Source organism: Coenobita brevimanus, chromosome 15 (assembly GCF_032717465.1).
Source record: "Coenobita brevimanus isolate Jiangsu-jjx chromosome 15, ASM3271746v2, whole genome shotgun sequence".
Lineage (NCBI taxonomy): Eukaryota > Metazoa > Arthropoda > Malacostraca > Decapoda > Coenobitidae > Coenobita > Coenobita brevimanus.
Window position 1 is genome coordinate 34,021,506 of NC_136968.1, and position 72,089 is coordinate 34,093,594.

Here is a 72,089-nt window from a genome sequence, read left to right on the forward strand (position 1 = left end):
TGTACCGTCGGAAGTTCCTGGACGAGGTGATGGTGGTTCTCGAGGACGAGGACGAGCGCAGGGAAGGACGTGACACTCGAGGCAAGCGGACTTTGGAAAACCTTTTCGCCGCTACAACATCAAGTCTGCGCTGTACAACTGGGCTAGTGCATGGAAGGAAGTCCCTGTGAAAACTCTTGAAAATGGTTGGTCTCGTCTGCTTCTCGGAACAGATGTGGAGTACGATTTCCTAGGGTTTGACGTGGATGACTTCCATGCACGGCCTACGTATGCGCACGGCGACGATGTTGATGTGGACGATGTTCGTGAGTGGTTGGACGACGACGAGGGCGATCCTGGGTATCAGACGTTGTCTGATATCGAGATCGCGTCTTCGGTTGCTGGTGTCAGTCCCGAACTTGAAGATTCCGACGACGAAGGCGATGATGATGCAGACTCCGCCCAGCAGGACACTACTCCAGCCATCCCCAAGCTGAGCGCACTCCGGGAACATCTAGAGTTCGTCCTAGACTACCTGGAACACCCGGACTGCGACAGGGAGATGGGGCCCTTGGGACTCGTGGAGGAAGTGCGTGCTTTCCGGCAGCGCATCATCAATCGCCAGAATCGTCGTCGGTCCTTGCGTCAGTCAACGATTGACAGTTTTTCAGGCCCGTGACCCCCGCTGTGCCAAGCCCTGGTTCCACTCCGTTGCCTCCCCAAGACAGGCCCTCATGCTCGAGCCACAGCCCAGCACATCAGCTACAGTGGAGTCACCGCTCGACGTGAGTTTGCGGCTGTCTTCAGAGTCTTCTGTAGTCGGTACGCCATCACCACTACCCACCGATGCACCCCTTGGACGCCTGCCAGTGATACTCTCGGCTCTGACAGTGAATAAACAGCAAGAACTTCTCCACTAGACCACACGGGAATTTTGAGTGTTGTGCAGTGAAAAAAACGGTGTGTTGTGTTAAGGTTTTCAAGTTGGGAGAAAAGACTAAGTAGAAAAGAAATTTAACGTAACTAACCTTCTTTGTTTTGGCTTTGGAAACTTAAAAAAACTTGGGAAAAGTTAATGTGCAACACTTAAATTTAATGGAACATTATTTGGACTAAAGTGAACACTGTGAAAAGAACGGACTTCTGTGTGTTAGTGACTAAGTTCAGTGCAAGACTTCAGGAAGAGTGTAGTGCAAGTGCTTCAGGAAATCGTTCTTACTGTCAGAGTCCGAGAGGAGGCGGTTATTCATCGAGGTGGCCAGGGACTTGCTGTAAGTAGCCAAAATGTTTCATGTTGTACTATTTTCCATACTATATTTACCAGAATGTTTCATATTGTATTTTTTCCCATACTATACTTACCAGAAAGTGTCATACTGTACTTCTTTCCATACTAAACTTACCTCATGCATGTGCAGTAGGAATGGGTTTTTCAGAGTTCGGTTAGGTTCGGTTAGGTTAGGTTCGGTTAGAGTCCATAAGTACCAGAATGTTTATTAATGTATGAACATACTTCTAAACCCACATTTTATGTGTCTATTGCATTTATTTCAGTCATTTATGTGCCTTATTGGTGTGATTTGGGTGTTAAATAGGTGCTATGCATGTCCGGAGGGAGTTGTATAGGTGTTTCTCTGTGTTAGGGTCCGTAAGTACAAGTCCATAAGCTGGGGCCCAATATCCGGACAAAACCAATATCCGAACCTACCGATGGCTCTATTGATCCGGATATTGGAGTGATTACTGTATTTTTACCCCAGTCAGAGATACGAGCCAAGTCAGACATTAGGTGTGCCATAGCCTCATCCCTTGTTTGTTGAAGTAACTGTTGAGATGGACGTTGCGGGAACCGAATGGAAAGGTGAAGGGTGGAGTCATCAGCGTATGAGTGGATAGGGTTAGATGTACAGCTTAGAAGATCATTGATGAATAAAAGGAAGAGAGTTGGTGATAGGACAGAGCCCTGAGGAACACCACTGTTGATAGATCTAGGAGAAGAACGATGGCCGTCTACAACAGCGGCTATAGAACGACCAGAAAGGAAGCTAGCGATGAAGGCACAGATAGAAGGATAGAAACCGTAGGAGGGCAGTTTGGAAATTAAAGATTTATGCCAGACTCGATCGAAAGCCTTTGAGATGTCAAGTGCAATGGCAAAGCTTTCGTCAAAGTCCCGAAAGGAGGATGACCAGGAGTCTGAAAGGTAGGTGAGAAGATCGCCAGTGGAGCGTCCCTGATGGAACCCATACTGACGATCGGAAAGAAGGTTGTGATAGGAAAGATGCCTTAAAATTTTTCTATTAAGAATTGACTCGAAAACTTTTGAAATACAGGACGTTAAAGCAATTGGACGATAGTTGGAGGGTTGGGAGTGGTCACCCTTCTTTGGGACTGGCTGAATGAGAGCAAACTTCCAGCAAGAAGGAAAGGTACAAGTTGACAGACAAAGACGAAAGAGTTTGCCTAGGCAGGGTGTAAGCACAGAAGCACAGTTCTTGAGAACAACAGGAGGGACCCCATCAGGCCCATATGCCTTGTTAGTACTGAGGCCAGTGATGGCAGAAAATATATCAACTGAAGAAATTTTAATGTCAGCCATGAGGAAGTCAGAGGGGGGAAGTGATGGAGGAACAGCACCGGAATCGTCTAAGGTAGAGTTGGAGGAGAAAGTCTGTGCGAAGAGATCTGCTTTATCAGTAGAAGAAATAGCTACAGAACCATCAGAGTAGAAAAGAGGAGGGAAGGATGATGAGGTAAAGTTGTTAGAAAGATTTTTGGCAAGATGCCAGAAGGAGCGGGAAGAATTCGAGTTGGAGAGTTGAGAGCATTTAGTATGGATGAAATTATTTTTAGTAGAGGGAAGAACAGACTTAGCACGATTCCGGGCAGAAACGTAAAGATGATGTGATTCAGGGGTGAGTTGGCTCTGGTACCTTTTGTAGGCCCTCTCCTTGTTGCGGACAGCATTAGAACAAGCGTGATTAAACCAAGGCTTTCTTGCGTTAGTCAAAGGATATGAGAAAGGAATGTATGCTTCCATGCCCGAGAGAATAACCTCTGTAATGCACAAGGCGCACTCAGATGGCTCACGGCCATGGAAGCAAAAATCATTCCAGGGAAAATCAAAGAAGTACTGCCTGAGGGCCTCCCAGTCTGCGGCTCCAAAATGCCACAGACGACGTTTCCCTGGAGGGTCCACAGGCCGTACCGGAGTGATAGGACAGGTTAAGGTAATAAGGTTGTGATCGGAGGAGCCCAACGGAGAGAAAAGATTAACAGAGTAAGCAGAAGGATTAGTTGTGAGGAAGAGGTCAAGTATGTTGGAGCTCTCTCCAAGGCGGTCAGGGATACGGGTAGGGTGCTGTACAAGCTGCTCTAGGTCATTAAGGATAGAAAAGATGTAGGCTTGTTCACCAGGTGGATCCGTGAAAGGAGAGGAGAGCCAAAGGTGGTGGTGAACATTGAAATCTCCAAGAATGGAGATTTCAGAGAAAGGAGAAATGGATAGAATGTGTTCCATCGTAGAAGTAAGATAGTCGAAGAATTTTTGATAGTCAGTAGAATTAGGGGATAAGTAAACAGCACAGATATATTTAGTCAGAGAATGACAGGAAAGCCGAAGCCAGAGTGTGGAGAATTCAGAAGAATCAAGTTCAGGAACACGAGAGCAAGATAAGTCGTTGCGTATATATACACAACAGCCACCTTTGGCTTTGAAATGAGTATAGAGAAAGTAGGAGGATACAGAAAAGGGTTTGCTGTCAGTTGCCTCAGACAGCTGAGTCTCCGTTAGAAAAAGAAGGTGAGGTTTAGAGGAGGAGAGGTGGTGCTCAACAGAGCGAAAGTTAGAGGAAAGGCCGCGAATGTTGCAGAAATGAAGAAGAAGAGAGTCAGACAGTGGTTCCAGGCACCTTGAGTCGTCACCGGGAGAGGGGCAGATGGTGGGGGCATTTATGGTCCCCCCCCTGGGGACTCCGAGGCTTGATAAAACGACGCCATTTTTGGTAAATTTTGAATAGGAAGTGTAGTGTGTACTGTGCATGTAGTTTGGTGAAGATAGTTAGAGAAATTTGTACTGGAGAGCATGCTGGCCTACTCTCTGTGTAACTGAGACACTGAAAAAGTTCAGCAAAGGGGGATGGTCAGGAACTAGTCCTGAGGGCTGATGAAACGGGAGCTCCAGCACTCCCTGTCATCAGCTTTCCATCCACCTCGGGAGTACTGCCCTGCTCGACTGGTGCTACAGTCTACTCCTCAGACGTAGGATAATGGAAATAATATGCTAGGATAAAACCCACACATTTTTAGTGACTTCCTTTAAGCTAAGGATGAGGAGTACCAGATATCAGGGAAACTGTCAGAGGTATGATGAATCCTCACAGATGAAGCCTTTACCCTTAGACCAGTGGTGTCAAACTCAGTCCTTCCCAAGGGCCACACTTCAGTTCTGTTGGTCGTCTGAGGGCCAAGTCAACCGAAACCTAAACTGACAACAGTAAATGTTTCCTAATAGTGCTGTAATATTTGTTTGCTTGATCATATGACAAATATTATGGAATTTTCGTTTGTTATTTCTCATTTTTTCTTAAGTCATCATGGGCCACTCTTTTCCTCTTCGAGAGTTACATGTGACCTGTGAGCCATCAGTTTGACACCTGTGCCTTAGACCATAGAATGAGTGTGAAGCATGCATGCCAGTTTTGGAAGGTGGTGAGAAGAGACTAAGTTTACCCCCACCTGCATTTGTAAATCTGTATGATTGCAAAAACCTGAGGTATGGTTTTAGAAATTTTTATAAAAGCACAGAGCCTTGATAAAATGGCTTTACCAAGACTAATATCTCATGCCAGGCACTGATGCAAAGGGAATATTAGAAGATAAACAACCCATTTTAGGATGTTGAAATGACTTGGGGTACACAAATTAATACCCAGGATTTTAAATGTGAAGGGTGTGTTCACCCACAGTTTTCAGGGGAACTTGATGTCAGTCATTTTCATGCTGTACTTGGTTTTTTAAGTAGAACTTGCCCACTTTGACAACAGCCCTTATAGACCAGACTGCTTTTAAAGCAATAATTTTTCAATCGGTGGAAATAAATCGCGTGGTAATTGTAGTCAGCTGATGAAAATTCCTTGCTATAGTCTCTGAGGTTGTCATTATCGTACCCTGGCAACCTACCATTCAAAAGTGCATCCAGTTTCATGTCATACACAAATCATATTATTATGCATGAATACTGTATGTTATACACGAATATTATTATACACGAACATACCATACACGAATCACATGCGTCTCATACATGAAATCAAACACACTTTTGAATGGTAGGTTGCCAGAGCACGATAATAACAACCTCGGAGTTGCGCGCCGTGACTATAGTATAGTTTAACATTAAAATTTTCCTAACTTACCAGCCATACCCTTGGTAAGAGTTGATCGTGAGACTAGAATTGGCATATCAGTATCAACATTATTGTTTTCTGTTAGGACTTCATCCACTGCACACCACCTCGAAATTATTTTTGTGCTAATGTTGCTTCTTAGCACATTTTACTTTTGTAACAATCACTTTGTTTGTTATATATTTTTTCACTCTTAGTTTGCTTCAACAATGTTTAAGTGAAACTGAAGGAAAAGGTGCAAGGGAGGTTATAAACCCAAGGGAATACTAATCTTTTGGACAGTCTTCACTTGCTGAGACTTTCACTATAAAGTTACATAACTACACGGTACCGGTACTTTGGCGTTAAGTAAACCAGGTTTCATGTGCAAGATTTTATTGAATTCAAGCCTCCCAGCATGGCACAGAAACATAAAATTAATAAAATACGACTAAAAATTGGCAGTAAGTATAAAATAACATACAAAAAGGAAAAATCATAAAATTAATAATAATTTGTTGTAGTGGTATAAACCTCCAAAAATGGTGAAAGCGAAGGGCGTTCTTGCAGTTTACTGTCCCAAACTCCTGGTATAACTCCGCGTGATATGGTAGCGCTGGCAACAACTAAGGTGTACTACAACAAGTGCTTCATATGAGTACTGGGAGTTCTTTAACTTCTGGATTTCCTTAGAAATATTGGTTGTGGAACAGATAGTCGTAAACCAGTTTTCTGTGCTGACAAACGGTGGGGGTGGAGACCATAATAACCAGGACACACTTTACACAACACATCCAGAGCAATTCACAGAGAGGATGCTTATTAAGAGAGGACACACACACTACATAATTGCAGCTGACCCATATTTTAAACGTGGAAGAAACTCACTGATGATAGAGATGGCTGCTCTCACATTTTATCCAGCTCTCAGAACACACTTGTCTTTTGAGAAGAAACTGATCGTTAAGCTGGAAGATAGTTGCAGAACAAAACTTCTGCCTGGATCCTGTTCATAATGCATTAAAAAAATTACTCACAAAGTTGAACATGGACACTGACCAGTTTGCCTGTGACATATTCATTAGTTAAATTGTCTAGTGCCAGATGGGAAGCTTACATACCCTTGGAAGAAGTCAGTCATTGTACAGCTTGGTATGTGCTGTGCCATGTGACCTCAAGGTGGTTAACTCTGAAGCCAGTTGTACGTCAAATCTTGTAGCTGTGTAAGATTCTACAGGAATACTTCCTTTGTTTCTTGCCAAAGCAAAAGAACTTCAAGAGGGAGATTGAACCCACTGCAAGGTACAAACAAATTTCAGATACATTAGGATCTCACCAATAATGACTTCAACAGTAACGTTTTTGGCAATAATAGTAACTTAGAATAGATACCCAGTTTCAATAATAATGTTTGGATTCACTCGAATAATGGTTATTTTGTATGAAATGTCCGCCGGGCACATCTTAGATAGCTTTTATTGGCCACCATCTTGACATAGTTGCTCCTTCTCGCTCAGACATTCAAATAGTCACACGTGCCGCAAGTTTACCGCATTCAGTGGACTGCAGCTGTATTGTGTAGTGTGTGTTATTTTTGCCACTACAACCAGTGGGTGCGAGGGTTCGTAGTCGATAATGGTCTCTGCTGTACCTGTGGGAATGATCAGCTGCCAAAATACCTGGGAATTATATTAATCATGACAGTAACTAATCATATTATTTCTGCTAAAAAAGTAGTCACAGGAGGGCTTTAAATGGGAAAAACAGATAAAAGTCCTGGGGTGGCAGCACCAATAAACCCTTTATACATGTATTTTAATGTCACGCAAATAACGTTTTTGTTAATAACGGCGTTTTTTTGGCACCATTTAGACGTTATTGGTGAGATCCTACTGTATACTGAAAGCAGACCTTTCCCCAGCTTACCTTGCATTTGTTGCTTTCGTTGCCTAGGATTTTGAGAGCTTCCTATTGAAATTTCAGAAGAAGGAGCCCATGATCCATTTATTATGATTGCATGGGTCAACTACTGAGTCAGCTGTTGACTAAATTTGTACCAGAGAAGGTCCTCATGCACTCCCCAGGGTCACCTCAACAAAAGCTGAAATCAGTAGCCACTCTGGTTTCCCTAGATTGTACCAAACCTGAAAATCACAAGAGCTTTTAGGCTATAGACATGGTACAGTGTGTTCTGGTGCCTTTCCAAACCTCTCACTCTTATCCCTTCATACCAGCCAACCCCACACAAATTACCCCCTACTTATACCCACCATCAGGTAAAACACTGAGAGAGATTAACTTGTAATTAAGAATATGATTGTCAATTAAGAACATGCATGTAGTTAAAACATCATTACCAAAAACAATAGTTAGGCTGGGTATCCATGTGTTGATGCATAGCTCCATGGCACTCTCCCCCCCACCCCCAATGTTGTTGTTACTGTTGAGATGTTGCCACTTGCATTTGTTGTTGAGATGTTGCCACTCCTGCATTTGTTGTTGTTGTTGAGATGTTGCCACTCCTGCATTTGTTGTTGTTGTTGAGATGTTGCCACTCCTGCATTTGTTGTTGTTGTTGAGATGTTGCCACTCCTGCATTTGTTGTTGTTGTTGAGATGTTGCCACTCCTGCATTTGTTGTTGTTGGTGAGATGTTGCCACTCCTGCATTTGTTGTTGTTGGTGAGATGTTGCCACTCCTGCATTTGTTGTTGTTGGTGAGATGTTGCCACTCCTGCATTTGTTGTTGTTGTTGAGATGTTGCCACTCCTGCATCTGTTACTGTTGTTGAGATGTTGTCGCTCCTGCATCTGTTAATGTTGTTGAGATGTTGCCACTCCTGCATCTGTTACTGTTGTTGAGATGTTGTCACTCCTGCATCTGTTAATGTTGTTGAGATGTTGCCACTCCTGCATCTGTTACTGTTGTTGAGATGTTGTCACTCCTGCATCTGTTAATGTTGTTGAGATGTTGCCACTCCTGCATCTGTTACTGTTGTTGAGATGTTGTCGCTCCTGCACTTGTTGTTGTTGAGATGTTGCCACTCCTGCATTTGTTGTTGGTGAGATGTTGCCACTCCTGCATCTGTTACTGTTGTTGAGATGTTGCCACTCCTGCATCTGTTACTGTTGTTGAGATGTTGCCACTCCTGCATCTGTTACTGTTGTTGAGATGTTGCCACTCCTGCATCTGTTACTGTTGTTGAGATGTTGTCGCTCCTGCACTTGTTGTTGTTGAGATGTTGCCACTCCTGCATTTGTTGTTGTTGAGATGTTGCCACTCCTGCATTTGTTGTTGTTGGTGAGATGTTGCCACTCCTGCATTTGTTGTTGTTGTTGTTGTTATGTTGCCACTTCTGCATTTGTTGTTGTTGGTGAGATGTTGCCATTCGTGCATTTCCTTCGTCAGCATCTAAGTTAAATGCTCATCGTCAGAGTGAGTTATCGGAGATGGAGGTATTTAAGTAACCTCTCCACGGATTTCTTCCCTCCTTTCGTTTGTCATAAATTTTGTGTTACTGTACACTTCCTCGTTTTGCCTCATGTACTTTTTTTTTAATTTATTGAAGTTATGTCCTATTTCTCAGATTGTTTATGGATGGAAGTAAAAGTGCAGTTTTAGACCAAGTTAGATTGAAAGGAGCATATGACATTTTAACCCAGCCATTGAGTTGCGTTTGATCCCAGGAGGAAGCCAGCTCAACTCAATGCCGGTCCCAAGCCCGGATAAATTGGGGAGGGTTGGTGTCAGGATTGGGTATCCGGCCGTAAAAATTTGCCAAACCCTGACACAGTATGGTTCATTACCGTATTGTTTAGCTTACTGAATTTCAGGTGTTTTCACTGGCTAAATTGAGTAAATGTGCCCCCCCTCCCTCCCCCTTATCTCTCTCTCACTGTCTCTCTTCGTGTAAAGTCTGGGTGGCTGGGTACTTAGAATAGTCCACACATACACATCCCCCCGGTTTCTGTCAATTTGATGTCGTCTCGCCATGCGTGTTTGTTGTGTGGGGATGGTCTTCTTACGAGGGGGTCGCTAAGAAGGGGTCTTAAATGTGATGCCCTGGCCCTAGGATGTACTGCGCGAACCCACAACAGGCAGGTAAGGTGAGCGGCGAGATGTCACAAAGGGGGGACGTTCCGGCCTTCACATGCACTCGGCCCTTGCATGTGACAATCACGTGGTTGCTTTTTTACTATTTTTTTCCATTGAATAATGTCTTTTCAATTTTGATTTTAGTAATTTTTATCCAAAATGTTTATTATGTGCCGTGTGGGTGTTGGATGTACCTGAGAGGACGCTTTTGAGGCCATTACCCCTGGGCACAACAAACAATCGGGCTATATGCCATTTTCATCCTGCCTGGCACCATATCTGTGGGGTCATCAACATCTGAGGCACTGATGTCATTCCTGATGGTGTCGGACTTGTTGAATTGAGTATAGTCTGGGCCGATGTGTTGCTCATTAATCAGGGCACCAGCACTTATCTGAATGTCACACGTGGGACGCTGATACATATTTCACATCCTCCCAGTCTTCACACACCATTGCCTAGGTAGGCAAGAACCCCAGCTACCTGTCATGATTTAGATCTGTTTCGGCCATATCTACTTGCAGCACCTGAATATTCTACATTGTAATCCTAGGCTGCCTCCATTTTGTTAGTTTTCTAAATGGGTGAAATTGTTTTATATTATATTTAATATAAAACATCCAAGGTTTCTAAATAGGTGAAATTGTTTTATATTATATTTAATATAAAACATCCAAGGTTTCTAAATGGGTGAAATTGTTTTATATTATATTTAATATAAAACATCAACATCCTACTTATATTATGTCACCAAACGACAAGGTTTCCAAATTGGACGAACTTTTTTATATTAGAAAAGTAAGATGTCACTAAAATGTCACCAAGCTACACTATACAAAAGTATCTGCGCAGAGGCCGTGGTATGGCTAGCTTGATTCGCTCAGTAGAACCTTCGATGTAGATTAGTTGGGTGGAAGGTGGTATGTGTGCGCAACCGGAAATTTGTTAGCGGCTGGCGTTCGATCCTGTTCTCGGTGTGAGCTGACCATTCCGTGCGCACCAGCTCCTGTTCTTGGTGTGTTTTCTTTGTCACACACACCAGTTCCTGTTAGTGTGTTTTCTCCTCACACACACCAGTTCCTGTTGGTGTGTTTTCTCCTCCTCACACACACCAGTTCCTGTTGGTGTGTTTCCTTCTCACACACACCAGTTCCTGTTGGTGTGTTTCCTTCTCACACACACATGCCAGTTCCTGTTGGTGTGTTTCCTTCTCACACACACCAGTTCCTGTTCTTGGTGTGTTCTAAAGAAGATCAAGACCAAGACGAAGATCAAGAAGAAAGTGAAGGACATATTTAATGCCTCCAGTTTGAAACGTTTCTCTAAAATCTAATGTTTACTGTCCTCAGTCAACAAGTTTATTGCCATCTATCAACGTGTAGATAGACTAACATTTAAAACTGCAAGGCCTGTGCAGTGATGATGATGGCATCATGTCCAATGGTAGGGTGGTTGGGACGGGCATGGTGTGGGTCCAAGCAGCTTACCTCCTCGTGGTGGACCTGGGTAGAGTGATCTTCATGTATAGATTGTTGCTGTGGCTCCAGGTTCATTGGAAATATGAACCCTGTTGAGTGCAGCGTGAAATTGCAGCCCACAACCCTTGTTTGAGAGATAAGAAGAGTCAAGGGATATTGAAATCATCCTCCCATAGCCCATAACTTTCATTTGGGAGATAAGAAGAGTCGAGGAATGTTGGAATTGTCCTCCAGCAGCCCATGACCTTTCTTTGGGGGATGAATTGAGGGATGTGTGTGTAGGTGGGCAGTAGAAGCGCCTGGTTATATCAGCGCCACGAAGTCCCTCTCCGTGACCATATATTAGAGCTACTAGAAGCGTATGAATGAAGATCACTCTAGCTGAAAGCTGCAATTTATTGACAAAGTTTTTCTAGTAACACACACTTACTTAACGGCATTAAAATATGGTTGTTGGCATTAAAATATATGCTTGGTGACATTAAACTATATGCTTGGTGACATTACAGTATATGCTTGGTGACATTAACATATATGCATGGTGACAGAGAGGGTCTTAGTGACAAATTAGAGAGGTTGGGTGACAAATGGTTGGTGACATTACTGAGGTTTGGTGACATAATACTTGGTGATGTTACTTAGAGGTTTTGTGATAAGAGGTACTTGGATTACTTTGTGGTTTGGTGACATCTTACAATAATGGTGACATCCTAAAGCGAATAATTTTCATTATTTAAAAAAAAAAATAAATAAAATAAAAAAAAAAATAAACGGCAAAGCAGAGTGTAATAATATTGTATTTTATCTGTATATGTTTGAGATGTACTTTTACAGGTCAGTATGAAGGTACAGTATTTTGTCTCTTTATACCCCATTTTGCATCTTTTTGGTATTATATGGTATTTTTGGTCAGTATTATGCTTGTTATATTTTTCAGATATATTTTGTCTTGTTTTCAGTTATACCACAAGGTCAGTATTATGCCTGTTATATTTTTCAGATATATTTTGTCTTGTTATACTACATACACACTTCTGGTATATTTCCTGTTATACCACAAGTCTGGTATTATGTGCTATATTTTTCTGTTATGTTGCCTTGGTATACTTCATATCAATTGTTGTGGTATATTTCCTGTTATACCACAAGTCCAGTATTATGCTTGTTTTATTTTTCAGATATATTTTGTCTCATACCTCATATCACTTGTTTTGATTTATTTTAGTTATACCACAAGTTTGGTATTATGCATGTTATATTTTTCAGATATGTTTTGTCTCCTGTCTCAAACAGCTTCTGATATATTTCTGTTATACCATGAATATATGCAAGCCTCCCAGCAGGGCATGAAACCTTAAAATTCATGAAATTTGGCTCAAAATTGGCAACAAGCATAAAAAAAAGAAAAGAAAAAATTATTGTAAATGGTGTAAACCCTGCAAAATAGTGAAAGAAAAGGGCAATCTTACAGTTTCGCATCCCAAACTCCAGGTGTCACACCACATGATTTGGTAGCAAAGGAACAAAACATGTTGAGACAGAAAAAACTCATGAGTGGACAGTCAACTCAAACCCTTTTTGTAAAAACTTCTGGGAAAGACATTCAGTTGTCAAAAGATGACGCTGTTCTGGCCAAGGAAGAGCTTGTTCTTAAAGCAGAAACTATTCAAGCTTTGAAGGTTGTCAGCTCCAATTATTCTTTTGTAAGCACATATGATGATGCTGAGCAATTCTCTTCAGTTTTTTCAGATTCAGACACACCAAAGAGTTTCAAACAAGGAGAGACAAAAGGTGAAATACTGTATTCAGTATGGTATTGCGCCATATTTAACCCGAGGCATCCCATCAATGTATGGGTACGTTGCAACATTTTGTCACAGCTAGTCCCGTCGACGTACTGGTACGTTGCACGATTGCAAGGTTCATAATTTGCACAATTTTCGCGCGTGATTTTGGGTACGTATATACGGGACACCTTCCTCTATTCCTCTACAAGATGCCAGGCAGGGACAATGCCTTACACCGCATAACCCCCCCCCACACACACACGCCATTGTCTCGGCAGTTCACCTGTTGTTACCAGTGACCTGGCCAATAAAGACATTCAGGGCCAGAGTGATTCCCCAATCGATGACAATGTGGAGGACAAAGTTTACGTAGCATTAGAGGAAGAAACAGTCAGAAATGATGATCAGGTAATGTCGCCAAAATAGGTCAGATATGTTGATGTGTTTGGTGAGTGAAACAATGCTTATATTGCCTATATTACTGTGTGAAAACCAATATACTCTCGTACTACATATAAATTCGTACCAAGTTAATAAATACCGTTTATGAGTGGTGTGGAATAGTTATCCTCCCACAGAACTCGTTTTCTTTGGAGCCAGCCTGATAGAAAACCCAGTAAGGTAAGGAGGTACTTCTACCTGTATCGAGTATTTTAAACCTCAGGTGAGCAATTTCTCTATGAATTTTCGATGTTTCTCACCAAAAGTGGAGGTTTGAGCCAAAAAAAAAAAAATTCCAAAATAGCTCTGGATTGGGGGGTATCGGAGGTGCAAAATCGGTAGGGACGCGACGGGTTAAAAGAGAAGCTCATAGAGGATTTTTCAGATATCCCATATACCTTCAAGTTTGATGAAACTACTACATCGCAGGTGAAAAGCAGTGTGATGAACATGTGCAATACTCAAGGGGGGGGGGGGAGTAAACCTGTGATGTGCGTGTGACTCTGAGCGAGAAGGAGCAACTACGTCATCAAGATGGCGGCCAACAAACACTATCCAAGATGCCCCCGGGCGGACATTTCATACAAAATAACCATTATTCGAGTGAATCCAAACATTATTATTGAAACTGGGTATCTACTGTATTCTAACTTACTGTTATTGCCAAAAACGTTACTGTTGAAGTCATTATTGGCAAGATCCTAATGTATATGAAATTTGTTTGTACCTTGCAGTGGATTAAATCTCTCTCTTGAAGTTCTTTTGCTTTGGCAAGAAACAAAGGAAGTATTCCTGTAGACTCTTACACTGCTACAAGATTTGATGTACAACTGGCTTCAGAGTTAACCACCTTGAGGTCACATGGCATAGCACATACCAAGCTGTACAATGACTGACTTCTTCCAAGGGTACGTAAGCTTCCCATCTGGCGCTAGACAATTTAACGAATGAATATGTCACAGGCAAACTGGTCAGTGTCCATGTTCAACTTGGTGAGTAATTTTCTGAAAGCATTATGAACATGATGAAGTGAACAGGATCCAAGCTGCAGAAGTTTTGTTCTGCAACTATCTTCCAGATTAACAATCAGTTTCTTCTCAAAAGACAAATTGACTCAGGGTCCATCCATCCCAACACGAAGCAGGTAGCATGTACTCCAGTTCATATTTTGACCAAACTCCACAGAGTGAATGACTAGATATTCTGTTGTACAGTGGCCCACAGAAAGTGATCTGCAGTAGCGATTCCCCCCCCCCCCAGAAAAAAGAATTTCGGAATGCTAAGGCACAAGCTGACATGGGACTGGAGAGAAAACGTTCTCTGGAGAAGGAAATCTCAGCGCTTGAGAAACGAAAATGGACATTGTTAATAAACAGAAGAAACAATGATTATATGTACTTGGGAATCTAATAGTGTTCCAAATGTACTATTGGATGTTCCATTTTTAATGTAGTAGTCACAAAATGTTGTGGTATTAGCTTCACGTAAACCAAGGTGGTTTGCATTGAATGTATGCTTATTGTAAGATTAATTAATGTCCACTCTGAAGGACATCTAAGCTTATTTGAGCTCAGTTGTTGTTTCAGAGCCAGTACAGCAAGAATGCTGATGTTTCAGTTTACACCAAACTAAATCAATGCACTATGTTTTTAGTTATGTTTTATGACTTACCACTTGATGATTCATGGGAAACTCATGAGAAAGCATTAGAAAACTAGTATCAGCTTAACAAAGCATAAATTTTAATGGCCAGTGTCCATCCATCATCCAATCCTACATTACCCTATGAGGAGCGTAGGAGCCCGGGGCTAGGCAGTTGGTCCCGACATTTAAGATGAGAGTGACCAGCCTCACTCATCCTTGAGTGGCAATACATGAGCAATCAACCCCAATCATCCCTTGGATATAAACCTTCACTGGCTCAATCCGATTGGAGCGCAGTAATTACCCACTAAACCACCAGATGCCAAAATTTGGTTATATGGTTACCACCCAGCATAGTAAATGGTTTCCTGGTGCACAGGAAACCATATGACTTGTCACTCAGTGTAGAGTAGTCACCCACAGGCTGAAGGAAGTGGAAAGAATGAAGGAAAGAAAGACAGAAGAGGGAGTGTAAAGTCACCCGTAGGCAGAAGGACAAGGAAAGAATGACAGAAGAGAATGGAAGGAAAGAAGGATAAAATAATAAAATTTGAAAAGAGCATAAAATCATAAAATTTCTAAAAAGTGGCTGGGAGGCATGTGAATTTCATGTTTACTGTAGGTGAAAGGAAAGCATGAGTTTCATCTCTAACCATGGTAGGATTGTTATACTGAAATGGATATTTTGATTGTTTTTGAAGGGTGTTTTTCAAAATCTATTCGTTCCATGCCAGGACAAGGAGAGTCTCCCAGCTTTTGTAATTCACATAGTAGAGAATAATATCAGTAAAGAAATGTTTGAATTTGCTCGGTAGAGAAGAATATTGTCTAAGTAATAATATCGGAGTATCCCTAGAGAAATACTTGATTTTGTTTGGTAGAGAAAAACATCCTGAAAGAAATACTTGAAAATATTATCAAAGAAACACTTGATTTCACTCAGTAGAGAAAACTATCCTTAGAGAAACACTTGAATTCACACAGTAGAGAGAAATATTTGAATTCACACAGAGAGAAATACTTGAATTCACACATTAGAAATTATCCTTAAAGGAATTCCTGACTGAGACACTGCTTATCATGTGAACTTGCTCAAGGGATGTGTGTGAATACAGCCCAGATGCACATTACCTACACCTTTATGCATCTCTCTTGTGTATAAAGTCTTCCATGTACAAGTGTAGCATCGCTCTGTGGTTGTTTTGGTTCTCTCTATTTTGGGTTTGTATATGAGTGTGGAATCTCTCTCTAGTTGTTATGGCTGTCCCCCATTTTAATTTGGTTTTGTGGTGCTTCAGTTGAGGTAAATGTGTTGATATAGTTCATTCACTTGAGTTTCATCCTCATGTAGCCTGTTTCACGAAGCTCAGTCACAGAATAAGGCAATACTGTGTCTCTAAATCCTCTCCATAATTATTATCGTGGACAGTAGCATTTTCTAATCTCATGCTGCAGCCCGGCATTGAAGATGAAGAAATTGGCAATTTTATGCCTAGTAAAAATGAATACAGAATATAGATAGGGAGATCGGTAGAAAGGTTATCAATAGTTTAGTACAAAAATTAGTAGTTTAATAGCAGGGTTAAAAAAAATCCCAATACTTAGAATTTGCCAAGGCGAGCCCTTCCAGTAGTCCGAAAAAACCTATTGTCCGAAAGACCCTAGGTCTCCTGCAATTTGGATTACAGTACTTTACTGTACATAGATTAGGTTTAGGTTGGGTTGGTGAGGTTTGTGTGGTTAAGTAGGTGGGTAATGAGGTGGGCAGCAGATTGGTAAATAGACAGGCTTGTACTGTAGGTAGCAAATAAGCAGGCAAGTAAAGGTATGAAGACAAGACAGTAAACAGGTAGGTAGGTATGTAGGTTAATGGGTAGATAGGTAAAAGTAGGTAGGGTGGCAAAAAAAGGTAAAAATGTGTAGGTAGATAAACAGGTTAATAGGTGAGAAGATAGGTACAGGCATACCCCAAGATACGATACTCCCATATGCGATACCCCGGTGTAGTGATGGGGGTAGAAATACCACCTTACCATGCTGAACAATTGCCAAAACCCGGTATAATGATGGTGATATTTTAGATTTAAGTTTTGTGTTTAGGTTGATTTATAAATTTTTTAGATGTAGATTTGTGTGTTTTAGTCATAGGTGGGGTGAACATTTTCATTTTGGGATACAGTTTACTGTTTCATTTTATTCCAGATTTCTTGATGATTCTGAGATTTTATTTTTTGGTTTAGGTGAGTTATAAACTGCTTTTTGGCTTAGTTTAGCTTGCATTAATGCTATTTGGGGGTTTAAGTTAGCTAGAAACATGTTTTTGGACTAATTTGGGTGGGTTATGGACTTGGTTGGGGGGAAACCCAAGGCTTAAAAACGCATCTCTATACTACATGTTAAATCTACCCTGAGATACAAAACCCTGCCTAGCGATGGGTTTTTACTTAACCAATTGCATCATTAAACTGGGGTATGCCTGTATTTGAATAAGTATGCAGGCAGGTAGAGGTTGTAGTTGCAAATGGGTAGGAAAACTGTTAAGTAAATACTGTAGACAACTAAATCTGTAGATAGCCAGGTAAATGAGGATAAATAGGTTAACTTAGGTAGGCAGGTAATAAAAGAAACAAGTGCATTCAGGGACTTTACCACACACTACACCTCAGTATTTGTAAAATGAGAGGGTACAACCTTTTCCTTGGTGGTAGTGTTGGGAAGGAAGAATGGGATGGGGAGGTTTGGGTGAGGGGCTGTAAGTGCTGGAAGTAGTGAGTTGTCACATACTGTGTATATAATTTAGCCATTTAATGAGTCTGTTCTTTTAAGTATAACATGGGCATCACCTGGATCAAACCCTGTCAGTCCCCATCTGCAACCTTCATACTATCCATCACATCCTTTGCTTCCACAACCACATTACAACAGTGGGAGGTAAGCAGTATAACAGGTTGATGTGTGAAGCTGAGTTTTTAGATCTTGCATTTCACTCTCAACTCATGAAGCACTCGCAGAATGTTTTATTGATGAACACGATATTAAAGGGTGAAAAACCATTTGTAATCAATAGAAAGTGTCATTTGCATAGAAGAGTGTGGTAATTTAAAGGAATTATGTTGGAGAACCATTTTGCATATATAAAGTATTTGTAACAATTAGTTTTCTCAAAGGTATAAACCGTGATTTCATGTAGGTGTAAGCTTCAGCTTCTTGTCTGTATTGTGGTTACATGTAGCCTGTGTTTGATAACAGTGGCCTTTCATGTTTACATACAGGCTGTCCTCATTCTTTTATGATGCACTACCTGATTGTTTATTACAGTCTTGTTAGGTTTTTCCCATAAAAAAATATTTCTGTATGATAGAAATTTGATATGCTTTAGTAATCCATCTCATATGAACATCTCGCCACCAGGAAGTGTACAGTACTGTATTCTACTTCTGCTATTGCTAGATAATTTTGTTTAGGCAAGGTCAAGTCATTGGAGTATTAGAGTGTAAATAATCACACAAAGACAGTTCATATTTTATTCCTAATACTGGCAGGTGACTATTCAGTTAAAAGTGTCTTCTGAGGCAGAGTACTGTATATTGTTGCTAAATATATTGGTGAGCTCCATAAAAGAAAATGATATCTTTGATGTCTTGGACCTGTACTGAGATTATATTGCAAGGTGACTATGATTGCGGTACCACAAAAATATACACAACAGTTGTTAATATGACCAGAGCATTGTAGCTGACCTGGGTGAGGCAATGAGTGGATAAGGTTCAGCACCTGACATGAAACGCGCAGCATGAGCAAAATAATTACGATAACAGGAATAAAACTACAACAGCGAGAATGAAACATCAATGTTTCACTGTTACAGAATGGTTGTTCTGGAAAGTATTGTCATGATACAGAATTAACATATCTTGTTATTGTGAGTTAACATTTCAGGTAAAAGTTGTACCAACTTGTAACAGATCTGTAGATATACCTACAGGTGAACATGGAAATCGATGCATTCATGAATGCTCTAGCATAAAACAAATTATTTAAAACCATAGCTTCTCTCAAGTTATATTGCTAATCACTCACTGTGGTAATGTGGTTGTGAAAGCGAAGGATGTGATGAACAGTACGAAGGTTGCAGATGGGGACTAACAGGGTTAGATCCAGGTAGTGGTCATTTGGTTACCTAATCACGGCTCTCCATGCTGCTCAGTCACTGGCAGCCTCCCTATTCAGTCCCATATCCCTGAAGTCACATTCAGCAACCTTTTCCCGGGTCTTTATCTTGGTTTGCCTCTCACAACCCTACCTGCAATATTCTCACTTCTTGCCATCCACAACAAGTTGTCATCCTTCATCCTCTCACTATGACCAAACCATCTCAATCTCCCCTCATCCCAACACCAGTACATTCCAGTCCCATGCTTTCAGATCTTCAGTTGCAATGCCTAGCCCCCCTCCCCCAGGCCTCGCATTCAAGGATGCCCTACACATCCATTTAATCATTGTCATTATTGTATGTCTGAGCCTATGAGTATCCTCTTCCTTTACTGTCCAGGTCTTGCTACTATGCAGTATTATACTTGTAACACATGCTGGATACAAAGGTCCCTTTGCGTGAAGGGAGAGTTCTCTCAGTGTCAGGAGGGGCAACAGCTCGCTGAACTTCCTCCAATCACTCCTCACTATAGCCACAGATAAAACTCCACCAGATAACAAAGCTCCACACACTCGAGAGATTTCCAACAAGATGTCTCAGTCTTGACTTGCTTTCCATGTAAATTTTACAGAATATACTCATTTTTTTTGCTGTATTAAATACTGTACACAATACACAACAACCCACTATTTCCAGCACCAACACCCCTCTCACCTAGCCCTTGTCACCTCATACTCCTTTTTTGTCACTTGTTGCCAAGAAAAAGATTGTATCCTCTTGTTCCACAAACACCAAGGAAGTCTCCAAGTGTACATATATTAGTACATGGGTAATTTGGTGGGTGGCCTAAAAGGTAGGTAGGTACACAAGTACAGGTAAATAGGTAGGTAGACAATATTTGGGTAGATAAAATGGCAAGAACATAAGTGGGTAGTTATGGAGATAGGGAAGTAGCTTGATAGGTAAATGGGTAAAATGTGGATTAGTATGTAAATTAGAGCTAGTAAGGAGCTGGTCAGTAGGTGAATAATTAGTTAAATAAACACCATGGGCAAATGTAAATATAAAAATAAAAAGGTACCTAGGAATGTAAGTAGAGAGAACAGGTTTTTGTTGAGTAGCCTCAGTCTCTAACCAAGCAAACCCATCAGTCACAGGCAACTGCCCCTGTAGCACCATCCAGTGATGTGAGCTGATATTCACATGTGGTGGACAGTGAGGCATGGTGAAGAATGTGGAGGTTTGGTTCCCAGATGTATGCTACATTTGCATCTCACCACCCAGTTACATCCTGTTTATGCAGCTCTGACTGCTGGAGCCAAGAAACGTTTAGTCTTTGTTGGTTAATGCAGCAGTGAGGAGCATGGTAAATCTACAGCTCTTATTTTAACATATATATTTGTAAATTGCAAACAGTATGAGCAGCCAGTTTAAATGTGGATTATTTTCTGAAGCAAAAGAGGTCAATATTATTTAAAAGTTTTCTGTTATCAAAGCATGTGGGCCTGTATTTATGATGAAACATGGACGTAGGGTGTTACACCGTGGGTGGATAATTTAGCTTAAACTTATCGTTTTATAAAATTATTTAACTTTTTCTTTGATAATGATAAACTAAAGCTGATTTTGACTTCTTTAGCTTCAGAAATTAATCCATATTTAAACTGGCTGCTTATTGCAAGCAATCTACATGTATAAGAGTTCAAATAAGAAGTGCTGTAGATTACCATACTCAGTGTTGCATTAACCAGTGAGCAGCCTTAATTCAAACGTTCCTTCGCTCCCTCTATCACAGCTGAGTGAACAGGGTATAACTGGGACACCATAGTAAGCTCCACAGAACTCCATTATTTGGTTCTATGATTGCCACCCAGTATTATAAATGGTTTCTTGGGTTATGGGAAACCATTAGGTTCATTCTTATCCCCTTAGTGAATACTACCAAAGTTATTGCTTCGTTATTCTTTCCAGGGAGTAAACACTTTCAATATTAGGGAAATAAATATCATGGACTTTATTTCGTTTAATTAGGCTAGGTAATACAGGTAATCCTTAACACAGTTAACCTCTATACTGGACAAGAGAATACCTCAATCTTATTCTTTTAAATGTCTTTTCTGACCAAGTAAACTAAATTAGGTTTAGCTAGTAACTTATTTTCAAAATCTGAAGTCGTTTATGTTATGTAGTGCAGAAATTGTTTGTGGGCAACACGTCTCCATTCGTGCTTGTGGATGGTCCATCTTGAATACCCTACTTTGTTTTCTCGCCTTCTGCCGTCCATGAAGACACTAAAACAGAAAGATACTTATTGAAGTTATTCTTTGGTATTATAACAGAATTTCATTATTTTAATGGTATTTATTTATAGATCATTTTAATGCCATGCTATTCAGCAGTTATTTTCTGGCCATAACAGATTTCAACTCTGCAAATTAATCCTGAATGATAGTTCAGAAGTTTCAAGTAATTCAGACTGATGTTTTCTTACCGTTGTAACCAGTAAACTCTCAGATTTGATATGAACATGTATTATAACCTTTATTGACTTTTCTAATGTAATTTGACTGATTACTTTTTGCTTTATCATATATCGACCGTAGCAACGGAGCACCACCGGGACAGTGACACCCCACCCCCCAGGAGGTGACCATGGAGGGGCTCTGAAGGCACTTGCTAAGTCAAGGCTATACAGACTTATGTCCCCAACTACCTTGCACCCCTGTTCCCAGGAACAGACCCAGCGGGAGTGCTGTAGTCCATGCACACTACCCTCCGACTGGACTAGCCCTCGATATGTTTGGGGTGAGGCTGAAAGCACAGTCCCAAGCAACACCCCTGTGACAGCCTCCACCCATACAAACCAGGAGACGACTTATAGCTGCCCCCATAAGATTGATGGCCTCCAGCTGCACACCAAAATGTGACAGCCTCAGCCACACAACCTTAAAAACTGCCTCCAGCTTCTGCTTGACCCCCCACCCACTCCCTCCTGCAGAAACCAACAACGGCCTCCAGCCACACCCCCTCTCCTTCTGTAGCTGCTCATGGGAGTATGACACAGGTGACAGCCTCCACCTGCACCAGCAGGCAGGTGATGGCTTCCACCCACACCTCAACTGCACGTCACTCCCCCTGCAGGACAGGTGACAGCCTCTGCCTGCACCTTGACTGCACATCACACCCCCTGCGGGACACAGGTGACGGCCTCCAGCCACATCCGTGGACCAGTGACGGCACCCATCCGGCGACAGCCTCCGCCCGCACCTCGCCCATGGTCCTGCTCGAAAGTCAGGCCTCGATGACGGTCTCACCTGCATGAACAAGGGACAGCCTTCAGCCACCCTCCTCGTTACCTACGGGACCTCTGAGAAAACCTACAGCCATGCCAGGAACAGGCATCACCACCAAAACCTCTCACCCTGTGACTTCTCCAGTGAAGGATGGCCCTTGCTCAGCTTGCCCCTCCTGTAGCCGAGAGGGATGTTCCTCTGCCCCTCCCCACCAAGGCAGCCCCCAAGAGGAACCTCCCTGCCTGGAGGAAGTGTGGTGAGGTCCTGTGCTGTCCCCAGGAGTGTGTGCCATCCAACCAGCGCCTGTGGGAGATTACCACCTGCCGGACTCCTACTGGAGGCAATGCCACAGTTCGACCCTGATGGCGGCCCAATGGGAGACTGCAGACGCCCCTACAACCCCAGGGTGTGCCCTCTCCAGCCCCAGGTGACAGCAACCTTCTCCCCAGAGTAGGTGCAGACAAGCGCACCTGCTTGTGCTGTTTAGTCCAAGCTCTAAGGACCAGACTACCCTGACAGGCCCTATGAGTAAAGGGCCTCCCACCATGCCTGACCACAGCTCCCAGCAGACAACGTCACCCTTGAGGGTTGTCCTGTGGCCCTAGAAAGAAGGACACCAGACAGGACCCCTCCAACACCTGGAGATTATCCAACCCATGCAGCCTGGCTGGAGTTCCCCAGCCTGCCCAGTGTAATAGTGACTGCCCCAAACCTATAGTGACTGTAGTGCTCAAGATATCTATATGTACAGTGCCGAACTAGTGCCCCAGTGACTAGGTAGTATGCCTACATGCCTATGTGTGCATACTGTGATGTACTATAGTCACAGCACACGACTCAGAGTTATTATCGTGCCCTGGCAACCTACCATTCAAAAGTGCATCTGATTTTGTGTATAATATGAGACACACGTGTTTCATGTATGATATGATCAAGTATAATGTTATCCGTGTATAGTATATTTGTGCATAATGATATGATTTGTGTCATATGATGTGAAATCAGATGCACTTTTGAATGGTAGGTTGCCAGGGTACAATAATAACCACAGACTCGAGTGTTGCGACTATAGTGCTTTTACCCACTGTGTGATATATGGTGAGACACTTATGTTCAGACTAAAGTCAGAGCCCAAGTAACAAACTGAGAATTAATATCCTTCATCGTGCAGTGTCCTCTGGCTGGTATCCTGCATGATACCCACCAACCAGTCAGGACCCTATGGTATATCCAGCCCTCTCGTTTGTTCTAGCTCAGGTCTCAAAAGAGGACCCCAGCTGAGGACCCCAGCTATATCGCAGGTGTTTCTAGGATGAGGGATCATGCTTAAAACAACTAGAATTATATATATATATATATATATATATATATATATTTATTACACACACACTTGGGTGAAAGCTTTTGCATACTCTGCCGTCACTACTTGGGGCAACTGTAACACCATCTTGGCATCTCTTTAGCATCATACCTTGGAGAAAATGTTTTAGGTCAATAGGATAAACGGATAGGTAGGTGCTTAGGATACAAGTAGCAGCATCAGACACGTAACCCCAGTGGCAGCACCAAAGGATTTGAAACCCCAGTGACAGTGCCAACAGGTATGAAACCCCAGTGGCAGGATCATCAGGCACAAAACCCCAGTGGCAGCCCCAAACCCTGGCCCAGCAGCCCAAGGCCTGGCCCCAGCATCCAGTGGCCCCAGCATCCAGTGGCCCCACCAGGCCCAGCCCCAGCAGCCACTGGCTGCAGGCCCAATCCCAGTGGCCCCAGTCCTCACAGCCAGCAGCCTCAGGCCCAGCCTCAGAAGCCAGTGGCTTGGGGCTGGGCCAGGGCCTGGGGTCACGGAATGGGATGCTGGAGCTTGGCTAGAGGCCACTGGCTGCTGGGGTTGGGCCTGGGGTTACAGAATGGGATGCTGTGGCTTGGCTAGATGCCACTGGGACTGGGCCTCAGGATGATGGATGCTAGGCCTTGGCCTGTCTGGATGCTGGGGCTGGGCCTTGGGTCGCTGGATGCTGGGGCTGGGGCTGGGGCTGAGCCTTGGGTTGCTGGGGCTGGGCCTCGGGTCGCTCAATGCTGGGGCTGGGGCTGGGCCTCGGGTCGCTCAATGCTGGGGCTGGGGCTGGGGCTGGGCCTCGGGTCGCTCAATGCTGGGGCTGGGGCTGGGGCTGGGCCTCGGGTCACTCAATGCTGGGGCTGGGCCTCGGGTCGCTCAATGCTGGGGCTGGGGCTGGGGCTGGGCCTCGGGTCGCTCAACTGGGCCTCTCTCAATGCTGGGGCTGGGGCTGGGGCTGGGCCTCGGGTCGCTGGATGCTGGGGCTGGGGCTGAGCCTTGGGTTGCTGGGGCTGGGCCTCGGGTCGCTCGATGCTGGGGCTGGGCCTCGGGTCGCTCAATGCTGGGGCTGGGGCTGGGCCTCGGGTCGCTCGATGCTGGGGCTGGGGCTGGGCCTCGGGTCACTGGATGCTGGGGCTGGGGCTGGGGCTGGGGCTGGGCCTCGGGTCGCTGGATGCTGGGGCTGGGGCTGGGCCTCGGGTCGCTGGATGCTGGGGCTGGGCCTCGGGTCGCTGGATGCTGGGGCTGAGGCTGGTCCTTGGGTCGCTGGATGCTGGGGCTGAGGCTGGTCCTTGGGTCGCTGGATGCTGGGGCTGAGGCTGGGCCTTGGGTCGCTGGATGCTGGGGCTGAGGCTGGGCCTTGGGTCGCTGGATGCTGGGGCTGGGCCTTGAGTCGCTGGATGCTGGGGCTGGGCCTTGAGTCGCTGGATGCTGGGGCTGGGCCTTGAGTCGCTGGATGCTGGGGCTGGGCCTGGGCCTGGGCCCTGGGCTGCTGGTGCCACTGGCTACTGGGGCTAGGCCTGGGGCCACTAGATGCTGGGGCTGAGCCTGGGGCCGCTAGGGCTGGGCCTGGGGACACTGGCTGCTGGGGTCACAGAATGGGATGCTGTGGCTTGGCTAGAAGCCACTGGCTGCTGAGGCTGGGCCTCAGGATGCTGGATGCTAGGCCTTGGCCTGTCTGGCTGCTGGGCCTGGGGCCCCTGGATGCTGGAGATGGGCCTGCAGGTTGTTAGATGCTGGATGCTAGGCCTTGGCCTGTCTGGCTGCTGGGCCTGGGGCCCCTGAATGCTGGAGATAGGCCTGCAGGTTGTTAGATGCTGGGGCTGGACCTTGGGTCGCTGGCTGCTGGGGCTGGGCCTGGACCTCAGGCCGCTGGCTGCCAGGGCTGGGCCTTGGGTCGCTGGCTGCTGGGGCTGGGCCTGGACCTCAGGCCACTTGCTGCCAGGGCTGGGCCTGGACCGCTGGGTGCGGGAGCTAGGCCTGGGCCTGCTGATGCTGGAGCTGAGCCAGAGGCTGCTGGGGCTAGGCCTGGGCCTACTGATGCTGGAGCTGAGCCAAAGGCTGGGCCTGCTGATGCTGGGACTAGGCCTGGGGCCACTGACTGCTGGGGCTGGGCATGGGCCTGGGTCCAGTGGCTGCTTGGGCTGGGCTGGAGGTTGCTGGATGTTGGGCCTGGAGCTGCTGGCCACTGACTGCTGGGCCTAGAGCAGCGGTTCTCAAACTTATTAGTGGGTGACCTTATTTGGAACATTTCAAGACTTCGTGACCCACAAGGTAAAAAAAATAAGGGAGAGTAACCGGTATATAGCCTATCGTAGTTATTATGAAAATGCTAATAGTATGATTAGGATAATTACAATTTCAGTTAATAAAATACATTGAAAGCATTACGCTTATTGCATGTCCCTGCGACCCATCAAAATTCCTCTCGCGACCCACTTTTGGGTTGCGAACGACCCATAGTTTGAGAATCACTGGCCTAGAGTAACAGGCAGGGATGCTGGGACTGTTCCTGTTGCCACAGGCTGCTGGAGCTGGGCCTGGGGCCATGGGTTGGGATGCTGGGGCTGAGCCTAGGGCCATGGGCTGGGATACTGAAGCTGGACCAGGGGCCACAGGTTGAAATGTTGGGGCTGGGCCTAAGGCCACAGGCTGCTGGGGCTGAACCTAGGTCTGCTGGATGCTTGGACCCAGCCTGGAACCGCTGGGGCTGGGCTTCGGCCTGGGGCTGCAGGCACCTGAGAACCCGTGAGGGCCATCAATGGGGATGTCCACACCCCAAGAAAAATACAGTACACTACACTACAAAGTCTAGTGCGTATCCAGACCTTCAATTACAAACAACAGACTTTTATGGCAAAACAATGACAGATACTTGGCCAACATGTGCTGAATAAATGCCACTCGTCTATGGGACAAAACAATCTACTCATCCACAACCTTCTGGAACCGCAAGAAAAATCCCTGAATCACAGGAATTTTCCACAACCTGTTATTCAGGGCAAGTCCCACGCTGGGAGAGAAGTGTAGGACACAGAATGTCAAGGTACCAGTCATGCCAAATAAACTTTCCAAAGACAGGTGTCACTGTGAGAGCATCCACGATCCATTCATGCATTTTATCTGTGGCGTTAACATTGTAAGAGTGATCCACGTGTAGGGTTATCGGTCATCCGCAGGAGACCAGTCCTCCATCTGAGACTTTCTAAAAGAAGAGGCCTCACACTAGCAAAGACAGACTTCCTGGTGGTAGTTATCTCGCTTACCAGGTATTCCCTCCCGCACTCAAAATCTGTCTGAACACATAAAAGCCATGAACCATAGGCTCAAATAATTACCCTTCCTCCCACACAATGGAGGTAAGATGACAAGCCATATGCATGTGAGCTCCACTCCTTTCAGTCTCTTGAATGGCCCAGACACCCAAGTACACGGCCTTGAATGGCAGGGTGGTTAGGGAGAATATGGCAAGCCAGTGGATGATTATCATGCAGCAACACCTGGGAGTGTGTGGAAGCAATGCTGCCTCCTGTGGCCGGCCAGTTGCCCATATGACTGGCAAAGTGGTAATGAGGACATGGATGAGTGGCCAAGCTGGGGTGAAATCCCCCACAAAGTACCAGGCTGGGGTAGTGTGGATGGAGGTGACATGTAGCCACTGTGTAAGAGGCTGGGTGGTTGAAATGTGGCATCTATCACACATGAATTCTGGCCACCCGATCCTTGTCACCTCAGAGGACTCTTCCAAGGCATAAAAAGGGTAGGGAAAGTCTGCAGTCACTGGAGGGCTGTCAGGGTCACTTGAGCGGCAGCAAGTTGTGGGAGGAGGCATGGGAGGGCAGTCAGGGCATGTCTCTCTCCATAGGATAACTCGTGCCCTCAGACGTTGTCTTTCCACCCAACAGTGGCAACGCTATCACCTCCAATTCCTTCCCAATCACAGTTTCACTCAGCCCCTTCCTTGCATAAGTAGGAGTCTTGGCAGGAGCAGAGGTGGAAGGGGCCTGGTAATGACCATGTGGAGTCAGAATTCATGGATGTTTTCACTTTCGTTTTCTGTGGGTCATGCATTTGTAGCCAAAGAAAATGGTAATAACTACAAAACCATGGCAGGAAAAGTAAAACAGCTATGTGCATCACCCAAGGCGCCCTGAACGCCTGTTTTTGGATAGTCTTTGGCATCATCTCAGATGCAAAGGTTAACAGAACATGAGAACCATGTGTATGGTGATGCATATCATGAATTGGTTCAGAGTATCAGCAATATGTATCATATCCGTTCATTCAAACAATATAAACCCCTTGGTGACACTCCACCAAATGAGAGGGCATGAAATGCCCATGTCACCACTCAACAACAGTATTATGAAACCCTGGAAGGGATCAAAGCCCTAGAAAAAAAGTGAAATTCTACTACCACAGGAAAAAAAAAAAAAAAAAAAAAAAAAAAAAAAAAGGTAAGACCAGAATATGTAGAGAAAGAAGCCCCAACAAAGAAAGAGAAGAAAAGCAACTTGATGCAAGGCAATTTGTGGTTAAAAAGTTTCAGGCAGACGGTGCCACAAGATAAGATGACAACCTAAAACAACAGGGAGAGCCAAAACAATGGCAGACAGATGCTGCACTTCTACAATGATGTCTTTGTAAACAGACAAAGGAGCAGTGTAGAGTACCTGCAATATGTAACTGGGTCCTTGGACTCGCACACTTACATCCCAAGGAGGTTCACGTGACGCGAAATGTTTTGATCAAACACGCCATCTAGGATATCATTCCCTGCTGGGTAAGAGTACTGGGAGCCATTCTAAGCTCGGTAAGGGATATGTAGCTCATCCGAAAGGCCAGTGAACTGTATACTTAATTTTGTTTTTCAGGACCTGTGCTGCAGTGCTTACCTTGGTCTTCCTAGAAATGTTCCCAGAATTGTTGTCCATGAGGATCAACACACTACACAACCATATATCAAAGGTTGTATTCCACCCACAGGACACAGAAAACTCAATTAGCTGGAGCTGAGTGGAGTGAGGAGAGACTTGTCCCTTTAAAACTGGCTGATGTCCTTTACTATTTGAGTTTTACTACTACTCTCATGACATAATTTATATTCAACACAAAAAAAAAAAATAATCAGGTGCATGGATAATGAGAGAGAGAGAGAGAGAGAATATTGTTCAACAATTAAAATAACCAGAAGAATGTACAATGAGAGAGCGAGAGAGAATTGTTCAACACAAAATAACCAGAAGAATGTACAGTACAATGGGAGAGAGAGACAGACAGAGAATTGTTCAAAACAATTAAAATAACCAGAAGAATGTACAATGAGTAAGACAGAGAGAGAGTATTGTTCAACACAATTAAAATAACCAGAAGAATGTACAATGAGTCAGAGAGAGAGAGTATTGTTCAACACAATTAAAATAACCAGAAGAATGTACAATGAGTCAGAGAGAGAGAGAGTATTGTTCAACACAAAATAACCAGAAGAATGTACAATGACAAGGAGAGAGAGAGAGAGAATGACTATGTTCAACAGTAAAATAACCAGATGCAGTGATAATGAGAGGGGGGGGAGGGCTCAGTGGGTTAAATTCTCCTCACTCCCTCTTCCAACTGGCCTTATGTTGAGCATTTTCCACAGTATCAGAAGGCAGAGCTTTCAAGTTAAAAATAATTCTCAACCTATCTACCTATCTGTAACCAGATGCCTTAATCCAGGGTTAAATATCTGATTTACAAAAGACTTGCTAAATTTTAATATTTCATTGTTCCTGTTTAGCTTAGTGTTAAAAGCAACATGAACTGTAATCACTAAAGTCTACTAAATATATAAAATGTCCTGATGGATATACTTGATATTTAGGTTAATAAGGCATCAGAACCTGGGCTGCAGGCCTAAACGCATAGAAATGACAATGATTACAGGGATGTGTAGTGCATAATTAATGTGAGGTCTGGGAGGTTAGGCCTGTGACTGAGATGAAATGAGATGACAGACACAGCTATGTACTGGTGTTGAGATGAGGAGGGGTAGATTGAGATTATCTGGGCACATTGCAAGGAGCGGATGACAATCAGGTGTGGAAGGTGAGAAGCACGAACGCCAGGGGTAGGGTTGCATAAGGCAGACCAAAAAAGACCTGGGACATGGTCATAGCATCAATGGACTGGTTGAAGATTGTGTACGTTACATAAAATAATAAAATGGTCCTACTTCCTTAGCTTTTATCATTCTTTTCTGTGCCTGCCCTCCTCTCTTCCTATTTCTCCTATCTTTCCTGTCACTTCTTATTCCTTTTCTTTCCTTTACAGGTGGCTTTACATTGAGTGACAAGCCAAATGGTTTCCTGTAAGCCAAGAAACCATTTACAATGCTGGGTGGTAACCATATAACCAAACCATACGTGCTCCCTACGTGTCAACAAGTGGGTTAGTGGAGGGTTAGTGCCCCTCCCTGTAAAACAACTAACTCAGTGTCAAATGGCCACCCTTTGCGGGATTGTGGTGTCTGGCAATAGATAGATAGATAGATAGTCACTCGTAATCATCAGAATATCGTTACTTTTTCTCTCCGATTTAAAATTTATGAAAAGAATAAAGTTGGAAATTATTGTACCTAACGTGAAACATGCACCCTCACTGTGACGTCACAAGCCAGGTCCACAGCTGACCACTAACAACAATGGGAATCATACTTCAGTACAGGTTAGATTTATGTGATATTTTGCTGTTATTATCATGCTAGGCATGTAAGACTTAGTGTGATAGCTCTCTTAGAGATGAAGTAAGCTATGTTTGTGCTTTAGTGAAGAGTTTTCTTGGTTTCAGAGAGGCTAGTAGTGATTGTGAACCTTGCAACAACCAGGGGGTAGCTTTATGACAACTTGGTAGCACAAAGAGTAGATCTGATAAAGTCGTAATGACGTGGCTAATGAAATGAATCAGTGTCAGTATTGCTAAGTCCTGACTCCAGAGGCATATGGCCCTAAAACTGGGTAGTAATACATAGGGAAGAGGTCACAAAGACCAAAGTATTTCAACGTTATTTCTTCCTCAATAGGCCTGACCGTGGACAGCTATACCTCTGTGGAGTATCTGGTGATCTGATTTCTTGGTCTTGTTTACTGGTAATGTTTGAACATCCCTTTAGTCTGATCTAGAGAATAGGACTTTCACATCCCTACTAATGACTTACGCCAAAGTTCAGATTGGTTTTGCTTGACAGGTGACTGTTATGCTATTATAATTTTTATCACCATATAGGTTCATACACACCTAATTACCTGAAATCTGGTCAAAAATTTGTTTAATTTGACTTTTTTTTTTTTTTTTTTTTTTTTTTTTTTTTTTTTTTTTTAAGCAATGTTGGGTCTGGTTAGTACTTGGATGGGTGACCACCTGGGAACACCAGATGCTGTTGGCATAACGTTCTCCCTACGTGTCAAGTGGGGTTGGTGGAGGATTAGTGCCCCCTCCCTGTAAAACAATTAACTCTAAGCCCCTGGCCACCCTGTTTGGGATACATGGCGTCTGGTAAAGAATGAATGAATGAATGATAATAAAAAATTCAGGATTCAGAGCAAAAATTTACTAAAGTTAGCAGAAGTGTTTCACCTCTAGCTTGACAACTCATCTTGACAGACCACAGGTTAGTGTAAATGTTGATTTACAATGCAAATACATTTACTTGTGTTTTAATTCAACATTTACGCAAATTGGAAGTCTGTCAAAGCATGTTGATCTGAAGGGCAACTATCTGCTAACTTTAGCACATTTTAGCTCTGAAACCTGATTTTTTATCAATAGTCATATGAACTACAAATTTTTGAACACATTTCTGATAATTAGGTGTGCATGAACCTATATGGGGATAAAAATTATATTTTCCATTATAAAGTGCCAATTCAATATATGACCGACTATTCGGTATTTCCTCGCACCGCTTCACAACAGTCGGAGTTGCCATTTGTGACGGGGTACTCCCGACAAGCTGCTTGCCACCACAGCTTCCTTCATGGTTCATCTCTCTTGAAACAGTGATGAAGCTTTTTTCTGGTATGATTTTATTTGTGTTCTTGCACAGTGGAACAAAGCACCAATGGTGGTTATTTGCTGACTTGGTCATGACAAAGCAAAGCTCAGCTAATCAGCAGAACCACAATCACACAACTTAGCTGGGGATCACAGTCTTGTTTTGTCACAGTCTTGTTTTGTCACAGCCACTCGAGGCTCATGCTGCCATCAACCTCTTTTTGTGCAAAGTTGAAGGCTTATATCTCCAAATTTTTACTTTGGTTTGTCAAATTAATTATATCATGGGATAATTCAGCACATTTATCACCCAAATAAACTGTTTACTTTTTAAAAAATCAATTGTCAACCAGTCCATTCAGGAAGCTGCCAGAGATTGAGCAGTGTGGAGGGCCACCATCTGGAGACTAAGGCATGTATGCATGTTGATGCCTTTATAAACAATACAATGCATATGATATAATTATTGCAAACTCTATTATATGTAGCTTCATCTCCACGTTTGCTTTATTCTAATCAGTATCAGGTTATTTTAATTGTTTCTTGCGTCAGTCCATCCATCCATCCATCATCCAATCCTATGTTGCCCCATGAGGAGCTAGAAGCCCGGGGCTAGGCAGTTGGTCCTGACATTTAAGATGAGAGTGACCAGCCTCACTCATCCCTGAGTGGCATTATGTGAGCAATAAACCCCAACCACTCCTTGGATATAAAACTTCACCGGCTCAATCCGCCTGGAGCACAATAATTACCCACTAAACCACCAGGTGCCAAAATTTGGTTATATGGTTACCACCCAGCATAGTAAATAGTTTCCTGGTGTGCAGGAAACCATTTGGCTAGTCACTCAGTGTAGAGTCACCCATAGGCAGAAGAAAGAGGAAAGAATGAAGGAATGAAAGACAGAAGAGGGAGTGTAAAGTCACCCGTAGGCAGAAGGACGAGGAAAGAATGAAGGAAAGATAGATGAAGATGGAAGGAAACAAGGATGAAGGAGAGGACAGGGCAGACACCTGAGAGCAGCACTACATTGAGTGAGTGGATGGTGAGCACCTCCACCTACCACATCCCAATTATTAATTTTCATTTTATTACTGCTATATCCCGATGCTTTTATTTACCTTGGGAGAGATGTTTCCAACTGGAAATATGAGAGGATGGCATGGGTGTGATACCTTCATACACTGATATAACAGAATAGCCCCACTGCCCAGCACATCATCATCATCATCATCTGGATCTCCTTTCCCACCTTAGGGCAGGGTGAGGAGTACAAACATCCTTAAAATACAGTACTGTACCTCCTAATCCCAAAAGGATGATGGAGGGCAACAGGAGAAGGGTTAATTGTGCCTGCAGTCCACCATGACCACATTTAGATATAAGAATGTTAAACAAATTCAAGGTAGATAGGAAGAATAAACTATAAGAACACACTGTACTGGTGAAGATGTTTACAGAAATTCTCAGACTGAAAGGAAATAAGTTGCAAAGGATGAAATATGAGACAGAGAATGATCAAAACTAATAACACAGGCATTCCATTAGTCACTGAAACCATAGTAAATCATTTATATTTTTGTCTGTATTCCTGACATCACTTTATTCTGTTTATAGGGCTTTTACCTTAACCCACCGCATGCTGGCTATTTTTAGCCCTATGGGTCACCCCAGTGCTGGCCATTTTTTTTTTTTTTTTTTTTGCTAAAATGATAGATTTTGATGTGGAAACAGAATTTCACCATCAAAACGCTCACCGAGGCTCGGAAATGAGTTTTATTGAGTCCTGCATACTCGTGTACAGGTACAGCCACTCTCTCACGCTCACCATGTAGATGAGAGAAAGCCGTTTTCTATATAAGGTATACTCAGGTATTTATGCTGGGAAGGTATAGCAGTGTTATGTACACTTTTCTAATTACTTATTACTTCAGCATCTATCATAATTTGCATGTCTTTCTCACTGTGAATGCATTATCTTATACTTACTCTAAGACACGTATAACTTGACTTCATTACGTACAGTCCTGGCACTTACAAGAAGGTATTTACAGCTTGACTTCACTATATAGTCCTTACACTTACAAGAAAATATTTACAACTTACACTTACATGAAAATATTTACAAAATGCCTTCACCATGTACAGCACCAGGTGAGGCACACAGGCAGAGTGAGGCAGAGCGAGCGTGAAGGGGGAAGCGAGTGAGTGTATGGCCTTGACAGCCTGGGGGATGGTAGAGGAACAGTTACCATACATGCCTGACAATTTTTACCCGCAAATCTTGAAAAATGCGGTGACAGTGAAGTTTTTTATTTTAAACCGTTTTAAAACGGCATTGGCACTGGCCGCAGAATTGTCAGACCATTTTAAAACGGCACTGGCACACGGCAGGTTAACATGTCCCAGACTTACTTTTACAGCCTTTTTAACATAGCTCAGTGGTACAGAGACCATACTAGGACTCTACATCCTTTCCATAGAACATTTTCTTGATTATCCCAGCAAAAATCTATTGCTACAACTCGGCCATTATGTTGGAGAGGCAATTTTAAGACAAGTTAGAGTAAAAATTAGTTATTTTTTCATGTTGGATGTCAGATACAGCCATCATACTAGGCTGCTCTCTTAATCTTAATAAAATCACTGAAGACAAGAATAAAACAAAAATAACACCTTTGAAAAGGGTAAAAATTTATGGGTCTGTCTTTCTCATAATGCAAGTTTCACATACGGCTCTTAATTCTTCAAATGACACCAGGAAACCATTTACTGCGCTGGGTGGTAACCATATAACCAAATTATGGCGCCTCGTGGTTTAGTGGGAAATTACGGCGCTCCGATCGGATTGAGCTGGTGTAGGTTTATATCCAATGGGTGGCTGGGGTCTAATGTTCACGTAATGCCACTCAGGGATGAGTGAGGCTGGTCACTCCCATTTTAAATGTCAGAACCAACTTGTCTAGCCCAAGGCTCCTACACTCCTCATGGGGCAACACAGGATTGGATGATGGATGGATGGATGGACCAATATTCTGTGATTATATAATGGGGTGGTTTATTCTGAGAGGCTGGGCAGTTCAATAAAACCTGCCATTGAGGATTTATGACTTTAAATATGTTAAGACTATCAGATGGGCAATATGATGTGCACGTGACTGGACTGAGATGATGTGGAGTTAGGATCCAGGGGCTTTAAAGTCGAGTGAGTGTGGTGGCCATGTTGCTCATCAAAATTCCCTCTTTGATTTTTCCTTTTCCCCTGCTTTCTCAAATCTACCTTAAACTAACTGTAAGTGGGTGGGAGAGGTGAAATAATGGTGGTGGTGGTGATATGTCTCTGGTTCTAGTTCCAGCCAACGGAGAGCTAGGTATTTTCCTAACATGGCTGCAAGAAGCACAGCGAGGTCTCTACAGCTTGAATGATAAGGGCTACTAAGGTCCAGCTGCAGGAGGGTAAATGGGACTGGCAGTTACTGTTCCTGGTCGTAATCATTGTTAGCAGTGTGGGTTATACATTCAATCAGAACATTACAAATCTGGTAAAATCTCTAGTAATTAATGTATTTATACTCAAAGCCTTGTACTGCCTAGCCTTTCAAAACAGACTGGAAAAGCTGCTTTGTGAAATTCCAACCACTAGTTGCGTTTTACAAAAAGGTAAGATGTACTTCTATTTATGTTTTGTGACATCATCTGTACAGGTCATTTGTTTTTTCATTATTATTACTATTATTTTTTATTTATTTATTTTTTAACCAAAAGTACTGTACCTATGTGGATGTGGTTGACAAGATTAGGAGAAATACACTGAGGTGGTTCGGACATGTGGAGAGAATGGAGAATGAAAGACTGACTATGAGAGTGTATGTAGGTGAGGGAGAGGGAGGGGTAGACCGAGGATGAGGTGGAGGGATGGAGTTGAGAGGTATATGAGGGAGGGGGGGCTGAGTTGGGGGGAGGGTAGTCAAATGGTGGGTGACAGAGCGACTTGGAGGCGTAAATGATCAGTATGAAACTACACACTAATCAACTATTTCACACTACTTGAACCATTATATTTTAAATGAAGTTGACCAACCCATTTATGTACATGGTACGCCATAACAAAGATGTAAACTAACTAAGCATTATTGACAGCTTACACAGACAGTCCTCATTTACAGTTTCAGATATGTGCAGGCAAAATGTTGCTTTAAGTGAAACATTTTTAAACAAGACATGTTTACAGTTCATGACCTGAGGGGTTAACAGCTCAAAAGTACCATCATGTCCAATATCAAAACTATTTATAGCCCAACCAATTAGTCTGTGGTTAGAAAGTCAGACAGGAAGCCAGCTTGGGATGCTAAAGCCACTGCTGGAGATGAGTTTGTGTTGCAGCAAAATACTTTTATATAATATTTTCCAGAGAAAATGTGAGGGGAAGAAAATGACAAAGAGTCATAAAGACAATGACTTTAAGCTTAGAGGAAGTGTGGGGAAAAATGACCTTATGCTTAGAAGTGTGGATGAAAGTAATTCCTATGCTTAGGAGAACAGCCCAGAAGAAAATAACTCCTATGCTTAGCGGAAGAGTAAGTCGAAGAACTAGGCATCAACAAAATCTTTCCATGGAGGGATGCACAGATGGGTGGCAAGATGGGATACCTTGACTGGGGGATGTAGGTGGGTGGCATGATGATCTAAAGGAGGATCTACTGAATGCTATTGACCTAACCTGTGGCTGGACAAGGGACCCACCATGACAAAGTATCTTAGTGGTGGAAAAGGGCAAGTTGGGTACACTGACAAGACAGCAATAAAAATAAGTACGGAATGGAAGAAGGGTGGGAATACAGGGGGTTAGAAAGATGTTTCAGGCTGAGATACAGCTTCAGTAAGTCTTTACTAACCCCTTAACCGCGGGGCGTCACTTTCGTGACGCTTGGGAGCAAGGGATCATACCGCGGGGCGTCGCTTTTGTGATTCTGTGTTATTTTGAATTCACCCGGGCTTCCAAGTGGGGGCTTGTATCATCTATCAGTACTGCCAATGTCCAACACTAGTCAGCACTCCTAATCTCATCTGTACTCCCATCCATTGTTGACAATTTAGCCATTTCTCCCCGTTCTTGACTCCCCTCCCTACCCCCCCTCCATTACCCTATCCTCTCGCCTGCCCGGCCGTGCTACGCTAAGTAAATCTTCCCTGGAATTTTTCACTGATTTCATCCATTGAAATAAGCCCTATGTCCTATTCTTATACCAAATAATATATACAAGAAAGAAATAAGTTTAAGTGAGAGTGCCATACACCTGGAATTGGCTAATTATCACCTGACAACACCTCACGTGCACTCGTTCGCTAATTTTCGCTGTTTTTTTCCCCTTGAAATATGCCGTATAATCTATTTTCGTAATAAATATACATGTAAGGAGGGAAGGGAGAAGCCTAAGTGATATTTACATTCACCTGGAACTACCTAATTTATAATGTATTGTCTAGATTTCCTGCCAATCATATCAGTGCTAGACAAAGCTGTTTCAAGATCTAACATTGGTAGCTCTGAATATATATCTCCTAAGTAGGCCTCTAATCTATTTTCGTAATAAATATACATGTAAGAAGGGAAGGGAGAAGACTAAGTGATATTTACATTCACCTGGAACTACCAAATTTATAATGTATTGTCTAGATTTCCTGCCAATCATATCAGTGCTAGACTTAGCTGTTTCAAGAACCAATATTGGTAACTCTGAATAACCCCCAAGCAGGCCTCCACGCTGGCCCTCTGTTATCAGTTTACTCTCATCTTCCGAAGCGAGGGTACGTATGTTTCTTCTTGCTGACTTCAAGGCCTTTTTTCACCCCCATGCAAATGGCCCTGTGACCTTTACCCCCTACTAAACCTCGTGTGGAAAGAGGTAAAGGGCTGACAATTGATAAAAGTGTGACTACGATCTTTCTATTGAGTAAAACAGTGCAAATGGAATTGTAAATAATGTGTAAATAATGTGTAAACAGCAAGTGAAAGTAATGAATGTAAATATACGTGAACAATGGAAAATAGTTTTATAAGTTATTTCAAGTGACAGTGCACAACACAGTGTAAATAAAATAGAAATGTAAATAATGTAAATAAAATAGAGAACGTAAATAGAAATGTAAATGAGTAGTATTATAAGAATACGAGTATATACCCTAGGAGTAATGAAAGTGAAAGTTTCACTCTAGCATGTCTGAATGCTATGAGTTATGAGAGTGAAGATGAAAGTGACATTCACTCTCAATGCCAGTATACAAGACGAGAAAGTGAATGCTACGTATTTTACTGAAAGAAATTGAATCCCTACAGTGACAATAAACTAATACTACTGAAGGAAACTTATGGATAAAGACTGTAGATATATATAAGTGTTATATAGTAATAGAAATATAAAGTGTGAGGGGTTTTATGAATAATAAATGACAGAGTAACAAAAGCGAACTAGTGCCAGTGCGACGATCAGACGCGCTCGTAATTTCCATTGCTTTCACAGTGTTTTTTTTTTTTTTTAGTATGGATCCCAAACTACTTGAAAATTGTAGAATAGTGTTTATAGTGTTTGTATCTGGCTGTGGTAATCATATTACGGGTTGTCGGGAAGTGTAAAGTGGAGACTTCGTTACCCTACTTCAGAGGTCTCCACAAGTCCTACGGTAACCGACGAAGGCTCAGCAATCATTCCAGAAGAAAGCTGAAGGTATGTGCCATAAGCATATGTAATTTTATTATTCTAGGACTAATAACTGATTTTTGGCAAATATTTTTTGAGAGTCTGTCGGAGCCCAAATAACCCCGCGGCACACGCAAGTCATTGGTAAACAAGCCCGCGGTGTAGGGATTAAGAAAGAGAAATGATGTTTATGGCAGGACTGAACACTGGCAGCTAGCCTGGAGGAGGAACACAGTAGGGATATTACTGGTGAGCAGTGTGTTAACAGTGAAGATAGGGATATTACTGGTGAGTAGTGTGTTAATAGTAAAGACAGAGTAGTCATTAATAATGATAATGAACACTGTACCTACTGAAAGGCTGAAGAGTGTGATGGTAAATATTTATATGGGGAAGGGTCATGATACTGATAAGGGTAAAATCAAGGGCCTGAAACTGTTATTTCAGATACCGGTAAGGAAAGTCACGGAGAGTTATAGTGTGTATGATTAGGGAGAAAATACATATTATGAGTTGCAACTTGGTCTCATGCCCAGCAAGGGAACCACAGAGGCAAAAAAAGTTTTCATATAATATCTTTTTTTACCTGGAGAGAAAGATTTCAATGGGGTACTTAAGAGGTGGTGCGGAGGGTGATGAGGAAACTGAATGCCAAGGAGGGGAGTCTGAGGAGTTATGACACAGTACAAAGCTGCAGCTACCCAAGTGGGAGTGCATGGTGGCCTTAGAGATGAATTTTCTGTAAATACTGAAGTGTACCAACATCTGAGCCCCTGCTGTTTATTATGGTACACTGCTATACCAGGCTGTTGAATGACAAGGACTAGCCTCCCCCAAGAGCTGTTTTATGCCAGTAACTTAGAGATGACTGCAGAAAATGTGAGGGAGGCCATACAGAGATTTAAGATGTGAAGAGATGAAATGGAGTCAAAGGGACTTAGAGTGAATGCACACAAACTGAAAAGCAGGGTTGGGGAGAAAATAAAAACATAAAAATATACAATGGTTCTAATCTGATGATGACAATGTGCAAATTTACCTAATAAATCTCCTGAGTGATATGGACCTGGGAAGAGTTGCCAACAAGTAGCCATGTTAAAAAGACGCACTGCTAAAGCCATAGTAACTTTTTTTTTTCCCGTGTCTGACTCTGGGCAAAGGCTTCAGCGCCTATTTCTCGGGGGCAATGACCTATCCCAAGGCCCAGTAGTCCTCCTACACCTCCACATGTCACCATTTGGGTGCTAACACCCACAATCCATATTGAATACATGCTAGGGCTGTCTGACACAGGATTGGTGTATTGGTATTAGCAGGGGTATTTTTACGGCAAGGTATGTGGAAGGTATTAAGAATATATGGAGTGGAGGGGAAATTGTTGAGTGCTGTGAAGAGTATGTACAAGGGAGCTAGGGCTACGGTGCGAGTGGATGGTGAGATGAGTGAGTTCTTTGATCTCAATGTGGGACTGAAACAGGGTTGTGTGATGTCTCCATGGCTGTTTAATATATACATGGATGGGGTTGTAAAGGAGGTGCAAGGTAGGGCAGTGGATGTGGGGCTGGCCCTAATGAATGAGGGTGAGATTTGGAAGCTTCCGGTGTTGCTGTTTGCTGATGATACAGTATTGTTGAGTGAAGATGAATGGGAGTTGCAAGTGAATTTGGGACAGTGTGTAGGAGGAGGAATCTGAAAGCTAATGTAAACAAAAGTAAAGTTATGGTGTTTGAGAGGAATGAAGTCACAGAGTGTGCAGTGAGGTTGGACGGTGAGGATATGGAGAATGAGAGTGCATTCAAGTACTTGGGTAGTGTGATGAGTAAGGATGGAACTTTGGAGGATGAAGTGCATGAAAGAGTACAGCAGGGAAGGAAGGTTGTTGGTACACTGAAAGCAGTGATGCAAAATAGGGAGGGGAGTATGGACGTTAAGAAGTCACTGCATGATAGTATTGTGATCCCTACTCTGACGTATGGAAGCAAGGCGTGGACCTTGCAAGAGGGGAACAAGTCAAGAGTGAGAGCAGTGGAAATGAGTTACTTGAGAGGAGCATGTGGAGTGACGTGGAGGGACAGGTTGACGAATGAAGAAGTGAAGGAACGTTGTGGGGTAGATGTGGATGTGGTTGAGAAGATTAGAAGAAATACACTGAGGTGGTTTGGACATGTGAAGAGAATGGAGAATGAAAGACTGACTAAGAGGGTGTATGTAGGTGAGGTGGAGGGAGGGAGAGGGAGAGGTAGACCGAGGATGAGGTGGAGGGATGGAGTTGAGAGGTATATGAGGGAGGGGGGGGTGAGTTGGGGGAAGGGTAGTCAAATGGTGGGTGACAGAGCGACTTGGAGGCATTTTCTCTGCGGCCACCCTTTGCGGGATTAGGGCATCGGGCTATAGATAGATAGATAGATAGATTTTTATGACATGTCGGTGAGTAATCTGGCAGATCAGGAAAGTTTGCCTTTAGGAAATTCAAATCCTTTAAACTGTTCCCTGCCCCAGGAGGGATTCGATCCTGGGTCCATTAGGACCGCAGGCCGCCTCTCAACTGATTCAGCCACCGCCTCCCCACAAACTTTGTGAACTACAGAATAAACTAGTCCTTCTTCTGCAGTCCATCATTAGTAAATTTTTGGAATTATACCCAAAAGGACGTGCAATGCCCTCATGGTTGTTCAGTTTATATACAGATGAGGTTATGAGGTAAAAACATGAGTAATGGGGAGAGGGAAGGCATTGGTAATGAATGGTGCAGGATGGAGTATCTCAAAATTAATATGATGTATGCAGAGCATACAGTGCTGCTAGCAAATAACACACAAGAACTTGGTAGACCGGTGCAGAGTTTTATAGATGTCTGCGAACGTCATGCCTAGAAAGTAAATGCAGATAAGAGTAAGATGATGGTTGTTGAGCAAGTGACTCAAAGTATGATTACAGTTAACCCGCCCCGTCCTGTCAACGTATGGGTACGTTGCAACGATTTGCATTTGCCAGTCCCGGCGACGTACCAGTACGTCGTGCAATTGCAAGGTCCCTAATTTGCACAATTTTCAATTTTCGTGCGTGATTTTTCGTATGTATACACGGGACACCTTCCTCTGTTCCTCTACAAGATGACAAGCAGGGACAATGCCTTACACCGCATAACCTCCCCCGTCCCCCCCTCACGCCATTGTCTTGGCAAAGGACCTGTTACCAGTGACCTGGCTAGTAAAGATATTCAGGGCCAGAATGATTCCCCAATCGATGACAATGTGGAGGACAATGTTTACATAGCATTAGAAGAAGAAACAGCCAGAAATGATGATCAGGTAATGTGGCACAAAAAGGTCAGGTATGGTAATTAGTTAGTGAGTGAAACAATGCTTATAATGCCTTTATTACTGCTTGAAAACCAATATACTCTCATACTACATATAAATTCGTACCAAGTACAGTAAATAAATAAATACCATTTATGAGTGGATAAAATAGTTACCCTCCCATAGAACTCGTTTTCTTTGGTGCCAGCATGTTAGAAAACCCAGTCAGGTAAGGAGGAACTCCTACCTGGATTGGGTATTTTAAACCTTAGGTGAGCGATTTCTCTATGAATTTTTTCGATATTTCTCACCAAAAGCGAAGGTTTTAGCCAAAAAAAAAAAATCGAAAATACCTCGGGACTGGGGGATGTCGGAGGTGCGGAAAACCTCGGGACGTGACGGGCTAACAATGAGAGACATGAATTGGTGAAAGAGTTTAAGTACCAGGATGCAGTGGTAGAAAAGGTGAATGTGCAAAAAAGTTAAAAGTAGAGTGACATGGAGAAGGAAATTGGCTAGTGTTATGAAGGCCTTGATAAGAAGCAGAAATCTGAGTGTGGCAGCTGTGAGAGGCTTGCATGAAGGAGCTTTATTGCCTACACGAACATAAAAGATATGAGAGTACAGTGTGGCATGAAAATGAAGAGCCAAGAGCAATGGAAATGAGTGTGTTGAGGAATGCATGTGGAGTGCAGAGTGTAGATATGTTGAGGAATAAAGGGAGTAGTGTGCTTAGGTTGTATGGTCTTGTGTAGAGAGTGGGTGTGAATGCAGTGATGAAAAGGTATGTCTGAACAAGTTTGAAGGTGGGAGGGGGCGTGGTAGGCAAAGAAGAAGATGGATATATATGATAAATGAGTGTGCGAGAGAGGGATATGGAAGCTGTTGAGGCTTGGGAAGTGACAAGAAATTGAGCTGGCCAGATGAATTTTGTGCAGAAGAGTATATGATTAGGTTTCGGCACGTCTTTTTCAACTTGACAGTCATTGGATTGACTCTGTCAGATAGGTGAGTGTGAAACTTTGTGCAAAATAAGTTTTTGATCTGAAAGCTGATGCCAGGATTCCGTGGGCTTGAATGGTGGATGAATGGGAGTTTGGCCCATTCAGTTGGGCAAAATTTCATTTGTGTCTTATTTTGTCATTTTCATCCTAGCTCTCTGGACCCTACTTCACCCCACCTTTAGGTGGGAAAAATCTGGATGATGATGATGATGATGATTACGATGGTACACCCAACTACTGGACACTGAAATTAGTCAGTTCATCACTTCGTTTATACTTTTTAAAACAATTTCTTTTCTACAAACACCTGTCACAGTGCATTATTAGTTCTCTGTAAATAAGGAATGGGTATGGGGAATGTCCAGTACCAAGCTCAGTCTGTTGTTGCATCTATGTCAAGCTTAGGCTAGGTTAGTTAGGTTAGGACAGGTCATTAGACTCAACAATGGACAGAGATATGAACTGGAATCCCCCTCCCCTCCATTTACTAAGTACATATAAAGCTGTTTGTGATGAAAACTATTGAAGAAAAATTGCTTAGAATTGCTTAAGTTAAATGATGAACATATTAATATCACTGTTAAATAGTTGGGTATCATCATCATCATCATCATCATCAGGCACATCTTCTTTCCCACCAGAGGGAGGGGGGAGGTAGGATTCAGAGAGCCAGAAGAGAACTTCATAGAATGAGATGCTAACTGAAGTTTAATCAGTTGAATAGGCCACACTCCCGTTCACTCACCATTCAAGCCCATGGAATCCTGGTTCCTATGGGTCAAAACTTTTCCCACACCTAGCGTTACACTCTCCCATCCAAGTCAGTCTGACGATCGTCAGATCAAAACAAGGTACCAGACCCTGATCATATACTCTTCTGCACAAAATTCATCTGGCCAGCTCAATTTCTTGTCACTTCCCAAGCCTCAACAGCTTCCATATCCCTCTCTCGCACACTCATTTATCATATATATCCATCTTCTTCTTTGCCTACCACGCCCCCTCCCACCTTCAAACTTGTTCAGACATACCTTTTCATCACTGCATTCACACCCACTCTCTACACAAGACCATACAACCTAAGCACACTACTCCCTTTATTCCTCAACATATCTACACTCTGCACTCCACATGCATTCCTCAACACACTCATTTCCATTGCTCTTGGCTCTTCATTTTCATGCCACACTGTACTCTCACATCTTTTATGTTCGTGTAGGCAATAAAGCTCCTTCATGCAAGCCTCTCACAGCTGCCACACTCAGATTTCTGCTTCTTATCAAGGCCTTCATAACACTAGCCAATTTCCTTCTCCAGGTCACTCTACTTTTAACTTTTTTGCACATTCACCTTTTCTACCACTGCATCCTGGTACTTAAACTCTTTCAGCAATTCATGTCTCTCATTATTCACTGTACCATCATACTCTGAGTCACTTGCTCAAAACCATCACCTTACTTTCTAGGCATATTTGCAGAAATCTGCAAATATCTGAACTGGTCTGCCAAGCTCCTATCTGTTATCTGCTGGAAGCACTGTATGATCTGCATACATCATATTTGAGATACTCCATCCTGCACCATTCACTACTATTACCATCCCTCTCCCCACTACTGATGTTTTTACCCCTCTTATAACCCCATCCATATGGAGTATGCCCTCCATATTTACATGATTCTGAATTGCCAGGTTTAGTTATCTGTGCAGACCAGATGGCCATCCTTTGTGAAATGAATCTTCCATAACAACAAAGAAACATCTAAAATTGCACAATGGTACCGATGGGGTTCCCTGTAACGTTTTGTTCCCGTCCACACAGCCCTTCCCAAGTTTCCCACAAGCCTCACACTCCCTCACCCATGCCTCTGTCCTGTAATCCTGTTCGGGCCACTCCTTGACTCAGTCCATGGTAGCCACCATTGCATACACCATTTTAATAGTTCCTTAAAAAAAAAAAAAAAAAAAAAAAAGGGACTGAGACAACAGCCTCACAAATAAATAAATAATCAAATAAACACTAAATATCAGCTAAAATGTTTTCAAAAGCAGCCAATCAGTACACACACTGCTGTACTGCAACTATCAGGCACCGATTAATATTCATGCAAATACACCAATCCCTTGGTTATCATGTACTGGTACCAAAAATGGTGAAAGATAATGGAACTGCAAGGTAACACATACACAGAATCTAAGGGATTTATCCTAACTGGTACCAGGGACCCCAAGTCCAAGCCCAAATTTTCCCTTCAATGTAAATTTAGACCTAATATATCCTTCTCCCCACGGGTAACTTTACACTCCCTCTTCTGTCTTTCTTTCCTTCAGTCTTTCCTCTTCCTTCTGCCTGTGGGTGACTCTACACTGAGTGACAAGCCAAATGGTTTCCTGTGCACCAGGAAACAATTTACTGTGCTGGGTGGTTACCATATAACCAAATCATGGGCCTGGTGGTTTAGTGGGTAATTACAGTTCTCCAGTCGGACTGAGCCAGTGAAGGTTTATATCCAAGGTGTGGTTGGGGTTTATTGTTCATGTTATGCCACTCATGGATGAGTGAGGCTGGTCACTTTCATCTTAAATGTCGGGACCAACTTGCCTAGCCCCGGACTCCTATGCTCCTCCTGGGGCAACACAGGATTGGATGATGGATGGATGGAATACATACATGCTGTTATGATATGTACCAGTATCATACATAAACACTGTCAGATTAAGAGAAAGTGATGACAAGGGAACAATATGGGAGAATATTTAATCTGTTACTGGGTGTACGTACCACATCGAACCCTCGACCAGCCACTCACCTTGAACCTAACTGTAGACTCACTGAGGCAAATGTACGGTTTAATTTAAGCAGCAGCAGCAGCAAGACCTTACTAGTTTACTATTTTATTCTGAATGTTTGTTTTCTATATTTTTCTAGTTTTAATGGTGTTAGGTTATTACCAAAATGGTGGTAAACTAAGTTTACAATCCCCAACGGCACCAAAGAGAGAAGGCCATTTGTGGTGTATTGAAGACAGAGGGACACCATATTGGAAAGCTATTTCTGGCACAAAATTACGCTTACCACTGTTGATTTATTCAAACCTAACAATTTTCATAACAACCCAACCTACCATATTTCCCACAATATAATGTGCAATTTTCCTCCAAAAAAATTCTGCTAAAAAAAAATTAATAAATAAATAAAAAATTACACAAAAGTCATGGTTTGGGATAGGCCTAAGGGTTGAAGTGACTGGTATGAAGGCCACCAACAGTCAGAAGGAAATCACTTGATGGCCTTACTAATTACTACAAAGATTTCAATAATGCAAACTTATATAAATGTGTATTACCATACATACACAGTAAAGTAAGCATTCTGTGTTACATATGCACATCTTTTATACCTTTACATATGGATTTTTTTTTAAAGTAGGGGCAACAGTACACAAAATACAGTAATATGTCTATTTTTCTCTACTACTTTGTAAAAAATATTATTAATTATAATGAGTAATTTTTCTCTCTGATTAGCTATAATCAATTTAAATCACAATTTAAATTGTTTGATTGAACCACGCTAACCCTGCTGAAAATTTATGACCCCTCATGTGGATGCAGACAGGCAGAAGTAGCGTGGCCACGTACTGTGTATGCTTCATGTGTGAAGTGTAATGCTTTATGGTATTGAAACGAGCAGAAAATGGGATGATGTCCATAGGACTGGGCATGAGGATGGCCAGGTGGATGTACTGTACAGTGCTTCCATGAATTACAGAAAGCAAATGGAAAAATTGCCAGCACACAGCTGAATGATCAACTGAGAACTGAGGACATTAGTGATGTTCTGCATAAAAGAAAATGAAGGTGGTTTACACAGGTGAGAAGAAAGGAGGTTGAAAACTGAGTGAAAAAATATGAGTGAATAGGCAAGTCTTTAAAAGGAGCAGGTGGAGCTCCATGGCACGACAGACAGACACAAATGATGAGGTGGAGCATTGCTGTGGTGTTGATGTGGATATGACTGAAAGGGTTGAGAAACACTGAGATTGTATGGCCATGTGGAGAGAACAGAGAATAAGATGCTAACTAAAAGAGTGTAGCCTATGTGAGAGAGGGTGAATGGGAGACTTAGGATGAGACGGAGGGATGGAGTGGAGAGGGGGAAAGATATGAGAGAAGGGGGTATGAGTTGGTGACAAGGCAGCCAAATGATAGAGGACAGGGTAACATAAGGTGCTTTGTTCGTGACCACTCCTTATGGGATTAAGGCATCTGGTTATAGACAGATAAAAATATAGTACCAAGGAAGAAGCTTTGGGATAAGGTCCTACTATATGAACTCTGGTTGAAAACCACACCTGGACTCTACGACAGGAAATTTAGTGCAAATATATTCTGCAATCTTCCTTGCTAAATTCTTACAAAAAGAAAACCACAAGCCAGTGATCGCTTGATTTAATCTCCAAACTCTATACCTGATTTATTAAAACTAGGAATCACTCTACCTTACTTGTATTTTGAGCTAATGAAGAGAATTACTGTGCAGGCAGAACTCTTCCCAGCTTCAGATTACTCCTCTTGATGACAGGTGTAATTCTATATTCCATCACTTTAACCTGGTCGATAACTGCCATCTCTCCATCTTGAACACTGAGCTGTAACAAGAGATTAACATCAGAATATCGTACTAGTCATAAAACAATCACTATGGGAAGGACACAGGGCCAGAGCATTGTGTTACTCTGCCACTGACCTGTACCAAGCTTAACACTATAATAAGGTTCAGGTCCTAGTCATGAAAAAATAGTCATATTCTGCCATTCAGCTGTAACAAGCTATTAAAACCAGAAGACAAAGCTGGTCACAAAGAACTGCCATGGAAAGGATGTACAGCCACAGCATTTTCTTATTTTGTCACTGAGTTACAGGATACAGGTTACAAAAGGATGAAAATCTACCGGTGACTTTTTTTTTTCCCTTCCATCCTCTTCTATTTTTCTTTCCTTCATTCTTTCCTCGTCCTTCTGCCTATGGGTGACTTTACACTCCCTCTTCTGTCTTTCTTTCCATCATTCTTTCCTCTTCCTTCCACTGATGGGTGACTCTACACTGAGTGACAAGGCAAATGGTTTCCTGTGCATCAGGAAACCATTTACTACACTGGGTGGTAACCATATAACTAAATTTTGGTACCTCATGGTTTAGTGGGTAATTACAGGGTTCCAATTGGACTGAGCCGGTGAAGGTTTATGTCCAAGGGGTAGTTGGGGTTTATTGCTCACATAATGCCATTCAGGGATGAGTGAGGCTGGTCACTTTCATCTTAAATGTCATGACCAACTTGCCTAGCCCCAGGCTTCTACGCTCCTCATGGGGCAACGTCGGATTGGATGATGGATGGATGGATGGATTTTTTTTATTTTTTTTATATAGCTGGAAACACAAAGATACCTGCCACCCAGCCAACAGGTCCTCCAATCAACACTAACAAACTGCATACTGACACCAGAAATAGTCAACATCCACCTGTATCATCACCAGCATCCAGACCTCTTTTCCCACCTATGGATGTACATTAAGCCCAATAACAAAAGAAAAAAATTCTGGATCAAGTTATAGATATGGGTGTGACCTAACTTGAATAATATCTTCCAGTGGTAATAAGAAGGAAATAATAATTAACTGACCAGCCCACCAGAGAGAGTATGTGAGGTGGAGAGCGGAGGTGGGTGACCAGGGAAGAGATGGAGGGATGGGGTGGACATGTATATGAGAGGGAGATGTGAGCTGAAGAGAGAGCAGTCTGATGGCAAAAGAAAGGATTGCAGGGAGGTGATTTATCTGTGGCCACCCCTTATGGGATTAAGGCGTTGGGTTACAGAAAAACAAAAAAAAAAAAAAAGACATTAGTTACAGTACAAAAGGACATGTAAAAATTTAGACAAGAGATTCCTTAACCCTCTGAGTGTCATCATCATCATTCACACACAAAATCCCACACTGAGGCAATAATGTACTGTACCTGAATAAATGATAATGAAGACAGTGTCCAGGCAAAATTCCCCTCTTTATATCTTAAGCAATAATGAAACTAGATGGTCTGGAAATATCCATCCATCATCCAATCCTACATTGTCCCATGAGGAGCATAAGAGCCCAGGGCTAGGCAGTTGGTCTTGACATTTAAGATGAGAGTGACCAGCCTCACTCATCCCTGAGTGCCATTACATGAGCAATAAACCCCAACCACCCCTTGGATATAAACCTACTCTGGCTCAATCCGATTGGAGTGCCTAAATTACCCACTAAACCACTAGGCGCCATAAACTGGTTATATGGTTGCCACCCAGCGTAGTACAGTGTACATGGTTTCCTGGTGTACAGGAAACCATTTGGCTTGTCAATCAGTGTAGACCCACTCACAGGCAGAAGGAAGAGGAAAGAATGAATGAAAGACAGAGGAGGAGGGAAGTAAAGAATGAAGGAAGGGAGGAAAGGGAAGGCACTCAAGTGCTGCACTACATCGAGTGGATGGTGAGCACCCTCACCTAACCAAAATAACCTGGAAATGGACAAAAATATCCAAGTTAAAATGAATGGATAACAGACATCAGTTTGCTCACCACAGGGTTAAACAAACCGCACCTCACTCTTCACCTGCTTATTGCAATTTGGGGGATGTAAACACACCCCCTTCTCCTCATAAAATCACCTATCACATTCCCTGCCCACTTTCCATTACTTCAAAAGGATGGAAAAAAAGAAAAATCAGGAATAATCATCATAATCTTACTTCCCTCCATGTTTCTTTAACTATAACCTGGCCCAAAACTCTATCTCTCCAATGCTAAGCTGTAACAAATTAGCACTACGAATATGATGTTAATTACAAAGTGCTATGGAATGGATGTACAACCATGGCATTGTCTTTTCTGCCACTGAGGGATATTTGAAAAGCCAGGCAGCTCCCCCTTCCCCCCCCACGGCCTGGTTATACTGATATCACAACATGAAGGCATCCCTCTCCAGCACCAGGTACGAATAATGGATAAACAAACTTCAACACAACTCTCCACTCAACTACTGAACCAATCTTCCATCCAAGCTGTAACAACATTAACCTGGATTTTTTTTTTTTTTTTTTTGGTCACACCTTTCTGCTTGTCACTGTGTCTACCTGAGGAAAGAGAAAATGATCACCTATTACTAATTAACATGGCCTTTGTGTAATACCACAGGTACATTATAGACACACTTACCTATAGGCAACTCTCCTGTATAAGGCCATAGAAACCCAAAGTGACATCTTCATGGCTGTAACTGTCATCATGTAACATCTTGGTAATAGTGTAGTGTCACATTTTGTGGAGGACTACTATGATCATTCCGGTGTTCATGGTGTGATCTGGAAAAAAAAAAAAAGGTGGATAATTAATTTTCCCTACATTCTTCATAGGTTTATTAATACTGATGTCAGGGTCACTCATAAACTACTACAGTGTAGAGTATACAGTACTCGTATATATTACTAGATTACACCACTGTGATCAGACAGGTTTTCCTCATCATTTTCACTATCCTAAACCCTAACGATAATTTTCACTAGGAAATGGGGTGAGTACGATTATCTAAAAACAAGGAGAAAGCACAAAAGCACAACCATAAACAGATGATTCATTAACTGGGTCACTCAATCTTTTACTCCAAAATTTTAGCTCCAAACTAAGGAAATGCCATCTGCTGTTTTGTTTTCATTTTTCACTTTAGATGCATTAAGTTACACTCTCATTATTAATAATTTTGTTTTGAACATAGGTAAAATCTGACCATATCATTTCTTTGCTGAATGACCCGCAGAGCGGAATAACAGTAATCCCTAGACTAGCCAACGTAACAGAACCATAGGCATGTCCAGAAAGTGGATCCATCCGGATAATGAACTTCTGCCCTGGCCCCCCTTCATACATAGCCTAACTTTGAAAGCCACTGTAAAAGGCCACTACAGTACATCATACAACACTTGTACCTGTTGTTTAACACTACTGTATCTGGTCAAGCAGACCTACAAACCACAGCCAAACAATTACCATTATCAAGCAGACCCATTTACAAGCAATCACCACTGCAGAGCCATACCCTGCAGTGACATGAAAAAAATGGCTACACAAGAAAAATGCAGTACCCACACAAAACATAATGGTAAAATGGAATAAAATCATGGTAAAATAGAGTAAAATCATGGTACAGTACAATAAGTTAGAATAAAATAAAAGTGAACACTCACGACACTTACAAGGGTGCCCTGTTTGATAACCCACTCGTTCTTTGGCTTTGGCTGGTGAAGCTGCCGTACAGTACTGTGTCTGGTGATGCTACTACACTGCACAGTAAATCCTCTGTGTTTTACAGTGGAGCACAAATTCCGTGTGTTCTAGAGGTGTACAAATCCTGTAAGTTGTAATGGCGTCATACAATGAGGAGCCCAGTCAGAGTCTGAGCCCTCAATGAGGAAGATAGCGTGAGAAGAACAGCAATACCTGAAGCAGGTAGGACACCACCACGAAAGCCACCATGTGCACCACCACGTTCGTCCGAGAGAGAGCCATACGAAGCGTTCAATAAACAGTCACAGAGCAGCAACTGAGGCAGAGGCAGGTGCACTCTGGTCAACATTGTGTGAACTACTGAACCAGACAGTGTGGCGCCAATGGGGTATTCCGCCCAAGCGGGCTAAGATGTTCACGCACCTGTGCTTTCCACTCAGAAGCATTTTGTCCGGATTGAATGGAAAAATGTACGTATAATGGTTTACTACAGCCAGATCACAGTATCTGGGTAATGGATTGTTTGGATAATCGAGGAATTACCGTACTGTACTGAAATGAAATTTATCCCATACTCAACCACTGCTGTAATCTTCCCTTCTTTTTCCCTCACACTATTTGACATTCTCCCTCTCTACACACTACTATAATATTGTATGGCAATGTTTTAAAACAAATGCAGAATTAATTTCTGTCAGTCCAGTAGCAGCGGACTTAAGCTTGAGTAATCTTTGTGCCTTACAAGCTGTGGTTTTCTGATTTCCCTGACATGAGTGGAGACTTTTCTATGCTATCAGTATTAAATGCTGCCAGAGGTGCATATCAATATCCTAACCTTATATACTGAAACTCTCTAATCTGCAATGATTGAATCCATGGCTTTACACAAAATGGAAAATTCCAGAATGCTGAATTATGAGCCTACTGTACAATCAACAGTTTTTGTTGTTGCTCAACCCCTGGCATAGGACTGAGCAGATCCACGAACCACAGGCAAGCAACTGCTCCTGCTGGGCCATATATTGCAGTGAACCAGTGTTCCCTTGCAGCTGACAGCGCCTCACCAGAGAGGCAGGAATTGTGATGGGTATCTGCATGAACACTGTGGACTGCATTGCACCATGTAATTATTTTATTTGATCTTTATTATTATTTTTTCAGGCAATTCAACCCGTGGATATTTTTTTTTTTTTTTTTTTTAAATAACACAACAGAGGAAGGAAAAACAAATGGGAAAAAAAAACTAATCCATACACCAGATTACTGGTGTCCTCTGTTCATAAAACATCTGTAACAGTTAGACTTGAACAGCTGTAGGTTGAAATTTGGAGGGAAACAACTCTGGGGAAACGAGTTCCAGAGAGATGTAGTTTGGGGAATGAAAGAATTCTGATAGGCAGAAGTTCTGCAATATGGCTGAGTGACATTCCAGTCATGAGCGCTACCAGATGCCCGTGTAGCACGAGGGAAGGCATGGAGAGGTGGCACCATGGACGCAACTTCGTCTGAGCATTTGCCATAAAAATATCTGTGAAATAATGCAAGGGAGGCAACATTCCTTCTTACTTGCAGGGGAGGTAGTTTATTTGTGATGGCAGGGTTGTTAATGTGTGATATGTGAAAATGCAACTGTATAGAGCCAACATGAGATCTGCACTGTACAAAGTGCTGAAGAAGGCTCAACTATTTTTATATGATACATCAAATCAGAAAGCGATACATTAAAGAAAGGAATATAATGGTCTGGCAATCTACAGAAACAACAAATATCCCTGAAATCAAATTTAAGAACAATAAAGATTAAATGCTGTCCCTCACTTTACTGAATAAAACTGTTACTGTAACAATACCCAATATCCATGGTGTGCTTAGATGAAAAATATATATATATATATATATATATATATATATATATATATATATTTAAAAATGAAAACAATAAACAATATCTGTAATAAGTCTGAAAGGTATGCCACTCTGACAACCTATTTTCTTCTATAACTATGGAAAATCTAACTAAACCTCATACCATATTAAAAGCAGGTAAAAGTTTAGGGGCATCACTTGAAATACTCCTCTTTCAAGCTCTCATTATTAGTGGAGTCTGGAGTTTTGGACAGTTACAGCCCTCAAGTTAGTTACATTAGATTAGGTTTGGGTATACTGGATAGGTCTGTTAGCTTAGCCCTGACTGTCCCAAACTACATATTTATTAAACTTCCTAAGACATATCCAAATGTCCTTGTAAATAACACTGACCCTGCAGAAATCACACCTACCTTGGCTTTACCTCGGCTAACCTAATCACGGAATGAGCTGAAAAGCCCCTGGTGGTGGTGCCCCTGAAACAATTTTACCCTACATAGATGACAGACTCTGAGCTTACCACACTCATGAAACGGCAACCTAGCCATATTGCCCCCCCCCCATTGAAAAAAAAAATTCAAGTAAATGAAATAAAAAGAATATGAGCAACAGGTAATAACAGGAATTTAAAAATGTGGACAAATTACCACGGCTAACTGCAAACATTACATTCACTACCTTGGGATAAATGCAGTCTAACATTTGACAAAAGCAATCACCATCACTTCTAAACACAAAATTCACTTACCAACAACAATACTTATGAGCAGAAAATACTCACAGTTTCCTGCAAGGGGTGATGGCCTGGGTAAATCGAGAAAAAAAAAAGTTTCTCAAATTTACTTACGGTCAGGTTGAAATTCTCCAGATGGGTTGAATTCTTCCTGTCACTATAGTTCTTTCCCTCCAACATTTAGCGATTACCTACTAGCATCACTTTGTCCACCAGATACTCAAGCGTAATAGAGTAGAGGAGAATTAAGCTCACGTGAAGGTAATACAGGTAAAAATACAATGAAAACGGGAATCCTCACCTCCCCCAACCGGCAGTCACCGTTGCAGCTCCAAGTCCTCCAGACCTAAATAATAATGCATTCTTTTCAAAAACTATATTTCATATTATAAATTCTTGCAATAAATTTAATTTAAACATTAAGTTGTTCGCATTTTTACGTTTGGATTTTAAATCGCTAATCTTTTTTACAAGGTTTTGATTACCCATAGAATATAATATATGAATAGAGTCAACTCCTTACAATAATAGCGGTATCATTTAAAAGACAGACCGCAAGTAGGACGGCAAACGTCCTATATTTTGTCATTAATGGACCATATAACTGAGGGGAAAAGAAGTTTGGCGACTGTACTTCGCTGCTGATTTCAATGTCACGTGGAAGACGAACTAGTCTCATAATAACCCAACAAATGCTCTAAAAATTATATAAAAGCTTACTTGCTTTCCCCTCTTGATCTATGCTTTAAGGATACGGTTATAAAATGAAGTTGATCTGTTCATACGTTGTACATGATAGCACTCTCTGGGGCTGACTTTTGAGCTAGAATTATTGAACCCAACTTGGGCGTGCCAGTTGCCAAATCAACGATACATTAGTTGTGAGGCAAGCAATTTCTCCCCAGATGTAGGAAAGGGACGCCTTCAAGCAGTTCCATTAACATAAGTGGTCATACAACCTCAGCTTTCTCCCTGTCCCCAAAAAACAGTATTGTAGTCTGCAAGAGGGGCGTAACTTCAGCCTGCAATCCACTGGGATCATATGTTCAGATGAGCCTGGGGTAAACTATATACTATTTCACTAAACTCTCTGAAAGTGTTTACGATTAGAAATGCCCTCATGTAGTACATACATATGAGTAATGCACCAACATAACCAGACACCAGCTATACATCCCTATCCCCCCAAAAAGGAAGATGGTGGCCTGCAGGGAGGTTCTTTGTCTACAGAGTTCAGTGTCTGAGGCCACAATAACAATTACATTCACTTATCCATCATCAAATCTTTCATTGACCCTTCAGGAGTATAGGGTCCCTGGGTTTGGCAGCTCTCCACCCTGCTTAGTCTGACAGTCTACCTTTTCTGTCTACAGTATCTATAGCCAGTCGCCATAATCCAGTAAGGGGTGGCCATTTGTCTTTGAGTTAGTTGTTTTACAGGGAGGGGCACTAACCCTCCGCCAACCCACTTGCTGACAAGTAGGCAACATGTATGGATTGATTATATGGTTACCACCCAACATTATAAATGGTTTCCTGACTTACAGAAAACCATTTGACTTTTCACTCAATGTAAAGCCACCTGAAAAGGGAAATAGAGTAATAAAAAGTGGTGGAAAAGATGAGAGAAATAGGAAGAGAGGAGGGCAGACAAAGAAAAAGAATGGTAAAGGTGAAGGAGAAAGTAGGCAGCACTACATCAAATGAGTGGATGATAACTACTACCACCTACCACACTATTTAAATTCCTCCTCTCCAACCCACAATCCAGGCCATCAATAAAACCCAACAGGGTAAAATGTCACATAATTTACTCATTATTTGCTGTACAAGAAGTGTGTTGATGTCTGGGCTTATCCTATCGTCCACGTCGGGTGCTGTATGGACACACGACCTTGCGGGAAAAGGAGGGAAAACCACACATGTCCAAAACTTGGATTATAAACAAATATGCCTCAAAAATTACTCATGTCAGCAACTCACATAATAGGTAAAAATTACTTTAAAAACACACATATCCACAAAATGCATTACGAAAAAATAAAAATCATACATCCACAACTTACATTATAAACAGAGATGGCTTCAGCATACATTAAAATTTTCAGATTTCCAAAACTCACATGAACAAAAATTACTTGACAACAAGTTAGAATTTTCAGTTATTAAGAACAGATATATAAAATGGACTCACATTACAGAGATGACTTCAGCATACATAAAATTTTCAGTCTTTGGGCACAGCTACAAATTTTCAGAATGATCAGAGATAACTTTTAATACTATACACTGTTCTTCAATATACAAATATCATGCAAAGCCACAATACTTCAAAATGTTTTTAAATTTTCCAACATAATGAACAACCACAAAATGTCATGTACAATATCAACAAATTCACTGTTTAAGAATTTTTAAAAATGAACAGCTGTATATTAGGACAGCTGGATTTTGTATCTACAAAGTTGCCATTGTAAATCAATTTGTTTTAAGACACATTTACATTTACAAGCACTGTAAACAGCTGCAAAATTCTTATCATACACAAGGGCAATTCAGTAAAACATTTATGTAAAAATTGGGACAGTTAAGTTGTCAGGTTCATATCAGTAATCAAAATTAGAATGCATGCATATTTCCAAAAACCATGAGTAATGGAGTTCCTTACCTTTTTCGGTTTCTTTAAGCATAGTATAACACAACCACTACAGTACTAAATTACATAGACGTTATTTTTTATCATCATCATCATCATCTCAATCCTGATTCCCACTGAAGCGAAGGGGTGAGGCTGGATCAGAAACAAGGAGAGAGAAGGTATCAAAGTAGCACATTACTTATACATTTAATAATAATAATAATAATAATAAATAATAATAATAATAATAAATACGTAACTTCCCAATCTAGTGCTGCAAATTAAGAAAAATAATTCTGTAATAGTTTCTGAAGATGAGAAAAAAATTTACATACATTCTCATGGTTCAGCAATAACATTCACTGATTAAAAGTGCCATGTAATACATTTCAAGTTCTCATAAATAATAAAATACTGTACTGTATTCAAGTTAATGTTACTTTCAGTGCCTTGTCTACAAAAGTGTTCTCAATGAATCCTGTATCTGTATTAATACAGAAACTAAATTACATTCTTACAAATTACAGTTTATTTAAGATGTTCAGCATGCCATGAAAATATATGAATGTTCTATCATGGTGTCCTACCATAAATTCCTTTTTTTATAAGTGGCAGGATAAAATATATTATACGGTGGTCCTCTTCATGTACTTCCACTTATAAACAACATAATCAGTTATTTTACAGTGGTCCTTTTAGTTATTCCTACTTATAAATGATATATAACAGATTATGAAGGAATACTGTATGCTGATTATTTCAACTACTCCTACTAATAAAACAACACAAAATCAAACATTACATGATCTACAATACTTTTATATAACAATATACTGTAATCTGAACTCAATTTTCCCACCCAATAGTGTAACTTTAATGTAATTTTCCTTCATTTTCCTGCAAGTGCCAGTGTTCATATAACTCTACAGAATATTCGTGTATTTTGCAACAGTTCTAGGTGGCAGCTGGAAGCATCTGGCAATTCCTAGAGTGTTTGGTAGTAATTGTTTGGTTTTCACAATTCAATGGATATGCATGCAATGGCTGATCATAAATTTTGGGCATAAATAAAATCAAAGTTTCTAGGATTAACTGGATATGCTTAAAGTGATCCTTTACTTTTCTCAATCTTGCCCACCGTGCAAAGCAGTCTCTATCAGCATCACTCTTCAATCCGTTAACCCCCTCAGTCTGATAATAGCAAAATTAAATAAATAAATCCTTTCTTGCTACCTCTAGATGATCATACTTGGATAGGGAGAGACACAGCCATAATTAACCCCTTCTAGTGGTGATTAAATGAAAGAGATGTCACTGTAATGAACGAATGAACCCTGAGGTCATTTTGTACCTCATTCCAAGTCTTCTCTCGGTGTTGTATCCTCCAAATTCCATAACTGATATTTCATTTTCAATTCAGTATCCATAAATCACAGAATGTCTGCATAACAGTTGGTATATTCATCACATGCTGACAACTACAAGGCTTTCATATTGCTGTATGGTATTGCAACTTATGTGGTAATCTTCCGCAGGTTATAGTTTTTTGTAATGGCCATATCCTGGAGGCCTCTCATATCTCACATTTCAGCAGTTATCAAATCCCCAAACCCGGTGTCACCCCATTCTTGACTTCAACCTTTAATGGTATTGCATTTTGCATGACCTGAATATTAATGTTAATTATTGCTACCATTTCAACTGTGATATGCAATATGTTATATTACTGGGAAGGATTTACTCACTACTCTGATCAGTCTCTCATCAAACTATACAAAATTACTTAATCCTCTCAGCATATCCATGGTCTTATCCCAAAAATAATATTAATAATAATAATAATAATAATCATCATCATCATCATCATCAACATCATCATCTGGACCTCCTTTCTCATCCTAGGGTGGGGTGAGGAGTAGCAACGTCCAGACAGCCAAAGTTTGCCCACTTCAATGGGCCATGCTTCCATTCACTCATCATTCAAGCAAATGAAATCCTGGCTCCATCTGATAGACCCAAAAAATTTCACCACGTTCTGCAGCCAATCTGAACGTGACAGTGTTCAGATTGGCTCCGTCAGATAATAATAATGCCGTAGTAATAATAATAATAATGATAAAACTTACTTCCTACTCCAATAACTTCAATATTAAACAATAAACACACAATACCTCAGTCCTGTCAGCATATCCATAATTTCTGCCCTGATGATACGAATTATTGCCAGAGGTGCAACTCCAAATCAGCCAGATATCTGTTCTGTGCTGCAATGGTGGCCAAGGACTGTGTGGGAAACTGACACACAAAATCAGGTTTAAGGTAACAGGTGGTGGCATTGGTATCTTCTATCTCTTAATGCTGAATACAGAGATTTGTACAGTATAAAGGAGAATTTTAAATTCATTCCCATTAAGGATATCCATACACATGGCTGAGCATAATGTGGATCTCAGACTCATATTTAACAATTTTGAGAACTGACTGACAAGAAAAACATGGTTCTCTATATAAGTAAATAATCGGAGGTGGTTTTATAGAATCAGTGATAGATGAATGTAATTTTGCATGAAGTTTTCACTGTTCAGTGATAGTATTATGAAACAGACATACAACTGAGCCTGCAATTCTGAGATTGTGTGTTTATAACATCAGAACCATGGCACTGAGGCAGGTGCACCACTGAAGATGTATCACCTAATGTGTGAAGCAATATTCTGCCTGTAGGCTAGGCATGTTGGACAAAATAAAGTAACAAGTTAATTATACAAGTCCTCTTACATTATCTATGACAATTATGTCTCTCAGATAAATACTCTGGCTGTACCCACTGCCATATTCAAAGTAGTACAGGTGAAATTTTAGCACCTTTTGCTTAGCAATTTACTTTGCACATCACACTTCAACATTCTACTGTATATTAATTTTATGGTTTTTAATATTCATTTATATGGCATTAATAATATACAAGACAATATTTAGGCGTAATGTACAGAACAGATTGTTAAGGAGCATGTGTTGTGGAATCTCCAAAGACACTCAGAATATGAGCCTCAGTTTCCCGCACCGTCCGTGACCCTAGTGTGGCATATCCGATAATATATATAGGAAGGGTATGACAGTTCACCGGCCTCCACTTTCAAATTAACCGAGGAGTTTTACCGTGGATGTTTACAGGTTCCTCTCCCAGGCCTAGACCTACAAACAGGCTTACAATTAACACACTAAACTTGTATTTGTTTCAGCACGAAGGATTAGAGACATAGGAAGTATCAACGCACTCAACTCTTTCCCTCCTCCAAAACAATTATGAGTTACAAGACCTACTGCTTCTTATAATATGGATTTTATTAATACAGGGAGTACAAGACATGGACAGAATCAATGCTCCATCTTTGTTCTCCCTGATAATAATGATGATGATGATAATAATACATAATTCCATCCATCCACCCTTCATCCAATCCTATGCCGCCCCATGAGTGTAGGAGCCCTGGGCTAGGCAAGATGGTCCTATCATTTAAGATGAGAGTGAATAATAATAATAATAATAATAATAATAATAATAATAATGATGACTTACAAAAAGGTAGTTAATTGTGAGTCTGTCTGCATATCTTGGCCCTGTGGACATTCAACTCATATCTCTTGTTATAATGTGCATATATCACATAAAAAATGAAATGAATATACAGTATCTCTAAGCACATTAATGACTGTGAATAGTATTTATTATTTTTTTTTTTTAGAAAAGAAGAGTACATGTGTCTTTATTTTTTAGGAGTAGGTATGATAAACTATTACCTATACAGTCAATGATCAATACAGTGTTTGGGCCTCTCCACACTAACACTGGAATCTGATATATTTTGGAGACTAATGCCCAATTGTGTGGGTTCAAATTTATATCAAAGCATATTTTCCAAGTCAACTAAGACCAATTCAGAATGGTCTAAGCTGTCTGCACCATACTATAGTTCATTCATTTTAAATAAGTAGAGGTTTTTGTCCTTTTGCAGCTTACTTCCAATAGCTCAGTGGATGACAATACTGTGGCTCAACATCCTTTCCATACATTGTCTTCATGATTGATACCATATCCTAGTGACAATCTCTTGTTACAGCTCAACATTCAAAATGGAGTGATGGCAATTTTACAATTAGGCATGTGAACAGGATACGGATGCTCATGAGAATGGCCTAAGCCCGGTCCTGTCCTGAATGCTGATCATACAGACTGAAGGATCAAGTCAGCACAGAACCAAAACCTGCTACAGAAACAACACCCCATTTCACTGGGTCATGTTCTGGGTATTCTGTTTGTCACTGTCACCTGGTGCTGGAGAGGGTCACATTCATGTGGTAGCACCCATATGACCTGACAGTGGAGATGCTCAGTTATATTAATGTCCCTCAATCCCCTTCCTATCCCCCAAAAGGAGGACAGTGGCCTGTGAGAGAAGGGCACCTTCAGCCTGCAGTCCATCTGGTTGATGTTCTGATGAGCCTGGGGCTGCAGTGAGTAACTGCTGGCCCAGAATGATGCCCAAAGAAAAGAGGGTGTTCTCCCAAATTTTATCCTGACCTACATGATCCATGTACTGTATTAGCATCAGGATATATCTGATTCCAACCACAGTGTAGGGAAGCCCTTTTGCATCAAGACGCACAGACCGGCTTCCTGACACGATAGCACATATGTTACAAATTCTCGGTGACTAAGCTGATCTACTCAAATACAAAAATGAAGTCTGGTACGAAAGAGGTACGAAATACTGACTTACGCCGAGATGAGGAATGGGGGTAGCGGATCTTTTATTTTTTACTTCTCTCTCTGGAACTCGTATTTACATGGGTGTCTGGGAGGTTTAAAAAGAGATGGGACAACTGCCATACTTTTGGTTCTTCCGTCATCCACTCCGACAAGGTAATCACTGTTGACTCTGATGGTTTGCAAAGTTCATTCATATCGGGCATTGGTAGTGGACAGGGATATCTGGCACCTACACATGCTATCTAATTATATAAATGCCCCTCAACTCATTCTAACTCCCAGCGAGGGGAACTTCAGCCTGCAGTCCACTGAGGTCAGGTCCACATGAATTTAGGGTTATGGCAACAACGAGACAACAGTTTACAATGTCTCGGCAGGTGACAGACGCACCAAAATCATGAAAATTGCCCAATCTCTTGTTAGCTATGGGTTTAAACATTCACCTCAGATTTTAAATGCAAGTGGGGGTTAAAACCAAGACAAACGCGACACACACGGTGAAACAACACAGTGAGAGCTGCACGAATAAAGGATTCTAGCCAACTTGTGGATTATTTTTCTTTTTAGGCAGATAAAACCCTTACAAAAATACCCACCACAGATCTGATCACCGCAATTCAAATTATCATTATTATTATTTTTTTCTTTTTACATGCATACAAAAACATTTACCAACTACTGCAATTCAACACTGAGCTCATTTGTATATTTAACTCTTCCTCCTGCTCAACAGTTTCATTTTCACGTTAACAAGGTCCCTTCATATTGGTGTATTCTTTTAGTGGACATACAGATCTGATCACTGCCATTCAAATCACTGTATATAAGTATTTTTTTTTAAAGTGGACATACATTAGTCTTATAAAAATATTCACTAAAGTATCCAGTCACTGCAGTTCAACTCTGATGCATAGTTTTGAAGAATGGGCAATAATCAAATCCCTAAAAGATATTACTCCAAGGACCTTGTGAACTTCTCAGGCTGATGATGTTGCAGCATGTAAACCATGACATATATTTAGCTTTACAGGAAAAAAATAATAATTAATACCTCAAAAATACACTTAAAACTCTACCATCATCATCCACACTCATATATTCTCCTTTTCAAGGGTTGGGTAATATTTATAAAACATAGTAGATAGTTTGTTATGGGTATCTGTGGTCAGTGGATATTTATTGTGGCATTAACTATTCTTGTTGAAAAACTCTATAAGCTATATTTATTTTTTACATCACCATCATTATCATGACCTTTTATATCACACACAATAATATTTTAGTAATGTTAATAGTGATCAGCTTGACTGGGACATCAATTTTACTGCCTACACAGTAAATAATTCTTAGCTAAAATTTCGGTAAGGATTATAGTGGTCAACTTAATCCCAGGTTAGCCTAAACAATTTCTCTATTCACCTTACAGCCAAAGACATAGTGAGTATTTTGGCAAGCACTGTAATAGTTATTTTGGTGGCAATAGTTTTTCCACACACACACACACAAAAAAAATAATAACAGATACAGTAAATAAATAAATAAATCCATTTTGCAGCATCGACCATGGTGAATATTTTGGTATGGGTCATAGTGGTCAGTTTTGCTTTGTGGCAATGATTCTTCTGGCCTAAAAAAAAAGTCTCCAATATTTGTTTAGCATCATACCCTCTCCAGTGTTCAACAATAAGCTCTGGACTGGTTGGAGATAGACAGTGACAAGGAGCATGGCAGTGTGTGGGGGCTGTAATGCCTCCTGTGGTTTGTTCACGGATCTGATCATCTTTACAAGGGCAATTGTGTATGATATTTGAAGGCTTGTGGGTGGATATCATCATCATCATCATGTCATTTTTGTCATCATCACTTTCTTTTTTATCATCATCATTTTTTTCATCATCACTTTCTTTTTTATCATCATTTTCAGTCATCATCATTGTCACTTTCTTTTTAATCATCATTTTCATTGTTGTCATTTTCATCATCATCACAATTACCTTCACCCTAAATGTAATTGTCCTAATCATTTTCTTGTCAACAACCAAATTCCCTGTATTCCAGCAGTGGATGACTGGGTGTACAGACAGGAATCATCACCATCATCACCCATTCTCCCTCAGCTAACATGGATGGGTAGATATATACAGTAAAAAAAAAAAAAAAAAAAAAAAAAAAATCCTGCCTGTCAATTGGACGTTTTCATGTTCGATTATTCTCTTTTCATAAGCTCAGTTATCTAGATTTCTCAAGTTTCTGTTTTCTCATCTTCTATGCTATCATATTTTTTTCACCTTGATACTGTACTTGCTATCCTGTTCTCTTGCTGTTACTCTACTTGCATGTTTACCTTTTTTTCTTATCATCTTAAATCATTATATTCTGTTCTGCTAAGTTGTTCTGTTTAGTCGGTATCTTCCTGCAATGTTATCTCCTTTCTTGGGTCCATATTTTTAGCTATCACCTATTCTTACATTCCTACCTGTTATTTTTTGGCGTACTTTCATTTATCTTTTTTATGTTCTGCTTTGTTATTATATTTTACTTACACTGAGCACAATCTTACAAACCCTGCAACACATCACACACAATCCACCAAGTCTCGGGTGATCTTGGACCAAACTGCTGAAAGCCCCAAGCCCCTTCTTACACCACCACAACCCTTAGCTCATTGCACCCAGGCATGTCTTTCTCAGATCATTCTTGCCACATCCTGATTATTTTACTCAGCTTAGGTCAGGCTTTTTGCACTGGAGGGGTTAGATTTAGTAGTAGTAGTAATAGTAGTAGCAGCAGCAGCAGTAGTAGCAGTGGTAGTAGTAGTACAGTACTCATACCCAGGTTCATCTGACATGCAAACTCAGTGGACAGCAGGTTTAAGATGCCCTTCTGCAGTCCACAACCTCCTTTTGCGGACAGGGTGGAAGTTCAGGGATGTGTGTACAACCAGGCAGTGGAGCTGTCATGCTGTATTAGTGCCACCACATGAAGGCATCCCCCTTCTGGCACCAGATACAGAATTGATAAACCTCTTCAACACCACAAGCATTTCCTAAATTCACTAAAAACATCAGGCAGCAGCAAGAATGAACCCAGAAGAACGACACCCAGAGTCAAGGGGCTTTGTAGGTGACTAGAGTAAGACTAACAGACAATGACTCCAGTAACACAAATATTTAGGCACTATATTCTTGATTAACTTACTATACTCTTAACCTTATAAAATGATATGTAGCATAAGACTATAGATTATTTCCTTTAGGACCTTTGTGTACAGATGATGCTGCTTGCTTGCTTCGCCCTAATGTGAAAACTGAGTACACACACGCTTGCGAGAAACGAAAACGGCAAATCGCTCCTACTTCTAAGTGACGGATCTCTCATATTCAACGCGAAGGCCGAGGCAGGCTCTCTCCTGTATAATGCTAGTGTCTGTGGCTTAATACCCTTGCTTTTCATGGGGTACTTAGATAAAACCCACACAATCATGGGGTAGACATGCATATTAGTGTTTACATGTTGAGGTACAAGGCATGATTAGGTAGACCAAAATTGGAACACTTCAGTACAATCCTGAACGGACCTTATCAATCTATAGCATCTTCACTTTAACTTGGTGGCAATTTTCATCCTTTTGCAGCCTACCTCCTGCAGCTGAAAGGCAGAATGGGACACCACAATGGCCATGCAACCTTTCCATGGCACTTCTTCATGACTAGCACCTTCTTGCTATAGTAAAACATTCAACATGGAGAGACAGCAAATTTACACCTAGTTAAAGTGAACAGATTATAGTCACACAACAGTAAACACATAGACTGATTACCTATGAATGTGTGAATTAGCTTGTTAACATTCTGATACAAATGGCAGCAGGATTACTATAACCAATCAAGCTTAGTTTTATACCAATCTTCAATATGGAACACCACATATTTAGGAGAAAGTCACCCAGTCCGTCCTTTTTAATAACGAGTAATAAAAACAATAATCCACTCTGTGTAAAATGAATAATAATAATAAATCACTCCATATAATACGAGTCACACCTACTGATCATCCAAAGTGCTTGGAATGGATTATATATATGTACATTGGTGAAGCCTCCGACATCGAATGATTTGAAAAACGGTTCGAGTCCTTACGTATGCTTCTTGACTCCTCGGGGGGAAATCAACCGTTCACTGGACAGGATTTCAGCATAAGTCAGCGAAGTGAGATTATGCTACTCATTTGACAGTCTCTTGGTAGATCTAACTGCCGGATTATCAAAACTGAGCGGGCAATGGTGTGGACAGGTCCCTAATTTCAGACAGTCATTCACGGAACACCTGGAACTGTTAGATGTGATTAGCCTGCATCCCATTTTACAGAGTGCAGTCAGTAAAGATGCAGATGGGTCCCACATGTCCTATCATCTACATATGCTTCCACACCTTATAGCTTTTTTCCCCTTAACTTGGCCCAGATTTTTGTCCTTTTGCAGCTCATTTCACATACCTCAGTAGCAGAAAGATAATGCTATCACTATACATCATTTCCACATCACTTCTTTGAGCCTGGCATCATATTCCACTGTTAGTCTATTGTTACAACTCTGAATTCAAAGTGGAGAGAGGGAAATTTTAGGCCAAGCTGGAGTAAAATGAGTACCATGTCAAAAATGGAAGGCCTGTCCACACAAATGCACACTCACCTTTAAAAATTCAGCCCTAAGTCAGGAAACCATCGGTACATTCTTACACGTGTAGTACTGTATCCGATTACGAGTCTTTTACGTACATTTATACAGAGACCGCGCAGACTCACCCCAATGCATTTTTTTTTATCTTACATTTTCAAAGGCGAGGAAGGTAGGGCAAACTCTCACTAGGTGTGGCAGCTTCTCACAAACAGAAACCAGAGGAAATATCTTTGTCTTAATGATACTGTGGCCTTTCATCACACCCAGAATTGATGTACGGCTGAAACAACTTATAGCACAATTTATCATCGTCATCATCGTCACCTCTGTTCACACTCGACAATGGGAAAGAGGACTCTATTGGCATAAACTCCCATGGTCTGAAAAAATTAATATCTAAAATTTTCCAAAACTCCCAGAAAGAGCTGGTCCTTCCTCGCATTTAAAACAATATGGGGGTTAGTGTGAGGCTGCGTGGGTCAGGGGGAACTCTAAGGTAGGTGGGCGTGACTGAGGGCAGCATTCTAGAAGGCATGGGAGGGTCTGTAGCACCTGTTCCTTAGTGGTTTATTCTGCATGGTACATCTTAATATCCTCTTGTGTGTTACCGATAAACCATAGTGATATTAAAGTGATATAAGGAACATACAAGAGGATTCCAGGAGTAATAAGGAAAATAAATCACTAAAGTAGAGGCGTTACAAAGCCTCCCATGCCATCTAGAATCCATCCCTGATTCTGGACAATGTGCCACACGCCACCATCATCTATAGTGTAGTTAGTAGTGATTCTAACCTTACTGTAGTGGGGTTGCAAGCACAGTTTCGAAAAAATGTGCAGAAGTACATACATAGCTTTGCACATTCACGTACACACACACACACACACACGAACGCACAATCACTAAGATGCACACACATACACACACACACTACACTGCTAACAAGAAATGGGGACAGTCCTACAATGATCAGAAAATTCAACACAGACAAAACAAACAGGAAATGGGAAAAAGAGAGTACATGGATGAAAAACTGTGACTGGATAAAACAGAAACAGAATGAATGGGGAGTAATAAGACACTAGGCATGAGAAAAACACGGACTGAGCGTTGAAAAGAATGAGACAAGAATTAACAAACCAGGCACAGAAAAAACAATGGTGGCGATGGGAAAACACAAACATAGAGGAGAAAATGAGGAATATGAAGAGCACAGAAATTAAGCAGGGGAGAGGGGGATATTATGATGGAGAGCAGAAATTGGAGAGTTTGTGGAACCGAAGAAATAACTGCCTGCACATACTTCCATGGGGCACAATTAGCCACAACACATCTCCTGTGGGTTAAGGATTATTTAAAGTGGCTGGTGATGCTAACAGGCTGCTACTAGGGTGAGGGTGGAGGTGCACTGAGGTTGGAATCAAGCCGCATGGAGTACGATGCAAGGTGGACAGTTGTAATCACCACTGGACACTGAAACTCTGCACAATGCCATGTTTAACCCACTCAATATGATGGTGTCGTCTGTATTCCTCATGCTGCCCCTAATCAATTACCTTCAGCTACACAGAAACTCCTCACACTGCAGGGTTGGAATTGTTGACTCAAGGCCTCCTGGACCAGAAGAGTTAGATGAAAATGCTACTAACCCTCTCCATGTGAGATTTCTTTTTCTTCTTATTTTTTTCCACTTTTATTACCTCCAGATAACTTTTCTCCCCATAGTGAAGAGATTACCCTCCTCTATGCAGGATCTTTTCTTTATTCTATGCTTACTTTCTTTGTTCTTTGATGAGACTTAATTTTTTCCACTAAAGGAGAACGATGACCAGATACTGGCCAAGTACGAGCAGGGAACACGGAGTAGGTCATCGCTGTTACTATTTTTCTGTAACTGCTCAAGGGATACCTCTCAAAGTGAATGGCCTAAATGAGATGTTCCTCACTCCTTCTTTACTTCTCATTTCCAAGAGGTTGAAAATGTATTGGGCAGCGGCAGGAATAAACACATCACCATATTCAAGGGGTATACTGTACAACACCAAGGAAAAATTAAGATGGGTGAATAAACACTGGATATATATGAGAAAAATTAATGATATCAACAATCTATGGGTATAACCACTCACTCACAGGTTACATTAGTTTACAGTGATTTAGCCATTAACAAAAAGAAGCCCCAACTTCACTTGCTCTCTCTCTCTCTCTCACTCACTTCCATAACTGAAAAAAAACAAAGCAACCTCTCACTCCCATACAACTATCTTACAGTGAATTTAAACCACTTCAGTACAATGACATGTAAATTTAGTTTATTCCTCCTGCCTCCAGATGATTTTCTATGTTCTGGGAAAAAAAAAAAAAAAAATCTTGATTTCACTACACTGGACCTCAACCAAGCTGACCCTTACACATCATCATCACCACCACCATCATCATTATCATCATCACCATCATCATCATCAAACTAACCTCTTTTTCCTACCTACGGATAGGGTGAGGTAGGTCAACTAAGGAAAAATATATGACTGAGGGAGAACTAGCAAAAGTCTACCCATTTAAACACCCTTACACAATGCTCAAATAATAATAAATAAATAAATGAATAAATAATCATCTGGAGTGAGCAGGAATAGATTAAAAATACACGTCATCGTACAGAGACGGCTCGGAAACCATAAAATAATCGAGTAAACATCAGCTCACCAAAAGGACTCTATACACCGATCATAAAACACCTCAGAAGCAAAGGCAGTTCATATCTACAGTCGCATTCTAGTCTGCACAGGAAATTCTCAAGGTGGGGAAGGGAGTCTGAGTTAATTGCTAAAGTATCCCCTCTTCCCCCACCTTCTTGTATATTTTAAGGGCCATACTCCCTTCTCTCTCCGTTTTCCGTTGGCTAGTGTTATGTTTTCTTTTTGTGGATGGGTGTTTGCATACTGAGGCCTGTTTTTGTTTTTTTTTCTAGCTGTCTCCCTCTCTCTCAATCTGTTTCTCTATCTCTCCCTTTCTCTTACACTTGTTTTTCTCCCTCTCTCTCTTTCACACTGTTTTTCTTTTCCTCTCTCTATCATTCTCTTGCTTTTACCTCTGTCCTCTCTCTCTCTCATTCTCTGGGATTTTTTTGTCTATACCTCTTCCTCATTTTTGTCTTTCATTCTCTTATTTTCATCTCTGTCTCTCCTTATTCTCTAGTTCCTTCTCCCTCTCTCTCGCACCTCCAGCTATCTTTATCTCTCTGCTTATATGCTTACCTATCTCTAGCTCTTTCTCTCTCTCTCCCCCTCTTTATCTCATTCACTCCCTTTCAGTCCTCATAATAAACTAAATCTAATTCCAGTCTTTGTCATTCTGCAGTTTCTTCAATTTCTTTTCCTCTACTGTTGATTAATATTTAGTTTCTATACTTCAATTTTTTCTCGTTTTCTGATCCTTTTCCTTGTTCTTAGTATTAAATCTTCACTATTTCTGTCTTGTTTCCTATCATTTTCAATCCCTTGTATCCTTCCCTCTGCTTTCTCTACCTCAACTTTCTATTTCATACTTTACCTACCTCCCCTACCCTCCCTCTCCACACTCCCGTACCCTGTCTCTCCACACTCCCCTACCCTGCCTCTCCACACTCCCCTACCCTGCCTCTCTACACTCCCCTCGCACTCTCTGTTTTTGCTTCCATTTCCCTCCCTGCATCTGGCCCATCCTTTCCATTCTCTAGTTTCTTCTGTTTCCCCTCTCTCTCAATTTTACCCCTTCTTTTTTCTATCTCGCTCTCTCTCATTTTTACTTCCCCTCTTCTCATCTGGCCATCGCATCCTGTTCCCTAGATTCCTCCTCCTCCTCCTCCCTCTCTCAATTTTCTCTTCCTGTTATCTCACTCTTTAATTTCACTTCCCTCTCTTCATCCGGCACTTGCATTCTATTCTCTTGTTTCTCCTCTCTCTCAGTTTTTCCATTCCCTTTTCTCACTGTTTCTCCTCTCCCTCAATTTCTTTTCTCTTTCTCAATTTCTTTTCTCTTTCTATCTCACTCTCTCATTTTCACTTCCCTCCCCTCATCCAGGCCTCTTGTCCACCCTCCATTATGCCACCTGTTGGCGGTCAGCAGTAGTCGATGTTCTGTCCTGCCTCGGCCTGTGTAATGAGGTCCAGGTGATAGTCTGTGGCCAGAGTGAGGTCAGCCAGGCACCCAGTCAGTCCAGGGATCGAGTGCTGCCCCCCCACCGTCTCTCGTCCACCTGAAAGGGAACCGTATGTGGTGAGAAAGGATCGTATAATACAAGAAACTGAGTGATATTGTGAGGTATAGTGAGAAATAATGAGGTACTGTGAGGAATGATCATATGTGGTGACAAATGGTGATACGTTGCAATAAATTCAAATGTACTGTGAGGTATAGTGAGAAATACTGTAAAGATATATTGTGAGAAATTATGTGATACTGATGGAAATGATGAGATATTGTGAAAAATTGAGATATGGCAGGAAATAGTGAGGTCTCGCCTACCTGATGGAAAGTGGGAATGGTAAAGCACTGTGAGACATACATACATACATACTGTACACACATACAGACATATACATACATATATTTATACATACATATAGGAGTAAATTATGTTATGGATTACAGCCTACACTACTGGTTTAAGGGTCAAGCATTCACACCCACCTCAGCGACACAGGATGAAGTTATGAAGGGCATCAGACCAATAAGTGCTGACCTAACATGGAGTGATGCATCAAGGTTAAGTTGAATTAGGTCACACAGAGCAGTCATGACACTGATATAATGACTAACAAACTGATACGCAATGAGACAAAGACAAAAATATACTGATAGATGGACTGATAGGCAAACTGATAATCAAAGCTAGAGAGACACAGACAGACAAATAAACAAACAGACAAAATGATAACCAAACCATGAGAGAAACAGACAGACAGACTAAGAAAGAGTTAAACATACACAGGCTGACAAAAAGATGAACAATCAGACATACACAAATAAATACAAACGCACACCAAAGAAACCCTGATAAAAGACATAAACATGATGACAGAGACAGGACAAAGAATCCACATAAGCCACAAACCTATCTATCTATCTACTGCCAGACACCTTAATCCCATAAAGGGTGGTCACAAACAAATCGCCTCCATGTCATCCTGTCTCCCACCATTTCACTGCCCTGCTCCCAGCTAAAAAACCGACAGGAAGAAAGAGACGAAGAAACCAAACAAGCAGACATACACAACTCATCTGAGAAATTACCAACATGCCGGGAATTGAACCCAGGACTCTCAGGTGAGAGCCAGGCAGCATACCACTACACCACGACCAGGTAAAAGTTAACTCACGTTGTCACAATCTTGTAACCAACGTCCCTCCGCCCCCACTGTGGGCCTGAAGAGGGTGAGTTAACCCCCTGGCACTCGGGCAAGTAGATGCTTTTAATCTATCCCAAGCACTTACGGCACGTCAGAATGAAGAGAGAAACCTTGCCGTAAGTGCTTGGGATAGATTAAAAGCATCTACTTGCCCGAGTGCCAGGGGGTTAACTCACCCTCTTCAGGCCCACAGTGGGGGCGGAGGGACGTTGGTTACAAGATTGTGACAACGTGAGTTAACTTTTATCTGGTCGTGGTGTAGTGGTATGCTGCCTGGCTCTCACCTGAGAGTCCCGGGTTCGATTCCCGGCATATTGGTAATTTCTCAGACGATTTTTCCTGTATAAAAATACAGGTTTCTCTCTTCAGACATACACAAGCTGACAGACAAACACACACAACATAACCTACCAAACAATGACAAACTAACTTACCAACATAGAGAGCTGAGTCGAGATTTAGTTGTACGAGGTCCCCAGGAGAAACGACCACTCTTTCCTCCCCTTCGTCTACTGACAGTCGTGCCTCTCGTTCGTATCTGCGAAATGAGGTCGTTTAGGTGGGTAATTATCAAACCATGGAATAAAACTGAGTAATTTAAACAATGGTGATCAAAGTGGGGGTAATTAAAACAAGGATAATCAAAGTGGGAGTAATTAAAACAAGGATAATCAAAGTGAGGGTAATCAAAACAAGGATAATCAAAGTGGGAGTAATTAAAACAATGGTGATCAAAGTGGAAGTAATTAAAACAAGGATAATCAAAGTGGGAGTAATTAAAACATGGATAATCAAAGTGGGAGTAATCAAAACAAGGATAATCAAAGTGAGGGTAATCAAAACAAGGATAATCAAAGTGGGAGTAATTAAAACAAGGATAATCAAAGTGAGGGTAATTAAAACAAGGATAATCAAAGTGGGGGTAATTAAAACGGATAATCAAAGTGGGAGTAATTAAAACGGATAATCAAAGTGGGAGTAATTAAAACAAGGATAATTAAAGTGGGGGTAATTAAAACAAGGATAATCAAAGTGGGGGTAATTAAAACAAGAATAATCAAAACAGAG

At 41.6% G+C, this 72,089-nt stretch overlaps 1 protein-coding gene and 1 long non-coding RNA gene across 2 annotated transcripts in view; both read right to left on the bottom strand.

Moving 5' to 3' along the window:
• Positions 1-20,981: 20,981 nt before the first annotated feature.
• On the bottom strand, positions 20,982-53,872 carry LOC145390632 (uncharacterized). Its single transcript, XR_013895700.1, has 4 exons — positions 53,845-53,872; positions 49,880-50,025; positions 47,131-47,275; positions 20,982-21,253 (listed from the first exon to the last, which is right to left on the bottom strand). It is a non-coding gene; the product is annotated as an uncharacterized LOC145390632 (long non-coding RNA).
• Positions 53,873-69,668: 15,796 nt separating this feature from the next.
• The window catches only part of LOC145390633 (pikachurin-like), a 131,492-nt gene continuing 129,071 nt past the window's right edge, over positions 69,669-72,089 (bottom strand). The window contains exons 14-15 of the mRNA XM_080265426.1: positions 71,456-71,559; positions 69,669-69,868 (exon numbers count right to left, since the gene is read on the bottom strand). Coding sequence (XP_080121552.1) covers positions 69,732-69,868; positions 71,456-71,559 — 241 coding nt within the window. The 3' untranslated portion in view covers positions 69,669-69,731. The remainder of the gene's footprint in view (positions 69,869-71,455; positions 71,560-72,089) is intronic.